This window comes from Netta rufina, assembly GCF_964035555.1.
Source record: "Netta rufina genome assembly, chromosome: 1".
NCBI classification, from domain to species: Eukaryota; Metazoa; Chordata; class Aves; order Anseriformes; family Anatidae; genus Netta; species Netta rufina.
Window position 1 is genome coordinate 14,466,237 of NC_140123.1, and position 72,089 is coordinate 14,538,325.

The following is a 72,089-nucleotide window of genomic DNA, read 5'->3' on the forward strand; positions in this document are numbered from 1 at the left end:
CAGCAAAATAGGAAGTCTATTGATTTGATGGTAAATTAAATGACAATACTTAAATTCCCAAAGAATGCATGAAAATACAGCTGCTACACAAAAGCTGAATGGAAATGGACAACTTTTTAACTGAATGTAAGTACAAAGAAAAGTAAAGAAAACAAAACTTCGGTATGTAGAAACAAAATTTTGTGTTATTTATTAAAACATAATTGCTTTAAGGATCACAGTTAAAAGTCAGATTGTATTGAATAAAAAAGAAATAGCTTGTCTCTGGGCAGTTAGAAATTATGAACCTAGTAAACTAACACAAAAGTCTGCTTAGACCATTTTGTCTTGGGCCACTTCTTTGCCCTAGCTCCACTTTTATTTATTTATTTTACTACTATGTGGGATATTTTTATTCCTATTCATAATGTAGCTTTTTCCTGGTGGATCTTTGCTTGCCTGACAAAAATTTGTCCGTACATAACAAGTTACTATCAGCTGTATACTACCCACACAATGGATGCATCCAGCATCTAGCAGGGGAAGAACAGTAGAATATGGCCAGCAAGTGCTGAAATAAGGCTTGATTTTCCTACATTGCTAGAGAAGTTGGGCATTGTTTTTAGTGACTGACAAAAATTTGCCATGTATTTGGCTGGAGCACCTCCCCTGTGAAGACAGGCTGAGGGAGATGGGGCTGTTCAGCCTGGAGAAGAGAAGGCTCCGGGGAGACCTTATAGCCGCTTTCCAGTACCTAAAGGGGGCCTACAGGAAAGCTGGGAAGGGACTCTTCATAAAAAAAGTGCAGTGATAATGGTTTTAAACTGAAAGAGGATAGATTTAGATTAGACATTAGAGAGAATTCTTTACTCAGAGGGTGGTGAGGCCCTGGAACAGGTTGCCCAGAGAAGCTGTGGATGCCCCATCCCTGGGGGTGTTCAAGGCCAGTTTGGATGGGGCTTTGAGCAACCTGGTCTGGTGGGAGGTGTCCCTGCCCATGGCAGGGGTTGGAATTACATGATCTTTAAGATCCTTTCCAACCCAAACTATTCTGTGATTCCGTGTGAATATATCAAGAATTTACTACCTCAAATGCATGAGTTGTTTCATATCCCTATCAAAGAAAAAAATGCATCACATTATCATTTTTTAGTCAAGTATTTCTTTTCCATGATAAAACATGACGTTCTTCTTGAATGTATAAAATGTATAAAGCTAATTTAGCCCAACAGCTCTTACCATTACCCCAATTATAGCAGCATGCCTTTAAAGTATAAAATATGTAGCTTTATTAAATGATATTAAAATGAGCCTGGTGTGTATCAAAATGTTTGTAGTCATATTTCTTTTTGCATTTAATCTCTCTATAATTTGCTGGTAATGTTTGTTTGAGTATTCAACACTGGAATTCAAAACATTAAGTTTATTAAGAGTTGTAGTGAGTGAAAACATTTCTATTTCAAGCTTCTGAAATACACACTTTTAAAGTTGATAAATTTAAGATTACAACTAAGTGATTTAGCTTTAATAAGTGCCAAACTTCTAAGGAAAAATCAAACCAAAGCTGAGTGGGTTTGCATACATTATTTCTGGTGTAATATATACTGAAATTTTCCTATGCTTTCTGTTTTTGAAGAACTGCACTGAATGATGCAGAAAACATCATGCTGAGCTCAGAATTTCAATACAGCAAGAGCACAGACAAGAATATGAATCCATACTCAGTGGCTTGCACTTCAGTTACTCATGAATGTACTGCAGTGATGTCTACTTAATCTTGGACAGCCAACTTTAAAAGGATGTTTCTGTGAGGTGGATTAGTAAATAAAAAAGTGAAATATCTGTGAGAAAATGTAGGTAATAAACATTTTAATTCCTTTAAAATCTTTAGGATTACGCACATGCCCACATGTACCCATGCACACAACGTATTAAAGTAAAAAGTTTACACCATGTCATATCAGAAATTTGAAAGTGTGCAATATGTAAGAAAAATGTATAAGATAAGTGTTGTTAGAAATCTGAAAACTCTATTCATTGTCATTCTTATGCACATCTAAAGAGCAATCTACTCAAGTTTACAAAACATTTCTTATGGCGGTTGTGATTTGTGCAGTTATGGAATCAGGAACTCACAATATGTACATCGAGCTTAAATGGCTTGGGTATGGTACAAGTATAAAGCAGTAGGCAGGGTATGACAAATGCACTGAAGTCCTGACATTGCAAAATCTTGATCAAAATAAACAAACAAAAAATGACCCAGAAATCATCTCTATGATAAGAGAAAAGACATTTCACTTTTTGTGAAAGAGAAGAGGTTTCACCATCCCTGCTAAAATCTTGGGTAGCTGGGCAGCAATCACCTCTGACATCATCTCGGGGAATTCAACACTCAGTGCACGGGACTGGAGAAATGTGTTCAGACAGAAGAGATGGAGCTGTTTCACTAGCTGGAAGTAATAAAACACAAACATGATAAATAAGGCTAACAGTAATGCAGCCAGATAAAGATGCTGTCAATCACTTAGCTCATACATCTATCAGATGACATTATATTCCATCCTCTGTCAATCCTTGAATCAGTAATGAAGATAATTTGTCATTCCCTATTAAAATATCATCCCAAGGTAAAAATCATAAATATAGCTAAATGGCATGTCCTATAAAAAGAGGAACTCACTGGCATTAGAAGGTGGAATCATCCTCACTCATGACATGCACCATGATCAATGGCAGGTACTAAAAAGCATTCGATCTTTCATTTTATCCTCACGTACAACATGTCTCAATGCCTTGCTTACTATATGCTATTCAAACATTGATCTGAAGTCAGCATTTACCACTCCCTTGTGAGGTTTTCCATGGCTCTGACTATGACCATACCTAAGTGTGCTGCTAACATTAAAATTAATAGGACCCTGTCCCTTGAAAGCAACTGCTAAGTATATGTACATACAGCCTCTCCAGTGAGATGGTCTATCTGATATCTCCCATCTCTTTGTCAGATACTCTAAGGAGCGAACACTATTCCAACCAACTAACTGGTGGATATTTTGCAGTAAGTCTCACTTACTTGCTTCCATCTAGGCTACTTTACTTTTCTTAAGTATTTGAAATTAAGAGATTGACTCTACAGACAGCTCAAAGAGTTTTTCTCTAGATGTTGAAATTCAAGATTGAGAATTCTTACTAGAGAGTAAGATAGAACTTTTATCCCCCCAAAAAACAGATCCATTTGTCAGATCACAGATTCCTGAGCACCTGGCTAGCACAAGTAGTATACTGTCCAGGAATTGTTTTTGCACGTAAAAGCTGGCTGACTAAGCTCCAGGGAAGGGTTTAACAAAGACAGTTCCAAATGACAACAGGAGTCTGAATACCGGTAAATCTTAAAGTTAGGCTTCGTGTCCTCCCTTCAGAATATTCTATTGTCTAACTTCACTTGTAAGGATGCTTTTACCAGTTGTCTCATTCACCGTGATCTGGTATCTGAGAAAATATAATAGTTTAACAGTGAATGTGATTCCTATGGATAATAAAAGTTCATGGACAAGTTTGAGCAGTGGATCAAAGGATTGTGGACTAACTGGTTAACCACATTGTTACCTCTCTTGACTTCTATAAATGGGATCTTCGCTTTTTTTTTTCTCCCATCAGAAGGAGGAATTAGTGACAATGGAAGCTTTTGGATGAAAAAATGAATGTATTAAAAAAAAAAAAAAGTGAAATAAAACACAGATTTGCTAAGTGAAGAAGAATACAAACAAGCAAAGACCTCATCCTTCCCTAAACTCCTTGTGAGTTCCTCACAGCCAGCACTGAACTAAAAAAGCACTTTTCCTAAAGTATTTTAGCACCACTCACACAGTCTTTGCTAAGACTTTAGAAGTATTGCCACATACCTCTGTTTCTTGCCTCTCTTTCAGAGATACATAAACCATTAAAAAACAATATTCAAATGGGTAAAGGTTTATAGAGAGTGTCATTCCCCAGTTTTAGTGGATGTTGAGCCCATAAGATACGTGCTGGATTCTCAAGGATGTGGAAAGGATTCAGATGCATCTTTTAAAACACTTATGAATCTCTATGATACCACTGTTAGAGCTCTACAAGATAAGTCAATTCCAGCATATAGATAGATAAAATACAACATAAAATACACACGTAAAAGTAGTTGAATTGAGGTTGTAAAATCAATCTTAGCTATCTTTCACTAATTCTTAGTAGCCCGACTTTGAAATTTGAATTGCCTATTCTTTGCATTTTGTAAATATTTTCATGAAAACTTACACACAAACAGACCCCTACCAACGATCTCAAGTGTACTAGTTACAGAAATAATGCAGCAAAGTGGTAGCATTCAAAGGCCTTTTTCTCAGACCCATATATATTGTATACTATACAATATATATACAATACATATTGATTATTAAATATATAATTATTCACACATTAAAGGAAAACTATACTTACAACATTTTCAGTTTAGAATTGTTAACTAGCTAGTTTCAATAAAATTACTTTTAAAAAATTCTAGTTCCTTCTTACCTAAAAAGCAAAATAAATTAATAAGTAAACTTACATCATGCATGGAATCCATCAGTTTTGTAAGTTGATAGAAACGTTGGGAGTTGGCCACAACGCCTTTCTGGCGCAAACCAATTGCCTTCACCAGTTCTCTAATGTAACTTGTTCTCATCTCGTCAAATTGGCTTTGACTTCTTAGACCTTCCAAAGGAACTAGAAAGAAAACAACACTTGTGTTGCAATTTGTTCTGAAGGCAACAAGAGAGATTTAAAGTACAGGAACAGTTTATGGTGCATTTCACAATATGCAGTGTAATTTGTTATTATATGCCAGATACTTCTTCCTGTCATTTAGCTACTCCAGAAACAGTAATACAATTAGTTAAAATGATGTATCAGCAACAATTACTCAATTGTGCCAACTTCTGATGTCTAGAAGTAGTTTTAAACTTCAGCTATACCTATGTGCTGAAAAGAAGATGGCTAAAAGAACCACTCCTGCTCTTGAGGAAATATATCATGGGCTGGCTCATCTCATACTAGTCAGCCCTCCTTACAGCATATTTATCTTAGATCTATCTGGAGTGCCTCAAAATGGAGTCAAGGAATGAACTAACAACTCTAAAGTAATGTAGACAGTAAAGCATCCAAGGCTCAGATTTCCTGTTTGGGCCTCTTTTCACTTAACAAAATAGATGAACACTCAGAGTCTTAAATGTGAATATTTTTAAAGAGAAATTAGCAGGGAGGAGCAACTCTTCTCTTAATGGTCTGTTGTTAGGATCAAAATGAAGACATGGAAAGAACACCAAGAAATTAACCTTTTAGTGTCTTCTAGTGGTAAGACTACTGATAATCATAGATTATAAACTTTGGCACCACTGTAAAGAAACAGGCATAAGTTCTAGACACTATATTCTTGACATGGTAGAATGTAGTTTTTAAGTCATAATTTTTGAAGGCAACTAAGAAATGAAAACTTGAAAAATGAAACTTGAAAAAAATATTCCCATCTGGCAATCAAATCTAAATGCTTGCTTCACTAAAGTAATCACATGTTAAAATATGCTCTGGATTCAAATATTTGTTTTTTTGAAAGAACTGTTAAATTCCTTCCCCTTTTTATTTTTCAAATAACTTTTCACACTGTAATGTCACATTTAACATTTCATATTCTGACAGCAAGTTTATAGGGAAGGGCATTTCAGAACATAGGCATCTCCATCTGAGCTGGTTACCACACCTCCCTGTATTTTTAGTGGGGAAAGTCAGTTCAGTATAGGGCATAAGATACACTCACTGTTTTAGAATTAGTTTTAGAAAGACATGAATTTTGCTGTAGAGATGCTTATTTCTCTCCACGGACTCTAAAAGAATCTCATGGGCTCACATAATTAAATAAATCACATGGTAGGCATCTAGTATACCTTCAATCTAGTCATGGTAAGTATCAGGCCATGACTTGATTTCATTTGAATCTCTTAAAAAAGAAATAAATGGAAATGTGCTTCATAATGACATAGAACTATTCAACACTGTAACATCTAATGTTCAGGTGATTTGTTGAATTCTGAAATTAAAGAAAATAACTGTGCATGCTGACTCTCTGTTACAATGCACAGTGTTGTTAGATATCTAAGAGTGAAATTCTAAAAACAGAAGCTACCCAAAAAGGAGATGGCTGCACAGGAGTTGGACCTATGCCCATTAACTGAAAGGGAATTAGGTAGTAAGGCCTGCACTGAGAGAAGCACAGCTCTTCCTTCAGAAGCCATAAACTCTGTTCTGAAATCAACTGCCTAAGTCATGTCTGGTTCCTCAGGAGAAGTAAGGGGGAAAGAGAGACATTTCACACACACATTAAAATTAAGAGTTGCCCTCACCTCGAGTCCAGGGACAGCTGACAAAGCAAAGCTCAAATCTCTACTCTACTCTGATTTAAGCAGAGGCCTCGTATTTTGTAAGAGAGTGCCCAAGAAAGGAAATAGTCCACTTTGCCACAGATGGCTTTTGTCAGTATCTCCTCAGACAACTGAATGTCTGAGAGAAGGAGGGAGACAGACACATATACACAGAATAGCAAGCTCACTTTCAGACAACAGAAATTGTGATTGCTTCGACAAAAACGAAGCTCATAGCAACATTATCTAATAATAGTCCGGCTTTTAGGGATGTCATGTGTCATGTTAGATTTCTTTTGGCAGCTGATGAAGATGAAATGCTGAGCTACTTGTTGAGGGTCTGAATAGAAAAGTTCTGTTTTATGGAGAATACAACTTGTTTAGAACTAATACTAAGTGGGGAGCAGTAGTTATGTTATTGAAAAAGATCATAATTTTTAAAGCCTGGATGGTTCTGGGGATGTCTAACAGCAGAATTACAGAAAGGCATTCTGAAGGAATTTAGGAACCTTCTAAGCTAGATGAATGCTATCTTTGATTTAGGTCTCTAAAACACCAATTAAACCTTACAGTTGCCTTGTTAATTGAGTTAAAGAATTCTTCCAACAATGCATGGCCTGTTACCCCAGAATTCTGTGATAGCACAGTCACATACCCATCTAATCATTAAAAAAAAAAAAAAAAAAGCCACTCTAAGATATTTATTTGAATGACAAATTACAGGGTTTTACATGAACAAATTCAGTTTAAGTACAGATAGCTCAAATGCTTCTTTTCCCTGAATATAAGTCAAGAACGCCAGCACTTTTATTCACTGGCAATAACCCAGTCAAAATCTTATGCAGCAAAGTTTTTGTAATTCCTCTAAATCAGAAAATCTGAACATTGGAGTTAAAACTGACCTTGCTATGAGATTATTTCTCTTTTCTGGCATAGCTCTACTTTCATAAACCCTGTTCGTTCTGAACTATTCAGAGTACTACTTCCTTGATGCATGCGGCATCTGCTAGATGGAGTACTGTTGAGAACTTCGGGGCATTGTAACAGCACAGCATATAAAATGTGTAAATATGTAAAGCATATAAGGAACTTTAAAATGGAAACAATTACAGAAAATGAAAAAGTCGGTCCACGTTTTGCAATCACTACTTCTACTTTCAAGACAGCTTTAAAACTGTCACAAGTGCAGTGAAAAAACTAAACCACAGCAAACTCAGAGGAAAAAGGTAAAATTTAAAATAATGTTAAAACTTAAGTTTGGGTTTCCATTCAGAATTAAAAATGTATTGATGTTGACATTTATGTTTAATACAAATTACGTTTCTTTAAAATGATATAAAAAGTAAAACTAGTTCATCTAAATAATAAATTAAATAGAAGACAGAATGAGAGACTAGAAGTTCAGACTTGATTTACTGTTAGTATATGAAAGTTTGAAATGGCCATACTTTCACATTTGAAGAGGATTAAGGTGAATAGCATGACTGAAATAAAAACAGTCTTAAAAAAACACTTTAAAGCAACAATCAGGTTATATGGTTTTTTGAACACAGTTTTGTGGAGAGTATTGTATTTATACAGTACCAAACGTTTACTAAATGTCTCAGCAACAACGGTTAGGTGTGTTCCTTTTCCCAAAGATCTGACAAATTGTTTTTTCCTATAAGACAATAAGTGTAGGAGAGAACAAAAAGCAAAACTTATCAGCACAGGTAAAAATACTTTCATGTTTTTAAAATTAATTTCTTGCATATATATAAACACATGACCTTAAAAATGAGGTTCTGAGGGAAATGGATAAAGAATAGTAGGTTGATGAATACTGTTACTGATGAATACTGAATACTGATCCGCTCTTAACTGAGAGGGAGTTGACCAGTGGAGTATTTTTAAAAATTTCATTTGAACTTTATTGTATGGAAGTGGAGAGCTGGAATGTCACAAATGTACCAACATTTCACTGAAATTTAAGACTTCCCTCTAAAATTCACATAGACAAGAGAGTTCAATAAGTGATGGAAAGGTGGAAAATGCTTAATACATTCAAAAAATACATTCAAAACCTTGATGCAATTCCAAGAAAGCGACTGCAGTTATCAGAGATTGACTAATCACAGAGATTTTTGTCCACATTATTTTTATTGCTTTAGCAGAGTGTATGCTATTTTGTTATTATTTTAGTAATTTTCATATTCATATGAGCTAATTCTAATCTTTACTCCTTGTGTTCTGGTGTTCTGCTGATCAGAGGCTTTTTTAAGCATGAACTTATGCAAATAACAGCCAAGTAAAGTTTAAGAGTGAACAAATCTTTATTCTTTATCTTTTGCTGAGCCTTTATATAGCCAAATAGCAGGTTATGAAGGACTCACACATCTCTTCTACCACTCAGTAAGTATGTAGAGAACTAAACTTAAATGTTTGGTTCCCCTTCTAGTTCTAGGAGGTGCTTAGTGCTTAGCAGCTGTACAATTTAAAAACTTTCTTGTTGGGGACTGTTTAGGGCATCAGCAGATGTACTGATGTTTGTGTTTTAGAAAAAGCTTCAGAAGATAATTTTATCAACTACCACATCTTCCAATTAAAGTTTAATGTAATGCTGTATATGGTATTCTTACAAAGATGTGTATGATTGAAGTGAGCAGACTGTTCTCAAGCAAACAACTAAAAAAAAATCTACTTGTTTATAGCTGTGCTAAACCTCTATAAGTAAAAATAATAATAAAAAATAAAATAAAATAAAAAATAAATGGTAGCATTGTTTGCCATGTCCACTCTCTTAATTCTTTTGAGTAAGCACACTTTAACTTCTTGGCCAGAATAAAGCCCTCAGTCAAAAACCTGAAAAATAATTAAATACATATAGTTATGTATTTCTAATATAGAGGGGGTGTAGGGCTTATAGGGGTTCCTTTATCTGTGTAGAGTCATTTAAAGTGAACAGCTTTCTGACAGCAAATCCATATACTTGCTTTGAAAATATTTAATACAGTACACCAGTATTTGAAAAGGGATCTAATATTTCCCCAGTGCCTTTATACAGTATAAAACCAATGATGAAACACAGATTATTTGTTCCTTATAAACATTACAAGCATACTTTTAGGTCTTGCAATACTAACGTTTTCCTCCTAAAGAAGTTTTCCATTTGTTTAGCCAGATAGCTCAGCAATTGTCTAGTTAAACAATGTTATTCAAAACTAAAATTTTACTAGTGATATGTTACAAAGAAATAAAGGAACTTACTTGTATTAAGAAGTAACAGAGCTTTCATACATAGGAACTCTTCTTGGCTAACTTGAAGTCTGACAAATTCCTGTGGGAGTTGCCACATGGATAGACACAGTGAATAGAACGATGATTCTTTCATCCTCTGTCTTACACCCAGAAAAGGGAAAACAAAAGGAAAAACAAAAATGTGAAAACAAAGAAAAGAAGCAGCTCAGCTAATAGTTGTTTGAAGTAAGTGTTTTGTTAGCAGCTTAATTATCACATTATTAAAATTAAGAGAAATATAAACAATTTTCTATTTTTTTGGTACCTATACTAGTTTTTTAATCATAAGGAATATGCTGCTGTTTTGAATGTTAAAACTCATGCAGTTGTAAATAGTCCATTTCACAAGAAAATATGTAAAATTGTTCAGTCTTTTGCAGCACTCTGATCTTACTTTTCTTTTTGAGATTTTGATGCACTGGTTATATTTTATTGAATATATTTATTGTGAAGACAGTTTATAACTGAAATGACTGCAACAATAGCATTTTGAAATTTGTAAACTAAACAGAATTCATTGTACGTTCACCTGAAGATCCAATAAAATATGATAATTTTAGAAAGCTGCATAATGATCCAAATAAATTAGGTCCAACAACATGATTAAATTTTGCCCCACTCTAAGAGACCAAAGGTAGTCTTATCACTTGTTACAATGGGAATTGTAAACCTAAGAAATTCAGACAAGCATTCCAACCTGACTGGATATAGTACTCTCAACAATAGAAATAGAAGATATTTTCAATGAATAAAAGACTTTTCTCAAAGCATTGAGGGTTTGTTTGTTTGTTTGTTTGTTTTCTTATGTTATTTAAAGTGTAATTGCTATCTTAAATGATTTTTTTTTTCAGTTTTCTACATCTGAAAATTTGCACTGGGTCTCCAATGACTTAAAAATGAAATTTTGATCTGTTAGATCTCATAGGATTGTTTATTTCCATATCCAGTTTAAATCTCTCTTTCTATATCTGATATTCTTCTCTACTCATAAGCAGTATCTTAGATGAGTGATAGCAGATTTCAAGGTACACTAAATGCTGTTCATACCCATATTTTTAGGCACTGCAAAATAAAAGTAACAGTAAAGCCTTTTGGTGTTTTAATGTTAAGTCATGAAATCATTGTCAACCTAGCACTCCTAGCCTTCTTGGTCTGAAATTGATACTACTGAACAAGTCGTTCTCACAGAGAACTCTGGATAAATTCACTAAATGACAGAGTGGCTGCAAAACAATCTTTGTAATGTGGTTTCATGGTCATTTTCAAATAACTTAAGTGTGTGTTGCCACTGTAGAGGGAATTTTTGTTCTCTCTTCCCTCTTCTAGGTGTGCACTCCTACTCTCCTGGCATTACTGCCTGCCATGTCGTGACTCAGACTGGGGATGAGCTCAATTGGCTTTTTTTTTTTCCTATGGCATTTCTAGAACATATAATTTCTTTATCTGTTTTACAGTGCAGACAGATAGCAAGTGAAACAGTTTAAGTGAAATTATGGGCATGCGTGACCAGGGCAAGGAGGCAGACAGCATTGACATTTCTGGTGGTGTTCAGCAGTTACTTTTTCTTAAAGTGATCATGGAAGTACAGCCTTAGGTATCACTGTAGACAAGGAAGTGGCTTACATTATACTGCCTTAAAAGATAACTTTTTTTTTTTTTTTTTTTCTCCCGATAAACAGTGGTAGCTCTGATTTAGTGTACCAGTTATTCTTCCTGTCCAGCTCTTTGATTATAACTTTTTTAACATGATGCTGATGAGATATTCTACAACCAAGAGAAGTGTATGTTGGCAGTTCACCTCTTTCTCTAGGTAAATGGTATTCAGCTGCAAACGAGAAGCTGTCTATGAGGAATTATAATCAGGTTCAATAAATCTCAACCCTCTTCTAGAAGAAAGAACTTAATTTTTTTCTTCATAAGGTGGCAGCAGTGGTATACACACAGGGTAATGCCCCATAACATGCTATTAGTTCCTAAAGCCATCTCATATTGGATTTCTGAGTATATATCAGAGTAGACTAGGATACAGTCCAAAGTTCACTCAGTCTCATCCCTTCAAACTGTTTCAATCGTACAATAAAATTAATATACATGGGAGATGAAAGAATTCATTACTCTGTAATCTCACAGTGATATACAACTATCTGGAAGAGAAAAGATCAGAAACTATACAGCCTGCTCCCCTGAATATTTTGTATAAATAACACCACTCACAAAATTCTGGATGTCTATCAATTTCAAATTTGAGTGCCTAGATCTTCTCAAAGTCCACCTCTTAACCTTTAAACAGATATGACTTATGAGAAAATATGTTTAACTTTTACTTCACCTCATACGAGATTTTTAGGATCTTAAAAATAAGAAAAATATATTAGGAAAAAAAATACATAGGAAGACAACATTGTTTAACTTTTCCTGGAAGATTCCCATGTATAATAACTAAAATTAAAGCTTTGATAATACTAAGATGCAGAGCTGAAAAAGATTGAAATTAAAGTTATCTGAATTCATCAGCATAGTTAAGGAAAATCCAAACCAAAATCCCACTCTAAAATCAAAACAAAAGAACAGTCTCTAATATTTTATCTTTGATCTTCACTTTTTCTTGATAGATTATTACAATTTTATAACATGAAATGTACTTCTGAAATTCACAGTTTTATCAGAAAGTGTCAACACTACTTTAGGCTATATACAAACTTCTGGCAAAAAAACCACCCGAACAACGATGACCAAAGGAAATCCCACTTATTTCCATTTATTGAACATGAACTCTTGTCTTATTGAGTTCACATAAATTTTCTGACAGTATCACTCTTAAAAAAAAAAAACAAAACAAACAAACAAAAAAAACCAACTCTTAGATAATTACAATATTATTTTATATGATTAGAATACTTATTTAATATAATTACAATATTACTCCTTTTTTTTTTTTTTTTTTTTTTGTGATGATGTGATCAGAGGACTTCCCTCTGCTGTTAATTTTGAAACAGAACAAATAATGAATGAAATCTTGGCCTCAGTGAACTCACATTCTCATTAACACAAAGAAATCAAAACGTCATTCATATTGTGCAACAGCAGAGTCTACTTACTCATTTAGAATCAGATCTGGTGCAAAATATAACATCTGACCACTGACATGTTTGTATGATCTCCATCCCATTGCAAAAACCATTAGACTCATCCAGGAATACTGGATGAGAGTTATCTGATCATCAATATGTAAATTCCGAAATCCTGGAAATAGAATTAAAAGATAAAATACTTTATAATTTAGACATTTAGACTTTAAATTTAGACAACAGCTAAGTAGATGTTCTGAAGATTACAGCTTTGGGCATAAACTATAAAACCAGGAACAGATGAATGCTTTTGAGGGTGTAGCTGTCAGAAATTTGTGAGGTTTGTATAATCACTGACTTAAGTGTTCTTAACAAGAGATACAGTTGTAATACAACAAACATCCACCTATTAATATATTTCTTCTGTTTAAATCCAGAGAAGAATCTTCATCTGTGGATTTGACAATAACTTTTGCTCTTTGATATCTTTAAAGATTGCTATAAGGTATCAGAGACAATCTAACAGCTTCCTGCCACCAAAAGTCCTGTTCTTCATTACCTGGTCCTGTTAACCTCCTTCAAGCCAGCCATTAATGCTATGCCTCAGTTAACTGGTTCAGCTCATAAAGCATCAGAAAATCAGACAGTAAATAAATAAATAAATAAATAAATAAATAAAGGTTGTTTTCTTCTCACTTAATGAGATGAATCAGTTCAGCTAAGAGGTCTGACAAGCCCAAGCTGTAATGGGGAGGAGCAGCAAGTGGTATCACACTTTCCTGCAGCAGTGAGGTGTCAGTTCAGCTCACATATTTCCAGGCTTTCAGCTTCATATGTTGTTTTTTATAGATTACAGAATCAGGCTCCTATCACCAGACAGAGAACATGGACATATAAATATGAGTTGCTTTTTTTTTTTTTTTTTGTAATCTTTGTTTCTTCATAAATTCAGTTGCTTCTTAATACTTTCTTAATACTGTTCGTCCCTGTTTCTTTTTTAAAAAATAAGAATGAAGAATATGCAGAACTCAATTAAGAAAATAAAAAAAAAAAAAAAAAACACCATAAGAATTAATAGTAGAGGAGGAGGGTTAGGATGGAAAAGCTGCTATAATGGTGGAAAAATAGGAACACTCTGGGCTTTTTTTTTTTTTTTTTTTAATAACTCTAAATATGCTTTCCTTTATGAAGGCCCTCCTATTAAAATGTATTGGATTAGTGCATGTATTATCTGATGAAGTGGAAACTTAATCCTTTAACAATTTCTGAAGAATTACATACCATGCAGACAATAAACAAGCAATGTTCTCTTTTGACTGCTCGTCCCATGACACATTTGCTTAACTAGAATTCACTACATGTAAGTGTTATTACCTGGTAGCAATTTTGACCACTTGACTACACAAAGAAGTTGCCTCTCACAAAGATGATTGAGACTGGTCAGCAAGGAACTTGGTGTTTCAGGTTTTGTATTGTCATAACCAGCATAGACAACTTCTGGCTCAATGCCTCGTAAAACACTTATCATTGGGGGAACAAACTGTATTTCTTGATTTGGAGAAAAGGACAGCCTTTGGGTTAGAGATTGGCTTTCATCTTGAAGAGTTGCTGGCTGCTGGAGAGCGACATCTAATGTTCTCACAACCTTAACTTTGTTAAACTTTTTAAATTTTCGACCTGAAAAAAAGAAAATCGTTAATTTGTTAAAAAGAATTAAACAGAAACATCACTATTTTCCAGTAGTGCTAGATTACACTTTCCATCTACACTAGGAAACTAAAATTGTTTTCTGAATAAGTTTCCTATTTGTTGAGTATTTATATAATTAAGAAATAATCATGGAAAATTCTTAAGAGTTTCTTCCTCCATATCCTCCTCCCTGCTCTATGAGATGAATGTCACCCACCCATTAAAATTATTGCATGAATTCTAGGTTACAGTAACCTCAGAAAGTTTTTTCTGGTTCAGTTCCCACTGTTCCATCACAGGCTGACAGCTGAGCCAGCTGGCTCTACATTTCAGTTGCTATTCAGTGTTAATTAAGGATACTGTTTATTTTTTCTCTCTAACATTCAAGAAGAAAAATGCAAGTAAGTAATTATTAGATATCGAAATTCCTTTCCTTCAGTTCCATAAAAGCATTTCAGTGTCATGGCTAAATTTTATCTTGATAATCTTTAATGTAATAATTTTATATTCTTAACAAGAATGAAAATAGAGTTCGAAGGATGAATGAAAATCAACAGATACTGTAAAAACATGCTAACACTTAGAAAACCCTTCGCTTTCTGCAGTGCAATTCTTATTTCAATACTGCAGTTGAATAACACTAACAACAACAACAACAACAAAAAAGGCAAAACAAAACAAAAAACACCACCTTGAACTGCTTTCCCAAAATAAACTCAAAGACTACATCTGGTATGTCTGTGTAAATATACATAGCTCTAGGTAGCAACTCTTTAAATTTCTTTCATGGCAACATGCTCGCAGTGCACCATATGGACACAGATCAAACCTGCACAGGCTCGAAGGCAACAATGCTCAGAAAGAACATGTTTCAAGGAAAAGTCGCACCCATGTAGAAATCCCTGCATGGAACACATTCTCTCTAAATATACCCTCAAAGGTGAAATCTGTTGTTACATCATTAAATTCCTCAGTTCTGCCAAACGTGTTTTCCTCAGTGAAAAAAGCATGTCATAACAAGTACAAAATGCAATAAGGTTGCTGATACTTATGATCTGATTTAGATGACAGTGAAACAATTAAAGAGATTCAGGGTGACTGCAAGCAAATGGTAAGTTATTCTTCCAAGAAAAATAAGAAGCTTACATGTTTCAACTTTAAAAAACACAGCAAGGAAGAAGAATTTTCTGCTCAAAAAAAAAAAAGAGAAATCACCTTTATATTTTTACTTAAGGTTGCATACTTTACAACAGTAGAAAAAGAGATGCACCAAATTCACTGGCTGAAAATAAAATCCTTGACTATCAAATTGCTGGACCATTGAGAAACTGCCTTTTAAAATGGCAAAATGCAAAAAACACCCTAAAATTTACTTTTGGAGGTGAAAGGTAGTAGAATTGTAACAGTGTGTTTAGTTGAATTGAGATTCCATTTATAATATGCATATCAAATTATCTTCTAAAAAATAGTACTTTTGTTTTAAAGTGAAAGATTATACAAGGGAAATAGAGCATCCTAAAGAAATGAAACAGAGTTATATGAACCCATGCAACCTACGCACAAAAGAGGCTCTAGGACAGTGGAGTAAGGAAGCATACTTCAACTTCAGCATGTGATCTGAATCCTTTCTCAACTGGTCACGGAAGGAATGTAGAAACATTAGCATAGTCAGACTTATCAATTACTTCCCTCCTTGGAAAGTTTCTGTCTCTTAAACTACATACTAAAACAGAAGGCTTCAATAAAAGTAGCTTTACTTAAGAGCATGTCTATTCCATTTTCTTCAGATGCTCCCATATTATACAAGATAATAAATTTTATGAAAATCCAGCATCTCCATTTTGTAGTATCAAAGATGAACAATTAGAGAGTTACACTGACCTCATCAGAACATCTATTAGTGCATTAATAGTATAACATCAAGCTAGATTAATACATCAACCATAGGAAGATTCCTTGTGTTTTTTCTACATATTTTATACAGTCTATGACTTTGATTAACTACTCTTGATGCCTGCTGGCATAGCTGAAGGCAGAATGAATCCTCTTGTTTTTGAACCAGACAGCATTAAGCAGATGAGTGCAACCCAAAAAGTTAAAATCTGCTTTAAAAAAAAAAAAAAAGAAAGAAAGAAAATAAAAGTGTTTAGTGTTTTCCTATCACAAATATGCATACTTAATCATTAAACAATAAATAAAAATTGTATACAAAATGACAAAACTTCATTTTAAATTAAAATAGTAGTTAGAATCCAGAGATAAAATAAATACTAAAATGCTAAACAAAATTTCAAGAAACATGTTATTAATAGCATAAATAAGAAGGATAAGCTCTTCAGGAACAGTCATTATCCAATGAAGTCAAAGGTCATAGTCCCACTGACTTGACTGTGGGTTTAATTAGTTTTGTATGAAGTGTCCCAACAATCTTATGTTCATTTTATCACCTGAGGTAAGGATATAAATATTCCTGATCAGTGACTCCTTCCTAATGAACCAAACGCCAGCTTATACCTTACACCTTATATATCTGAACCAAACCAAACCAAACCAAACCAAGCCAACCAACAAACCAGACAAAAAAAAAAAAAAAAAAAAAAAAGAAAAACAAGGCAGTATGATAATATCTCAAGAGACCTAGGACCAATTTCTACCATAACAAAGCTATATATAGACCTAAAAATGCTGGGAATTTCCCACTAAGTATTGTTTAGGTATGAAGGAAAGCAGAGAAGGAACAATTAATTTGATAGTTCATAAATAATGATTTCAGGTATTTTCTGAAATAATGGTTTCAGATACTTTTACAGTTCAGAGAACAAAGAAAGAAAGAAACCAAACAGAGTACTTATCACGTGGAAATGTTAGTAGTTAATAAGTACCCATGTTTCCAAGTGATTGAATGTATCTGAATTAATGTTGCACTGACTTGAAGAATTAGTTATGTGTTTATTTCTAATTATGTTGCTCAACAGCCACCAGTAAAGCAACCTCACTTGTTACCTATCTACTGGAAAGGTGACTACTGATAACTCACAGTAAACTTTCCATCTACCACAAGGAGACCATGTCAAATTAATGCAAACTCTTAAGGACATAGGGAAAGCAACAAATATTTGACTACAGCCTAGTTTTTCAACTGCAGTTTACAAAAACATTCATATAATTTCCTGCTTTAAGATAAACAAATGCCTCTGCTAACTCTTGTAATGTAAAAAGAATACTAATCCACCCTGGCAACTATTCATCTTAGTATAAAACCAATCTGCACATTTAAACAGAATACCTTTTCTTTGTAATATTTTTATTAATTTGTATTAAGTAGGATAATATTTACTGGTGGCCAGTCACTGAAGCAGCTTCCTGCTACTCACAGTTCCCTTACCCTTGATTTATTACTAATAGAAAGTGATACTGTATTTGTATACTGCATGTATAAATAGACATAACAAGACATAAATAACAAAATTAATATCTATTTTATGTCATTAACAAATACATTATGATTTTCTCCATAATACATAATTCTGTATTTTAGTATTATTTTAACTAGGTATACAGAATCAAGCAGCAAATCAGACATGATTGATAGTGGAAATTTTATTTTAAAATGGCTCGATTTCTAGTAAAAGGCTAACATCTCGCTATCTTTTCCCATACCCTCTAATCAGGTGGAAAACGTCAACAATTTATTATTCTTGACAGAACACTACGGCTCCAACTTTAAGGTCACTGTGCTCTTACGTTTTGTGTAGAAGAACAAGCTGTGTACACCTTAGGAGGGTGTATACAAAATAGAGGAACAAAGCAGAAAAGCAGAAGTAATACATCTTGATTTTAATAAGCCTTTTGACACTACCTCATAAAATATTACCTGGAAAATTAATTAAGATTTGTCTACATCTAATCACTGCAATGTGGACTGAAAGCTGACTGAAACAATGAATAATGTGATAATTTAGCAGTACAGCAGAACAAGGAATCAGTGATATTCAGCCTGGGAAAATCACAGATCCACTGATAGGAAATAAAAAGCTGTGTGTGTTTATTCAAGGACTTGACACAACTTTCTACTATCCTATTAGGTGGAAGATTAGAAAGTGGATTGATTGTTTGGTTATGAAACATAGAACTTAAAGACAATATTCCCACAGAGAATCTCATCGTTAACAGTCTGTAAAATCTCAGTCTTTCTTACCATGATTAAGCTATGCTGAAGGTCTTTGTTTTTTGTCTGAAGGCTAGCATTAGGAAACCAATTAGGAGTAAAAGAGAAGTTCATCTATGAAAGTTCCATCTGAAGGATAGAAATCACAAAATGCACATTTTGGGTGGGGGGTGGGGGAGTGGAGGGGGATGCTTCAGGGTGGCCTCTGTGAGCAAAGCCCAGCAGATACCCCACGTCAGATCAGAGCCAGCTCCAGACATCTCCAAAAGGGACCCTCTGCTGGCCAGAGCTGAGCCATGAGCGACACTGGGTGAGCCTCTGGGAGAGCAGATTGAAGGAAGGGGAAATCTGCTGTGCTACAGCAGCTGGGAGAGAGGGGTGAGAGCTGAGAGAGAAGCAGCCCTGCAGTCCCCAAGGGGAGTGCAGCAGGAAGGCAGGAGGTGCTCCAGGCACAAGGCAGCACAAGTTCCCCTGCGGCCCCTGGAGAGGCCCCTGGTGGAGCAGGCTGTCCCCCTGCAGCCCATGGGTCCCACATGGAGCAGATCTCCATGCTGCAGCCCCCGCATGGGTGGAGGAGCCCCCGGTGGAGCAGGTGGATGTGGCATGGAGGAGGCTGCGGTCCATGGAGAGTCCCCGCAGGAGCAGGCCCCGGGCCGGAGCTGCAGCCCGTGGAGAGGAGCCCATGCAGGAGCAGGGGGTCTGGGGGGAGCTGCCACCTGTGGGGGACTCACACTGGAGAGCAGTTCTAGAACCATATAGAATGGCTTGTGTTAGAAGAGATGTTAAAGATTGTTTACTTCCAACCCAGCTGCCAGATATCCCTTGAAAGGATGCCACCCAGCCTGGTCTTGAACATCTTGCAGGGATGGGGCATCCACAGCTTCTCTGGGCAACCAGTTCCAGTGCCTCACCACCCTGTGAGTGAAGAATTTCCTCCTAACATATAATAGGAACCTACCCTCTTTTAGTTTAGAATGGTTATTCCTTGTCCTACTACTGTCCACCCATGTAAAAAGTTGCTCTCCATCTTTTTTATCAGCCCCCTTTAAGTACTGAAATGCTGTAACGACATCATTCCAGAGTCTTCTCTTTTGCAGGCTGAACATCTCCAGTTCTCTCAGCCTTTCTTCCTCAGAGAGGTGCTCCAGACCTCTGATCATCTTCATGGCCCTCTTCTGGACCCACTCTGACAGATCCACAACTTTCTGGTGCTGAGAGCCCCAGACCTGGATGCTGGACTTCAAATGAGGCCTCACAAGGGCAGAGCCGGGGGGGACAATCACCTTCCTCCACCAGTTGCCCACTCCTTTATTGATGCAGCCCAGGATGCAGTTGGCCTTCTGGTCTGCAAATGCCCACTGCTGGCTCATGTGGAGCTTTTCATCCACCAGAAGCCCAAGTCCTTCTCCACAGGGCTCTCAATGAGTTCTTCTCTCAGTCTGTACTCACGTCCAGGATTGTTCAAACCCAGGTGCAGCACTTTGCACTTGGACTTGCTGAACCTTGTTAGGTTTATGTGGGCCCTCTTATCTAGCTGTGAAGGTCCCTTTTTATGGCATCCCTTCCTTCTGTTGTACTGACTGCACCACTCAGCTTGGTGTCATCCGTGAACTTGCTGAGGGTGCACTTGATCCCGCTGTCTATGTCATTGACAAAGATACTAAACACCATTGGTCCCAAGACAGACCCCTGAGGGATACTGCTCGTCACCAGCCTCCACCTGGACATAGAGCCATTGTCAATTATTTGTCTGTGGCCATTCAGACAACTTCTTATCCACCAAATGGTCCACCTTTCAAATATCTCTCTCTTCAGTTTAGAGATCAGCATGTATTGTTGGAACACATCAAACACCTTACAGAAGTTAGATGATATCAGTCGGTCTTGCCCTGTTGACTGATGCAGTCACTCCACCATAGAAGGCCAGTAGATTGATCAGGCAGGATTTACCCTTGGTGAAGCCATGCTGGCTGCCTCACATCACCTCCTGGTCCTGCATGTGCCTTGACACTGCTTCCAGGAGGATGTGTTCCATGATCTTGCCAGGCACAGAGGTGAGGCTCACTAGTCTGTAGTTCCCCAGGTCTTCCTTTCTATCCTTTTTTAATATGGAGTGACGTTCCCCTTTTTCCAGTCACCAGGGATTTCACCTGACTGCCAAGACTTTTCCAATATGGTGGATAGAGTGGCAACTAATTGCAATGGCAACTACTTCAAACGGCTCCCTTAGGACCCTAGGATGCATGGGATCGGGTCCCATAGTCTTGTACCTGTTTGATTTCATCCATTCCTGAAAGGCTGCATCTGGAGATACAGTCCCATATGGGATCAGTTCCTGAAGAGCTGCAGCCTGTGGGCAGCCCCCACAGGCTCAGTTTGGGAAGGACAGCATCCCGTGGGAGGGACCCCACAGGGAGCAGGGGCAGAGAGGGACCATGAGGGAGCAGCAGAGACGATGCATGAGGGTCTGACCGCAGCCCCCATTCCCTGTTCCCCTGTGCTGCTGGGGGGGAGGAGGTAGAATAGGGTGGATGGGGGGAATTTGTTTTTAGTTTGCTTTTAGTTCTTACTTCTCTAGTCTGGTAGCAGTAGGTAATAATCTCGCTATGCTGGGTCTGCTTTACCTGTGACTGTCATTGGTGAGTGATCTCCCTGTCCTTATCCCAATCCATAAGATGTTTTTTTTTCATCATATTTTCTCCCCTTGTTTTTCTGAGAAGGGGGAGAGTGCTATGGTGGTGCTGAGCTACCTACTGGTATTAAACCACCACCACATGTTCTCTTAACTTTGTTCCTCCTTCCCCAGCCCAGTGCCATCAACATCCTTGGCAGCTCCATTCTTTTTACCAAGAGGAAGCACTGCTCTCCCAAGGTGCAGGAAGGAGCAACAGACAGTAACACCAATTACACTGATGTCTGTCACTGTTCTGTTTCCAGTGCTGTGGGGTGAGAGGGATCTAGTTTGAAGAAGAGGACTCAAAGGAGAGGTAGTGTTGAAGGTTTCAGGGAGGTTCAGGAGCAATACACAAAACAGAATCCATATCACAGCACTGCCTCTCCCTCTTGTCGTTACACAGACTGCTCCCTGGAGGTGCAGCACTGTCTGTTACAGAGGATGAAATGCAGAGAGCCAGCAACAGCTGCTCACTGGTAGGGAACTACTGATTTACATCACTGATAAACGTATAAAATGTAAGAATGACATGACGACCGCGTATGCAAAATACTCCAGCAGCAACACAGTACTGCAGGATCTGAAAACATACAGCTGTGCAATCAAAATGTCAGCCTGCAAACTACATACAAATGTTAATTTATGAATGGACACAGACACAGAAAAATAATGAAATTACCAACAGCATATAATGCCAGTTCTTCCTTCAGGGAAAAAAAGCAATATATAAATGCAGAGAGAGAAATGTTTGATGAACTAAAACATACTAGAAGTAAATCATATATTGTCTGTTCCTTTTTTATTATTATTTTTAATTCAATTTGAAAATACATTCTTTCTTGCTTTCTACTACCTTTATATTATTTTCTTATAGTTTCAGCCATGTATTTTCAAGCCGTGTGCTGGTCCAAAACTTCATATAGCTAAAGTGTCATGAAAAATATGGGAAAAAGAAAAAAAAATATATATATATACATATATGCCTGGTCCTCTTTGGTGGAACAGAAGGATATAAATTTGTTGAATTCTACGCAAAGCAATGACAAAGAGTACAGCAGAAAAGTGTGGGGATAGTCCTGACTTCTGATTTTAGTGTTGATCTCAATTTGCTTCTTCATTTTTTTCCCAGCTTGAATTCTCTGATCCAAAACTATTAATAAATACGTACCAAAGACACAATTCCTGTTGTTGCAACAAAATGAGTGTAAGGATACATTATATGACACAAAGATATTTTTGTTTCAGGATTTCCAGGCTTTCGTTAAAAAAAATATATAAGCATTTTAACTTATTTTAAACACCAGGTAATTCTTTCAAAATAACATTTTAATGTGGTTCTTTCTCTTAAAGTATCAAAGAAATATTAAACTCAAGGGATTGAAGCTAGTGCTCTTGACTGCCTATTTTTCTCAATGAGATTTGAAAAGCAGCTCACCTCCCAGGACCATACCGGCTTGACAGCACTTCCTCAAGCGACATGCTGGACAATTCTTCCTACGAATTTTATCAACTATGCAGTCATTTCTTCCAGCACATAAATAATTGTGCTGCCCTGCAGGCAAGAGAAAAACAAAATTAATATGTTTTTCTAACATGACAAAATTATTTCTGTGTATTAATGTTGCAAAAATAACAGAGCAGTCAAAAAAAAAAAAAAAGTATAACTGACCCATTACAGAACCCCTTCATTTTGTTAGCTATTAAATAATCATCTTTTACTACTTAAATATAAAGTTTCTTTGTCCTATTTAAGAGTGACATTCCCTATCTACATAATTCCAAAATAATTAACAGGCAGTACAAAACGCTTAAAATATTAATCAGTATTTCTAATCTAAATCAAGCATGAGGACAGATTTCCTTCTGTTTTTTGTTTGTTTGTTTGTTTGTTTTTCCTTGTACTTTACTGTTCCTAATTGCAAAGTTAATTAAGTATTTTTTGCATGGATTGATAAAGAGTTTCCAACAAAACTGAACAAAGAAGTTGGGGCATTATGCAGTGCAAAAAATAGCCCTTTAAGCAGAGTAAATTACCTCTGCTGGAGAATCAGTTCTGCACAACACCTGCTGAGACACCAACTGAACATATGAAGCCAACAGAGGACAAACTCAGGAAGGCTGTAACTTTTTGGTTTATGTTAGCTCTTAGGAATGGCAACTCCAGTTTAATGTTTAATTCTGAAGCACTCAGTTAGGAAGAAGCTGTCATTAGTGTATTAAAATGGAATCTTTCACATGAAATTAGCTTCCAGCACAACAGTCATTTTATTAGCAAAACATGAAATCCAGCTGATATAATAACATTATTTCTCAAAACAAGCTTCAATTATAATTTTTCTTGAAGAGAACAAAAAAGTATATTTTTATGCTTTTGTATAATAGCGATCATTTCTGTGATTCATTTTAATGTTGAATGAGTAAACAAAGCTGTAAGAAGAAAACAGAACAAATCTTCGCATTAAGCCTCAGTTTATCCTCTAAGGTTTAACTCTAAAATCCTTCCTGTTTTTGCACACCATCCTCTATCCGTTCCTGTATTTTCATTTTCTTACATCAAAGCATAAAAGATGTTTCTTTTAAGACCAAAAAAAAAAAAAAAGGATAAAAATGTATAACTGTAGGAAGTACCAATATCAGGGATAATTCCCCTGTAGAATATTGTGGATGTAGACCTGTAAATATAACAGGAAACCACAGCACCACTTTTAGATTTTTACTTATTTTTAGATTGGTACTACTCTGACTTAACCATCTGATGTCACCAGGAGCACACAAGTCTGAGACAATTATTTTATTCAGCTGGTGTTATTTTTTTTCTTTATAATCTTATTCCATCCTTTATCTGCACTTGGTCAAGTGAGCAACTGTTCACCAATAAATTTTCTAAACAGGAGAAAGACAAACTGAAAATGACTCCAATGCAGGACAAGACCACTCTATTCTAACAACAAAAGACGTGCTAAAACACATGAAACATTCCGTTTGCTTCTGTGGTAACATCTTTTCAAAAATTAATTTACTTCTTACCTTTACTTTTAAGAGCAACTTGTCTAGATTTAATGAAAGAAACCTGACTTCCTAAAATTCTTAACAGTTTCTATTGTTTTAGAAAACAACAAGTAATTGTCTTATACACCGCCTGGAACTTTAAAAATATTTAATAATGTACTAAATTACAAAAAAAAGCTCATTTATTTTTTCCTATTACTTCTAATCCTGGATATCTTCATACCGGAAATGTTATCAAAATTAACCCAATGACTAAAAATCTGTCTTGCTTTGGCAGCAGAGCAGGAGGCAAAACACTTATTTTGAACATTTGTCATTTATTTGCATTTTTTCCTCATCTTGCTTTGCCTTTATTAGCTACAAAAGCTCTTTTGAAAGGCAACAACAGTTTTAAGATTGTTACTTAAAAGCATCAAACCATCAAATCATCAAATCATTTCTGCATTGTGTCATTCTGATGCATAGTTTATCTACAGAGAAATGCTTAAGTACATGGTTTAGGTTATATTTGTGGGTTTTATAGTATTTTTATTTGTTTGTTTTTTGTCCCCTGAAAAAATATCTCTTTGGACCTCATTTTTTTGGAACCTTTTGAATTTATATCTGGATCCTTTTAGCCCATGTCCACTGGAAGATCAAAAAATGGACTATGCATTTCCAGCTCAGCTGCTCAGAAGCAGCTTGCAAACCTACAGGCATTCACGATTTAATTTTCATCCTATGCTGACACAGAAAAATACTTATCTACTAAAGTTAGTGCCATATCATGAAATACTCCTCTTCAAACGCTCAAAGAAAATGTTCGTATGTTCTAGAATGATGTTAGTATTTAAACTTTGCTTTTGATACTAATATGTGTTTTGCATACTTAATACCCCAAGTATGTGTGCTCACTGCTAAAGGAGGCTAAGAAACTTCGGTAGAAGCAGTAATGGCAACAGTGTTCATGCTGGAACAATAAATTAATTGGCAAAATGGGAATTAATAGCTTGATCTATACACATTTTAACAGCCTGCATTATTAAATAGCAGTTATATTATATAACAGCTTTTAAATATTACACATCTAAGATTGTTACAAATCAACAGTGCAATACATTGTAAAATTTAGAATTTGCAGTTACACTTTTAAGGTTCACTACAGCTCTTAGAAACCTCTTCATAACTTAGGCTTTATCAGTAGATCCAACCTCCACATTAACTGAAAATGTAGGAAATACTTCATCATTATGTAACAACTCACCAGTTATTATAAATCCAAGACAGAACAATTTTTTCCCATCTGCTGACCAAATCATAAATAAGTCACAATTATCAAAACTGTTCTTGAATGTTCCTATGTTCTAGTGAATACAGCATACCACCTCTGAGTTATAGAACAGATTAAGTAAATTCAGTGCATACCATGAGAGAAATGAAGCACCATTGTTGGAATTTAGGTGCAGTAAGAATTTCCTTTGATCTTCAAAAAGTATTATTTCACTCCTATTTATTTCATAAACTGTACCAGTAACCTAACCTTTATCATGTTTTTACCTAGTTTGTTTCTTCCATAAAGAAGAAACTAGTATGAAATAAAAAAAAAAAAGGAAAAAGCTATCCAATCTCTCCCCTGACACTTCCCAATCTAAAGTATATTTCAAAAAAAAAGAGCTGAAGCTTCTTTTTTTTAAAAAAAAAAAAATATATATATATATATATATTACATTATATATATATTATATATATATAAGGATATATAAGGTTTAATTATTTAGTATTTCACTTAGTCTCACCTGTCAGGGCTTTTTTAGTCATCAAAGTCATCTGACTGGATCTCATATAGATATACAAATCTCACATGAAACTGTATCTGTGTATCATTGTCAAGAGCTGGATTCTGAGAACCCATTACTTGCTTGACATTAATATTTAAGTGTCAGTCACTACGTGAAGGACAGTTTGTGTAAGAAATGGAAAACATGCCAGATATTTAGTTAATTTCCAGATCATGGGAATCAATTTCAAATTAATTAATTTCAAATTAATTTCAAATTTCAATTAAGCTATTTGGAAAGTTTTGATGGTATACCTAAACATTTATTTGAAAATATATCATTTAGAATCGCTTGTTGCATCTCAGTCCTTAGGATGACCTGTATTTTCACTGATTTGCTTAAATATGTGAATATTGCAGTAATGTTAAATACATGTACTAATGAAGTATCTAAAGACCCCTGCCAAGACAAAATTCCTGTTCAATTGTAGCATGTCACCCAGCATCTTTTATATGTTATTATAACTAGGAGATAAAACACAAAAACCAAGATAGTTGTCCAGTCACTAGGGCCCAGATGAGAAAGCAAAAGCTGGTATTTGTATTTCTTACAAAAATATGGATCTAACAACTTTCTGACAACTGCTACTTTCTAGGAAGTTTTCCCCCAATGTTAAGTTTCCTGAATATGTTTCCTTTTCACCTATCTTTAAAAGTGAAAAAAAGCTCTCTCAAGACCTCAAAGCATCAATTTGTAATGTAGATTTGATTAAATATGGAGAAAATACAGAGATTTCATCTGAATCATTCCAGATTCTTGTAGGGTACCAGTTTTCTTAACCTCCATCAAAGTTTTATTTTAGCAAAGGCAGAAGTACTAATGTAGTCAGTCAACTGCAGTTTTAAGTACTTCAATAACTAATGCTACATTGGCAAATGTATACGAGAAAGTGATTAAGATGTGTATGGTCTGCACACACCAACACAATCAGTCACAGTTTTTGCTGTTACTGTAAAGCTGCAGTAATAGTACTACAGCTCTGAGAAATGCTGCACATACAGTGTCTTTAAAATCTGGTTATTAACTGAGCTCACTGCCATACTGTAAGTTATTTAAAATGATTCAAATGAATTAACAAGTTCCTGAAATTTTGCAGATATGCAAAGATGGAAAATGTATCTGCACAAGGAGTATCACATGCCAGCAGCCAGTTATTTGTATAAGTGCATCTGTGCTGAACTGCTGCCAGCCTGCACAGAAGCAACATGCTTGTTTGCAAACTCTCATTTCCTCCTGTCTGCAAATAAAAGCACTTTCTCAAGTCTTCTCTCTCTCCCATAGTTGATTTTGTTTCCCCATACCATTTTTACTTATCAATGCTTTCTTATGAAACCATCCTGTTCCACCCTCTGGAGGACTTCTGTTCACAATACACACCACACTGTTCTATTTAGTCTATTTTTATTTTTATTTTTCTGTCTAAAACCAGAAGATATCTAATGCATCTCTTTGTAAATTATTTTATGGCCAAGTACCGCTCAATGTCAACATTTTCCTTCATGAAAGCCAGCCTCCAGCTTCTGTTCAATAATTTACTCCCAACATGTTCTTTTCCTCTTGCAGTGTTTTTCATACCATAAGAAATAGAAAGTGCTAATTATATAAGCAAATATTAAAATCAAAGGAGTTATTTTTTCACTAAATCCCTGTCAGGCATTCATGTGAAAGCTGATAATAAAAATGATTTTAAAATAAATAAAATGGAAAATAGTTTCACCTATGTGTACAAAACACAATGGTCCAGATGTAGCTTCTGAGAATGACTGACTTCTGGAAGCTAATATACTATACTAAGGTACACATTACTCTGGATTTGGGCCGATTCTATCACTGTTTTCCATAACTAGGCAAATAGTCTAGCCTAGTTCCTCATCAGAAATGAGAAAAACAGCTAGACTGACCTTTGCTCTGATCTAAATTAACCACTGCTCTATTTATACTGTTCCCATGTGCAAAAAAGCAAATTTGTGTCAAGCTTGCATGTCACAATGTGGGCTTATGTGCATGGGTCTTGGAGAACTAGGAACCTATATTACAGAGTTTGTAATACTCAAAGTATTCTCTTCATGTCCCTGTATGCCATTACAGACGATTACAATCTCCAAGATTCCACACACCTCAAATATCATTTTAAAATTATTTAACACCAACTTCACTTCAGTGCTAACATTTTCTCCAGAAATAAAGATGTCACTGAAGTGAGGCTGAAACTCTAACGACTTAACAACAAACCACATTCCCCACTGACCTTACCCTGTTTGTAAAGAAAACAGTATTTACTGATGGACTCACATTACATTTCCCTCCTTGACCATCAAAATCAAAGTTAATTTTTTTCCCAAATATTAAGCAGGTGTCCTGACTACAGCCCTATAAAGTACTTTTATTTTCAGACAGGAAGAAAGGAGAGTTTGCAAACAAGTGCATTGCTTCTGCACAGACTGGCAGCAGTTCAGCACAGATGCACTTACACAAATAACCAGCTACTCTATATAAAGTCCATAGTGGTATAATAAACGTGCTACTAATGCAGATCTGCTTCACAGCCAAGGGTTCAGTGGGCAGAAGAGTAACTTGGGAATATGTTCCATCCTGGACTCTTTTTCTTGCTGAAATAATATGGAATTCCTCCCCTCATAACAATATAGTTTAAAGTGAAAACAGTGAAGAATGATTACAGCCCAAGTCATCCTTCGGCCTAACGAGCTGCAAGGAGAAAAGGGTGTGTCTGACTCACTCCAGACATGATGAACACAGCTCTTACATCCTGGGTGACTGCCTTACTTCTTCTATGTACTCAGTGATGGGGATTGTGAGCATTAACAGGTACTACCAATTCCTTCATCTTTGTGAAGCTAGTCTTTCATTTCTTTGCCTTAACTACACACGATGAAAAAAGCAAATTGATTAAAAATGTTTTGTTCAAAAAGGAAGCACAACTATAAAACATTCATTCCTAAGTCAAATCTAATATTTCCCATATTCTACTTTACTTTGCTAAGCAGATTGATAACTAATTTTTCATATAACTCTACTTACAACAAACTTCTGTTACACTTCCAGTCCATTATCCGTTAATTTGTAGTTAACTTGTAAGCATATCTTACAGTCCTCTGCCTAATTTTGTTTGCTAAGTGGACAAACCAAAAATGGTTTCTTTGGAAGGGAAACAGCATTTTCAAACTACCATATATCTTGCATTGCTTTTCTTCTCTTCAAAAAAACACTTCCAGTGTTTGCAATATCCTTAACTGACTCTTTCTTTCTCCTTTATCTTGATTAGAAAATCATCTTGCCTTTTGTTGTGAACACTGCACCACTGTCTTTTTCCTTCCAAAAATTACTTCTTCAGACAGCAACCTATGCACATTATATTTATGCTATCTACAAAACTGATCAGTTAAATGTAGCTACACTGTTTTCATTCACTTCTGGTTAGTTAAAAGTTGTAATACTGGGTGTGGTTTGTTTTGTTTTAACCTTAGTAATTTCCCTACTTATTCTATCACCTTCAACAACCAACCAACCAACCACCAAACAAAAACCATAATTAAGTCCTGTTTTACAGAAACCATCATGAACTGCAAAATAAGGGTTAGTATTTTACATTGACTTTATTTGGTCTTCCTAGAATATTTACCACAGTAACATTCTGAAAGGCATAAAGTCTTTGTGTCTAAGTACAGGAACTGACAATAGTAAAAATGCTGCATAGCTAATATATTTCAGAAAATGATTCTGGCTTCTACAAATCAGTATTTCCAGTTATTTTTATGTCAGTGTGTCACAATTGTTCCATGGTCACCATTTTTAAGTGATTAATTACATAATTAATATAAATATCTAAAATGATAAAACTGACATCTTTTTATCTTTTTTTTTTTTTTTTTTGTCAGTGAAGGTTATATTTCTTATAAAATAACTATAGATCATAGGATTCGAACATCCAGTGTACTTTAAAAGCACACCAACTATTTCAGAAGTATACATCATTAAAGTACTATTTGTTATTTTGATCCCTGAATGCTGTATTCTACCAACATAAGAAGCATTACATTTGTATTTCAATCATCCCATCATTCTGATTTCAGTGAAAGTATTACAGCACATTGCCTTGATGAAATTTGCACTGTGTGTTTTCTCTTATTCTTTGCCTGGTCCTAGATCTGAACTGGTAGGAGAGTAATGAAGGTAGAAAAATTAATGAAGTAATGAAGGTAGAAAAGTAATGAAGGCAGAAAAAACTAAAAACATTAGTAGCAAAAAATGCAACATGTAAAAAAAAAAACACATATGTTGCTGCCTGTGATCAAAACACCCAACACTGCTGAAAAACTGTGAAGAAAGGATTCATTTGACTAATTAGATTCTAAAGTGTAGAGATCCAGAAGAGCAAGTAGTGTACACTCTGGTCTTGGGCACTGGAGAAAAAAATGGGTACTTTAGGATGTGATTTATCTTAACCTTGAGTAACGTTCAAATTGGAGTTCTTTAATAGCCTATCGATCTCCAAAGGAAGCCCAAATATGGATGTCCAGATTGGCCTTCAGTTTGGTGAAACCAATCTCACACAAATCCCCACTGTAGTTGGGGATTGTGGAAACTCATATAATTATTTGCCAAGAATAGGACAGCATTTTCCAGGATGTCAATGTCACATGCAACTCTTTTCATGCTTTAACTGCAAAAGATTCCAGGTTGTTGAAATGCACTCGGATGCTAACAGATATTAACCAACAGCCACTTGTGAAACTGCAGGAGCTGTTGACTAGGTATGACCAGGAAACCTCTGAAGTACAGCCATGTATCAACACAGACAACAACATACTGTAACATACAATTGACATTTGTTAAGTCTTTCCAAGGGTCTTTCTTTCTTTCTTCTAAAGAACCATCTCTTAATCATCAATTCTGTGGAATGGATATATAGCTTAAGGAGATGGACACTGTCAAACCTAAGTGCATTTTTAGGAAGTAATAGTTTGACTATAAATACTTAAACACTTATTTTGTACACTTATTATATTTATTTATACTCTAAAAAGATATGAGCTACCTTGGTGGTATATGGGTGGGATTTATACCACCAAACGCAGAGAGTGTACATCATCACCTGACACTCCTTTTATGTTCAGTATAGAGAAATACTTCCTGTTAGAGTACCGCCATTTTCATCCTATGTAGATACGCAAAACAAGTCAGTGAATTAGTTCCGAGAAGTTCCTGTTTCTCTCCACCTGTTATAGAAGGAGCTTGAGATGCACAGCTCAGGTTACTCCCATTTTGAATATCTGAAGTTGGACCAATCAGCAATGCTAAGCACTCAGCTGCTGGTGCTCTGTAAAGCAAGCAGACCTACACCACCTGAAATAACTTCAAATCCAACTGAAAAGATGTTTAATGCAATATTCAATACAGTTTCTAAACACAGTATATAACATTAAGACAAAAATTTTGGTAATTCACATTTCTGCAACTATATTCTAAGACATCTCTACCAGGAAATCAGTACAGTCACTAAGAGAGCAGTAAGAAGACCAGCATTAGCACTACACCCAAAGCACAAGAATGAATGTTATCCTTGCTCACTCCATTGTTGTGCCACAATCAAATTGACAAATTAATGTTTGTCAAATGGCTGAGCAACAATACTTTTTGTAAGTTAGAAATATGATACACAATTATGTATCTGCATAGATCTTCTTTCCCTTTTTGTAACGTAAATTCTTTGCTCTCACAGAAGTGAGACTTGCCAGTTGAATTTTAGGACCTTCACAGAGGTAACTTCATATATTTGAATTTGGAAATATACTTAAGTTTACTGTACATTAACACTTTTTGGTCATGTACAAAATAAAACAGCTTTAATAACATTAAATATACTAAGTGAAAAACATTTTCGTCTCTCAACTTGCAGTACGATGCTTTGTCTGCTTCATGAAACTTTCATGACTATCAGGTTTATGGTACACACCGTACCAAATTCTGATTCCAAGAACACAGAAAGTGGGATTAAAAACAGAAAATTGCTGTGGAGTTAGGAGAACGGGAAACATTTTACAGCTGCTTTATCAATTTCATAGATTAAAAGGTCTCTATATTATGGCATTTCACTGTCTTTCCAAATAGAACTTCCTATCAGTAGATATTTTTTCAATCAGTGTTTTGTGTGCTGTGCCACTTAACATCTTTAAGCTATGTAAGAGTACACTTGTGGCAATCTTCACGCAGAGTATTTCACTACGTAAGTAGTGAATCACACTGTCATCATAAACTGCTTATACATAACACAAGTCAGATAAACTTTATCAGAAAGGCTGGCTGAAACAATGCTCAGCCTTTTCACTGCACAGGCGTAGCTCATGCTTAGTTCAACACCTTCCTCCACCTACATACACAGACAGTGAAAACTCTCATGGAAACTATTTTCTAACCCACAGGGTTTGCCAGACTTAGGTCTCAGAGAAAATAAATGTCCACATGTCATCAGCTAAGTGTTGCTGCTGTTGTTGTTGAGCTTGTTCCCTGATATTATTATTTGTCCAGCACTGTTACCTTGAAATTAAAGCACATACTAAAACTAGAAATTTCCTATATATTCATTAGATCAACTTAATAATAGGGTCCCAGATATTTGAACAAACCAAGAGTTATTTCTTAACACATATGCTGCAATATCATGTATTTATGTCAGCCCCAAACTCTTCAGGTTCACACAACCACTTGTCATTACATGTCGAAGTAACACAAACAAGGCGCAAAGGAAGGCAAATACTTTTATAAATATAGAACAAAAAATAGAAGTGGGAAACAGCACTTCAAGTTGTTTTCTGGTTCTAGGTGATTTTTATTTTTCATCAGTAGAACTACGCTGGATAGACTTTCAAGAATGCAAGCCACCAAGAAATGATGCATTAGTGATAATGTAACACCAGGAACCCACAACTCTATACATAGGGGAGTTCCTCTCCAGGACAGAAATTTCACTGTCGTGTATTACACAGCCAACTGCAAGGTAAGAGATGATCACAGTTGCCTTGCATGATTTTATGTGAAGATACCCTTATAAGATACTATTTATGTTATAAGATACTTTAGCTTACAAGATACTGTATCTTATAAAATACTATTATAAGATACATATTTATTTATGACTGTATGGTAATTTAAAGCTAAGTAAGTATGAATTGACTTCCTAAATTTCATTCTCCTAAACTCTACTGGCAATATTTTATCTGTTTTTTGTGACCTTGTATTAGATATATTGGTAGCACTTACAAAATGCCTGACCATCAACAGCATATTACTTTGCAAATGTGGAAATTCTGTAATTTTTAAAACATTTTAAACTTTATTTCTGAATATTCTTTGGTTGGTAACTCCAAACTGCCATTAATTTTCAGCTCACAGACATGAACAGTACTAACCCATCTACATACTGAATCCAATTTTGTATTTTAAAATTTCTTAACTGAATATAAATAACAGAAAATTCTATTATTTCCATGGTAAATAAAGAAGATCTTTGAGTATTTTTTAAAAAGCCTTGCAATTTTTACAACAGTTGAATCAGTGGATTGGTAAATCAGCTCTTTGTAGCTAACCAACTAAGAGCATATAACCTCTTTATGCAAATAAATATTTCCTAAAAAGTCAGTATTTTTATCCCTTACCTGCATTTTCTCCTTCTCACCTCTAGCACAAAGGTTTGTGTTTTTTTTTTTATATTCGTTTTACTACAGTTCCCTCCCCCCACCTCCCCCTCCCCCCAAAAAAAAAAAAAAGATTTGCAGTTTTAGTTAATGTCTTAGGATTCTCCTTAGAGTAAAATATACTTATGGAATAAAAAACATCTTTTTCTTCATATGTATAGGCACATATTGGAAGCCAGGAACCCAAACGACAAAATATCTACCAAACCATACATAGCTAAGAATTTCTTTGCCAGTGTTGTAAAATAATTTAATTCTAAATTTAAGCTTTCATCTTAGTGATCCTCACACAGTTCTGGTCCACTGTTACACTGTACGGATACCGCCTAGTTCTATTCAAATGTATGGTTAAATCATACTTAGTACAGAAACTTTTAGATTCACCTGTACAGTTTCAAATTCAGACTGAGGATTTGAATTGTGCTCTGATTATATTTCAGAAAGAGTAGTGATAGAAAATGGAGTTTTCTGGATAGCAAAATGGTCCGTTCTACCTCAGAGAAAGCATTTAATTAATACTGTATTTTCCACACATTAGGGGTGAGTAAAAAAATAAATAAATAAAAATAAAGTGTATGATGAATGCTGGTTTCTGTGAAAAAAAAATATATGTTGGCTGCTAGATTTGAAACTGCCGACATACCTAAAATTACAGAAGTAATTAAAATAGAAAATAGGCGTATTCCAACAAAGTCAGTACTGCTGTATTATGTCCCTTGTTATGTATGCACTTGAAAACTTTATAACATATGAGAGAGAAATCTAAATATAGAAAATCCAAGTAGTAGGAATACCTTCTATTTTCAGCCATGTTTTAATTTCTCATGACTTTATGGAAAGTATATGAAAGGTAGATTTATGATTATGAATTTGCACTCAAAAAGTTTAGCATCTCATTTGCATGAATAATATTGGGAAAAAAAATGGAGTAGTATTCAAAATTTAAGAAGGCAAGTAATGCATTCCCACTCGAAGAAATGATGGGCAAGGGGACACTACATAAGAAAAATTCTCAGTAAAATGTGTGAATCTTTAAACGCTGCTTTCTCTGGTATCTACAAAAAATATTATTTTTATTTTTACAAGAGAGTAGTTTGTCACCTTTATTTCTGACAAGTAATAAATGAAAAAATACTTTAAGTTTAAATGAAATTGGATATCTATCCATTTCAAAGCTAATAATTTTATCCTCTGCTTCAGTTAAAATAAGGAAGTCCATCTTTTTAAAGAACTCTCTTTACACTTGCGCCTTCTATGTAAAATTAGGTAACTACATTTGTTCATGTTGCTCATGCCCATATTGCTCATTTCTGTCATTCTTCTCCATAAAACTTAAAAACTACTAATCTGTAGTTTTTCTTGTCATAGTCCAGCTCTCTGGGGTAGTTGTCAATTCTTTGAATACTCTTCCTAAAAAAAAACTAAACACTTCTTCACCACACTCACAGTCTTTGGAATAATTTAAAAAATGGTAAGTATGAAGATGCTATGAGAAACACAAGTTTTTTGTTTGTGTAACTGTATTGACCTCTTATTTCTCTGTGTATTTCTAAATGAATCAGTAATATTCTGCTAATACAGCTTTTGCATAAACACCCAGTGAAAACAGCCTGAAGAAATCCCTAGTAGCAGTTTATATGCCTGCTGATAAATGATAATTTAGCATTAAATAAAGTATATATGCTGAACAGTAATTGGATATGTTTTTGAGTAGGTTCACCTACTGTACAAATACAAGTTTAGGAAAAAGATGAACTTCAAAAGTTACAGAATCAAATTAAAATACAAAATTAAAAAATAAATACTACTGTTGAAAATTGAATAAATAAACCTTCTCTTAAAATATGGCATTCATAAATTACACTACATTCTTTCTTAAAACTTCAGCTTCCTGACTTTTTAAGAGTATGTCTGATGTAGTACAACAACCAAAAGCAAAGAATGTGAAACCAAACCAAGAGACAACAAAGTCAGTGAAACAAACATATGTCTTGTAACTTAAAAGCTAAGTGTTTTTCTGTATTGCAACCTAACAAATATGTTTTAATTGTTTTTTTCATGAATACTATTAAACGTATTAGAGAAAATGTGGCACTAACAAAGCTAATTAGTTCATCTGGCACATCTAGTCTAGTGGTCTCAATTTGAAGATATATAGTCTGATAAAGCAAGCATAAGTGAGCATATGCTTAAAATTGAAAGAAACAGCATACTGAAACAATTCTAACTAAAGTATTTTGCTGAGCTTTTAATTTCCCGTTATTCCCCTTTTCATCTGAAGAGCAATAAACTCTATAGCATTGAATAAACTATATATCACAACAAGAAAACATGATGCAATTTCTTCTTTTAAGTAATCCTACACAGTGCAACAATAGTTTTGTTAAGAGTATGGAACAGAAACTTTAATGTCCAAGTTCTGACAGATAAGAATTGTGAGAAAAGTAGACAAAGAATAAAATGTTTTTTCTTTTACTCAGATTTGTCTTACTGCTTCATCAGCTGAAGTATATAAAGCAATCTGCTCCTGTATTTAAAATCTCAGTGGGCATATATGGACAAGGTATAATATAATTCCAAAAGAAAAAAAAAAAAAAGTATTTTTACTGATTTGTAAAACCTGAAGTTTGGCTTTGTAACTCAATATCTATCTGGAAAAAAAGTTAAACCCATTTGACTTGAAATAGTTCAGTGCAACCTGAATTAGTTCCATAAAGCTCAGGAAGCCAAATTCTGCATTTTGCAAGCAAGAAAAATTACATATAACTTCAAAAAAAAAAAAAAAAAAAGATTGAAGCCAAAATAAATTCCTATCTGCATATGATTAGGTCATACCCACAAAATTTTCATTTAAATAGTATTTACACTTTCTAAAACAAGTTCTGTATTTCCCAAGATCTTGATGAAACTCTGCTTACTGAGAAAGATTAAAAGATGAACAATAATAAATAGCAACCAGTGAAAGTACAACAAGTAATACTAGTAAAGTTAATAATGAAATATTTTAGTTAGTATTCGCCATCATACTTAGAGTTGCCAAAAAAAAAAAAAAGTATGACTACAGTGATCATGCTCACAGATCAGCAATAAGTAAAGGGTATGTTCTTTGCAGTGCCTAGGAAGATATATTTCAAATAATGAGGAACAATGGCATGATATAGTACCTTCCATTGCCCTTTTAAAGAAGACTTTACAACTTCCACAGGTAAGTACTCCATAGTGGCAACCAGAAGCCTCATCACCGCAGATGAGACAAATCTTCTGGGGTAGAGATTCAAAACTGTATTGAGAACTTTGGCTGGATTCTGTATCTGGCCTTCAAAAGAAAAAGAAGAGAAATGAAATATCCAGATTTGCAACAGTTAGCTACTTACCTGTATTAGTGAGCTTTATACTACAGCCTCCTTTATACGTCTTAGGACAAGGGGGAAAAAAAAAAAAAAAAAAAAAAGGCAGGATTGCCTTTCAGCTTGAGGTTTCTCTACACTAGGATAAAAGGCACATTAGCAACGTATGCCTAGTCATTAAAAAGGCAAGTAGTGAGCAAAACGCATAGTAGCATCTTAACCCATTTTAGATAAAAAGGGGACATTCTAGGAAACTCTTTATCAAAATGTTCATCTTCCTCTGATCAACAAGTCATGTGAGTAAAGTCATACTGATTTATATCTTTTCCTGAACACCGAATGGTACAGAGACAGAATCAAATAGAAGTCAATTGAATTTCAAAAGCCCCCCTTCACATGGGAAATAACCAAGCTTTATCTCAGCTAGAAAAATCGTTAATAATTGGTTTGTTGCCTCCTGTTCAGTCACAGCGTTCTGCTCAGTACCTAATTCTGATGAGCACATTGAGGTGATGAGTACTTCTGTATTTCTTACCAAAATAAATAAATAAATAAAAACAAAACAAAACAGGCTAATCTAGCTAATTATTATGTTTATAAAAATCCATATGTTTCTATTAAAACGATAGAGTTATTTTTGCAAATATTTCTAAGTAACACCTTGGCATCATAGTAAGCTGTGTTCATCGTAGTAAATTAATATAGATATTTAAAATGTTTCAGGGTTTTTTAGGTGTATTTAACTGCTTTTTCCCAAACCAGCAATAATGTTCTGAAGATTATTTAGGTATTTAACTGACCACCTGTCAATTAAGAGAGGTGAACCTACTGCTCCTGCCTTCTGTGGAGCTGGTTACTATATTGCACAGTATGAAGCAATCATAACAAAAATGCCGCTTCTCTCAGAGAGTAACCGTGCCCAGATGAGCATCAGCTGCAAAATTAAAACCTTGGGTGCGTTCCCACCAGGACCGGGACACCCCAGCGCGCCCAGACAGCCCCAAACTAGACGTGCGGCCACGGCGGCCGTCTAAAATCTCCAGCGGAGCTCCGCCGAGTGCCGTTTTGTCCCCGTTCCTCCCCGGGCCGTCCCTTCGACCCCTTTCCGAGAGCGCCGTCGGGGGGCAGCGCCCCCCACCCCCTGAGGTGCCGCCGGCCTCCCGCCGCCGGCCGCCCTTACCGCACGTAGCCGAGGTAGGGCGGGCAGAGCTGGGGCAAGCCCTCCTTCAGCACGGCCGCCGGGAAGCCCAGGGGTTGGTGCCCGTTGAGGCCCAGCGGCGGGTAGAGGCCCGGCGGCGCGGCGGAGGCTGAGGTGGAGGGGAGGCTGTCGGGCGGCACCGGCGGCCCGTAGGCTGCAGGCAGCAGGGAGGAGGCTTCGGTCTTGTAGAGGACGCACTCCAGCGAGGGCTCCTGGGCGGCTCGGGGGGGCTGCAGGTAGTCGGCGGAGGCTGCCTTGCCTCCCAGGTACGGAGCGGGCAGCCCGACGGCCTCCTCCTTGATCTTCAGGGCGGGCTGGAGGTCGCCGTAGGCGAAAGGTCCCTCCTTGCCGTCGGCCGGCGGGTAGCCGTAATCCGCGAAATCCGGGGCGGGGGCGGAGGGCGAGGTGCGGGGCCCGAAGGCGCTGGCCTCGTACGCAGCCTCCACGTCCAGCAGCTGCCTGGTGCGGGAGGCCAGGTAGGCAGAGTTGAGCGGCAGGATGGGCACATGCAGGTAGTCCTGCCCCGGGCACGCTCCCGGTGCCGCTCCCGGTTCGTGCTCCGCAGCCGTCGGGGAGGCCGCCGGGGCCGAGGCCAGGCTCCCCCCGGAGCCCGAGCCCTGCTCCGGCCGGCGGCTACCGGCGGGGAAGGGGCGCTCCTGGGGGGGCAGCGCCCCCAGCCCGGACGCTTTGCCCCGGGGGTTCGCGGCGGGACCCTCGGTGCCCGGGGGCGGTTTAAGGGCGGCCGCCAGGGCGTCCCCCCCCGGCCAGAGCCGCGGAGGAGGCTGCGGGGGGCTGGCAGCCGGAGCCCCCGCAGCGCTTTCGGCCGATTTCGGCTCCGGGCCGCGGCTCATGGGGGCGCCGGGAGCCTCCGGGACCTCCGGCCCCAAGAAGGACCAGGCATGAGCCGCGGGGGTCAGGAAGGTGTCCAGGACGCTGTCCAGGGCGTCCTTATCAGGGAGGGAGCCGCTCCCCGGCCGGTACGAGAGGGAGTCGCGGTCCTCCTCCCCCGGCTGCCGTTGCTGCCGCCGCCGCTCTTCCTCCTCCTCTTCCTCCTCCTCCTCGTCGTCCTCCTCCTCCTCGTCGCTGCTCCTGGGGTAGAGCAGCCCGTCCAGGGCGATGTCGATGGCCTCCGCTTCTCCGCGGCTGGGGTGGCCCTGCAGCAGGACCGCCCCGTCTCGGGCGGACGAAGGCGCTCCGGGCTCCTTGGCCTTCACCTCGGTCATGCTGCCCGCCGCTCAGCCTCCGGCGCGGAGGCCCTCGGGGGGGAGGGAACGAGGGAGGCTCCCGGGGCGATGCAGCGGGGCCGGGCGGCTCCTCACATCCCGGACGGCGGCTGCCGCTCACATGGCGCTGCCTTCCGAGGGGGGGCAGCTCAGCCCCGGCCCCCCTCCATCACCAGCACCACCGCAAAGCCTTCCCCGCCGTCGGGGACGCCTTTGCCCTGCGGAGGGGAGAAGCCACTCAGCGCCAGTCTATGTGACACTCCCCTCACTGGACCCCCGCCTTGTTGCTCCCCCTGCCCTTAACGCCGGGGGGCTGCGGTGCCCGGGCCCGCCCCTCCCCGTGGCTGTCCCCCCCCCTCTTCTCCCCCGTTCTCCTCCTCTGCGGGGCTGCTCCGCGCTGCCTCCCCCCGGGGGCTCGCCCGCCGCCGGTCCCCCCGCGGCTTTTCCCTGCCGCTTTGCCGGCGCCCTGGCCCCTCCTCTGCTCCGCCCGTCCTGTCCCTCCCATCGCCCTCCGGCCCCTCGCCCCTCTCCCCTGTCCTCGGGCCCGCTCCCGGGCTGCCCCCCGACCTTTCCTCCCCGTCTCCACACCCGCAGGTGCTCCCTCCTCACGCCCCTCCGGCACCCGGGCACAGGGCAGGCAGGTTGGGTGGTCACTGTCTGGGGACAGTGAGCAGGAGAAGTTTTCCTTACTTGCCGTGTCCCTAGGATAGGCTTTCTGTAGTCTTTCACCCTCCCTCTCATTGTCAATTTCAGAGGTAAGCTCTGCCCCAATTCCTCAAAGCCCCGCTGCTCACACCGGTACATCTTCCATGGTTCAGTAGCAAAGAAACCATGGCATTGTAAAGCACCTTATGTTATAGGACCTCCAGAGAACCCTCTACTATACACAAGAGAAAGCGAAAGGCTTTTAGAACAAAGTATTTGAAAAAATGGGGCATCCTTTGCTTCTAATACAATCCAGCCCAAATTACTTAAACCGAGGATCTGTCAGCAGCTACTAGCTGACTGGCTTTTTGTGTAAAATGCTGGGTCGGTGAAGGAACCTGCACAGCTTCATAAAGCTATTACTGATTCAAATACGTACACACCCACCCACATTGGTAAATTTTGCGTTATATAACAATCTCAGAAAAGAAAATTGTGTTAAAAGATACAGAGACTAAATTAGCCTAGGAGTAGTCCGTGGGACTTTGAGGAGAATCAGTATATTTTTGATTTGTAGAGAAATGTACACTGTTGCATGCTTACTTGTGCTCTGATACTGGAACACACTTCTCTGAAAAGATCTTTTTCATAAACTCTCTGAAAAGACATCTTTTTCATAAACTCTTATCACTGTGTAATAGTTCCTTTTGTTGTTTTGCTTTCAAAATATTCCCAGACTAAACAGGACGGTTTACGGGGGAGGAAAGCACAACTTTTTGAAACTACTGCAGTGGTCAGAAAGCTAACATCAGAAATCATACAGGGCAAGTTTATAGAAGCAGTGGCTTCAAATAAACTTTATTCAGTGTGGTGTGTATGCTTTGGTTTATTCTTGGCAAAACATTACTGGGTGATAGACTACTTTGGAAATCTGCCTTTTGTTCCTTTAAGGAATAGTAATAAATTTGTCATTTTTCTTTTCCATTTTTAAAATATATATATATTTTAAAAAAGAATTATTGTACTGTGATAATAGCTAACTTCTTAAAACTTGGATGTCACGTAGACACCTCTATGTATGCTCAGGAGGTTTAATAGTGTGATACGTATCATACTTGCTCTGTGTAGGAATATTTCTCAAACAAGTATCTTATCCTGTTGATACTGTAAAGAACTGTGTGGCCAGCAAGTAGCAAGAACCAAAATGATGACTCTGAAAAGCCAATCAGCGGAATGCTCCCCGAAGGCAATCTGGTTCTCTTATGGCATGACCCTACAACAATCAATTAATTTGAAGTGCTTCTCTGGCTACTACATTACTGTTTTTATGCCCACAATATTTCTCACTTCTTCCAAGCCTTAATTTTCTCAGAAGAGGCAGAAGTTCACCTCCAGCACCGTTCATCTCCACACTGATTTTGGTTTTCCCCTGATGTTTTCATGTTTAGTCAGCTGGTTGTCATGCCTATTTATTCCCACTGTCTTCCTTTCTCATTTCCACTTCCCCAAATTTATGGCCTACCTCCTTACTCCAATGAAACGTGCTCTCAGGACTTGTTTCTTTACAGCGACTTCCCTCGTGCTGCTGCTTCGGGCCCAAGAGAGAGGCACAGATGGCAGGATTAAGGGTTCCTGAAGGGAAGGCAGGACTGTGTGCTTTCTGCAAGGCCAACTTGCTGCTGCGGCTGACTTCACTACTAAAAGTCTCCACTATCAGGTCTGTGTGAATACCTGAAAATTTATCAGAAATAAAGTCTTTATCAGTTGCATGATTTGTCTGAATGTTGGCAGCAGAATATCGTCCACACGTCCACACTATTGCCCTTCCTAATTTCCTTTATGTGACCCAACAAATATACTCAAGTCTTTAATTGTAACGATTATGCTTAATTCTCACTGTTTAATGAAAACCTTTTGTGTTTTTTACCTTCAGAACATTTATAGGACTTTGGTTTATATCATTTGCATATAACTTCCATTAACTTTCTCTGGCAACTTTTGCTATTTTCTTTGTATTATTCTGTCTATAACCTTCATTCATTCCCTTTTGCTGTCAGACATTATCACATCATTTCAGGATGCTTTTCCTGATATTACTATGGTATCACAAGTTTTTCAGTAAGAACATTTGACAATATGCCTTGTCAAATGTATTGATATTATAGTGTTGTTGTCATTTATTCATTCTGATGTTTTGATTTATTTTGATATATATTTTCTTTTATTCATTTTGTTGCTGTGGCAATCACCATTATAGAAAAGCAGACTGATTTTCTTATGTCATTTCCCCAGAGTGAATAGATTTATACTTCAGGAAGCACCTATTTTGAATGAAACTATGAAACATTGGAGGGTTTGATCAACACTGTTGCTTTTTTTTTTTTTTTTTGAAATTCAACCTGAATATGTTTGCCAGACCCTTCCAAATATTTAATATATATATATTTATTCTGCTTTTTTGAAGAAGAAGAAGGAATGAGAAATGCTGTATGGGAAACATGATAAGTACAGCCTCCTCAGCTACTACATATGTCAAAATCACAAACCTTTTCTATGACCACCTTTTCTTAAAATGATCTTGAAGCATGGCCTGAAGGTCAACAAAGCCAGTTTTTATCAGCTCTATTTCTCAAACTGAAGAGTTTCATTTGTCTCTGGAGTGCTCCATATAAACAGCACCATAAAGTTAGTGACTTAGTGTTTAAATCTGGGAGTGGAGAAGTTAATTACACCAAAAACTCTGAATTACTGTTGTAATCCATTCTGACCTTTCTTATAGTGGTCACAACATTGTTCTGCACAGAACAGAGCTTAGAAGTTAAAAATAATATTTAATTTTTTTCACTGTTAATCAATTCCATACAGTTTTATCCTGTCATTTTTTAGGATATAATACAACCAAAACCATTAATAATAATAATAATAACAACAGAGGAAGAGAGAATATCTGCTACAAAAAAAGCTCATGTGCTCATGGTCCAGAAAGGGGAAAAAAACAAACAAACAAAAAACCCTTCCATCTTATAGGAAAGGCTTAGAGGCTTCTCCTTATATCAGACAAATGACATTTTTGTAAACTATATATATATATATATATATGTAGTAGCATTTTGCTATTCCTACTCTGCCAAAATAAACTATCTTTTCAACATTTAATCTAGAAGATGAAAGATAGTAGTGTCATGCAAACAACAATACATTCCGGGTATGTTACAGTTCTTAGCGATATATACTTCTGTAAATATTTAGAGCCCTAATTAGCCTACTAAATTCCACTTAAATTAGGATACCAACAGACATTAAATATGCTTTTCTCAGAGATCATCAGTTTTGAAGTACTGGCTGAATAATGAGAGCACCTAACACTAGGGATGTGCTCCGATCATAAATGTTCACATCTGAGCCAGGTGATTAGACTTCAGTAGTCAGATAAGAGCCATAGATATCCGTGGAGACCATTCGATTCATCTTCTGGAGCTCTTCAGAGACACTTATGTATCATTATTAAAGATATAAAGGACTTCTGTGATCTGAAGAGCCAAGAACCTAATTTTTTGGCTTGGCAGTGCAATGTCTAGGATTGATACTTAAAATAAGAGGTCTGAATACAATCCTAAATCCTTAAAATGCACTATCAATGTGCTCTACTATAATGACTAAAAACATTATAGGAACTGTTGTTTTGGAAACCATGCACTGTAAGCATCCTGTTTTTGTTTTGTTTTGTTTTGTTTCTCTAAGTAAGGGTCTACCACAAAGTACAAAGTAATTAATCTCTGTGATCTGTTATCAGGTGTTTTGTTAGCTTAAATTAAGCCATCAGATTAAAAAAAAAAAAAAAAAGCGCTATCAAAATGTGTTGGCTTACTAAATGCAAGGATGGCCTGAAACAAATACAAATGGGATCTGCAAACAGTGAGGTGTGAGGGAAAGAAAGTAAACAATAGAGTTATAAAAGGAGATCAGGAAAAGGAAGGTAACCACAGTTCACATTACATTATTACTTGCACACAGGCACTAAAGTTGCTGCAGGGATAATATTGATATGAGAGGTGAAGTGGGCTCTGAGACACTTTTATCTTTATAAATTGTCCAAAGGCGGGAAATAAATGTTCATTAAGTTGTATTCATGAAAGTAATAGCTGTTCCTGGGACAGAAGTCATATATTTTGTTATATTTCTTGTTAATTGTCTGTTTATACTTGGGCAAATGCTCAGTAAATGGCAGAACGTTATATACTTGCAGCTAAGAAAATAAACAGGAGCATGAGAAGTGAGAAAAAAGGAAAGCCAAGAGATGCTTTCTGATTTTATGCTGTACAGATGGTGCCATTTCTTGCTGGATATCATCCTCAAGACCTTTCTCAAATTATTTTGTCTTCTGGTTTTCAATGAGCGCATCCTTTCAGGTTGCTGAAAGGCATGTATGTATTCCTCAAGGCCTAGCTGGGAGATTTTTACCCAAACCCAAAACATTCTTCAAAGTGGATTTGTTGCTACATTATCTGGCCTTATGAAAAAGAAGTAAAGGCTGTTTTATATAAAATATAGTATTTAATTATTTGCATATGTAAAATACATATTTCAGCATATAAAGCAGCTGTACATGGACAACTGAACCCAGATCTGCTAGGTGGGATGAGGTAAATCCCTTGCATTTATTCATGATAGCTACTACTGTATTTTAACAGGTCTTGTTTCCTGGCTGGACAGTAGGAAGTTGCAAACAATGATATGAAACAGATGTTAACATTTCTGTGAGTTAGAAAAAGATACTTACAATTCTTTTTAAGAAGTGATAAAACTAACATTCTGCTTAAATTGTGAATGTTAAATAATCATAGAAAATAAGATTAAAACTGCATAGAACCTCATGAAATTTACAAGTTTGCAAGTGAATTTGGAGATCCAAACTGGTGTGAAAAGATTCTCAATGCAGAGATAAGGTGAGGACTGAACCTGAACTGTGACACCTCCTGAAGTATTTATAAACTGGCTGAAATGGAGCTGGCCTTGGAGCTGAGCTGCACTGTAAGTGGAAGTAGGCATGATTTTTAGTTTTGTGTAGCCATTGTTACCAACTGTAATTTGATAAAAAAAGATACCATTCCTATGCAAATTAAAATTACCTCAATTTGGGTTAATTTCACATCTGCTTATTATATGCCAACTTTTTTTTTACTGTTCCTACACACAGTCTAATTATTCACTGGGGACTTGGTTGTCCCAGGACATCTCAAAATTAACTCTTCAGCCATATATTATATATGGCTGAATATTCCCAAACTCCTTTCAATTATCAATAAATTCCCAAAACCTTAGGTAAAAGGAATATATATCATTTCATGTGAAATATAGTATTCATCAGTAGCTTCATAGTTAGCCATTCAATGGTTAAATAGAAATGGCTAAATGACATCAAATCAAGCACGTCAAAAATTATCTTCTAAGTTTCTTAACTTGATCTCATCCCCACTAGATAAATGTTGAAGCATTGATTAAATTTCTACATGCTTTAAAACATATTTCCAGAGAGCTTTGATTCTTACTGGGTTCCAGGTGGTTGTCTTTACTCTTTACCTCTTGTGTTATGTGTTCTAGGACCAGTTCCATCTATTCCTGGCAGCCAAGCCACACATCTTTCCGTGGACATACTCTCAAGCAGAGAAGCCCAAATCTGCTCCATTCTTGAGACACCTCCTTCAGACACACATAGAACATTGCATTCAGCTCTGGGACTCCAGCACAAAAACGACATATTAGAGTGAGTCCAGAGGAGGGACACAAGGTTGATCAAGGGGTTGGAGCACCTCTCCTGTGAAGAGAGGCTGAGGGAGTTGGGGTTGTTCAGCCTGGAGAAGAGAACGCTCCAGGGAGACCTTCACAACGGCCTTCCAGTACCTATGGTGGACTACAGAAAAGCTAGGGAGGGACTCTTTGTCAGGGGGTGCAGTGATAGGCTTTAAACTAAAAAAAAAAAAAAAAAAAAGTAGATTTAGATTAGACATTAGAGAGAATTCTTTACTCAGAGGGTGGTGAGGGGCCCTGGCACAGGTTGCCCATACAAGCTGTGGATGCCCCATCCCTGGAGGTGTTGTTCAAGGCCGGGCTGGATGCAACCTGCATCCAGCAAATTGGGCAACCTGGTCTGGTGGGAAGTGTCCCTGCCCATGGCAGGGGGTTTGGAACTGGATTATCTTTAGGGTCCTTTCCAACCCAAACTATTCTGTGATTCTATGAAAATAGAATTTAAGGAGTTCATATTGTGCAATAGTTAATTACCTTTTTATTTGTGAATTACTTGTTCATTGAAAGCAGGTACATCTGCAAAATATCAGTTTTCCTAAAAATGTATAGAAACCTGTACATATACAGATATGGTGCTTCTTGTGTATGGATAGTAATTTTGTACTTTCAACCAGATACACAATTTTACATCGGTAACAAGTTTTCATCTAAACATCCTTTCAATCTTTTAGTGTCATCATGAAATAAATTACTGTAGGAAAATAGTCCTTCAATTTTTGGTCAGTGTTGAAACAACTCTTATATTTCCCTCTGCTGCGTGCTGACATTCTTGGCTGGGCTTTGCAGATCATGTCTTGCAGTGTTCTCAGTCCTGACATTTAATGGAGCCAATTTTCTCACTAGATTAAATAATTTTAAGTAATAACTTTTGATATATACAGTGTCATTTGAGGAAAATATTTATCAAGAGGAAAATTTACTTTGCCTTTTTCTAATTTTAAGAGGCCTAAGCTAAACAGTTTTTATGTCTTTAATTAATATCTCCAGAAATTATAGTAGTTTATTAGTGTTTAAACCCTCCTCAATCTTCATTTCTGGGCATATGATATAAATATAATCTATGCAGAAAGACAGGAGGCGTGCTTTATTGCTGCACAGCAAGAAGTGAAAGCATTCAAGAATGGCTGAGTTACCTGATTAAATTAAAAACAAATTATTATCTCATGATGTGGCAAGGTAACATTTTTCCATAAGTTATAGAGGACAAGACAGATTTTTCTAAGCAAATGTGTGTCACCAATTTAACTGCATGGTGAAAACTAGAGTGCAGTGTGTGTGGATTAGCTGTGAGGGTGCCTGTGAGTTTGACAATTCTGCAATAGAAATGCTAGGATGTGATGGAAGGTGCCCTGCAATGTTAGAAGTAAGCAAAGTGCAAGGCAGAAATACTCCACCTTTTGAAAGATGCAGCTCTATCCAGCTGATGTGTGGCAATAATGTTGAGTCAAAGTCTTGCCATTTGCTTCTGAATTGGCCAGGCATTAAAGAACCAAAATACATAATTCTGCATTTTTCATGAGATATTTGAATGCCATAAACTAGCCTGGCTGCATTAAATTCAATGAAGATATTCAATTTAGAAGCTGTCAGGACACTGATATTCTTTAATTTTTCCAATTCTAAAGTTCTTCTAATGCATGTGCTTTAAGGATAATAAATGCCAAGTGGTTGGTTATGGAGAAGCCTGGAAGAATCTCAAGCATATACCTTTGGGTCTGGATACTTGTCTTGCTTTCACAGAGTCAGACAAAGCCAGTGTTTCACATCTGGCTGATTGAGAAGGGCTGAGTAATTCCAAATCCTCATGAAAGAGAGCATGACCCCATACTGAGAACAGCAAAAAGATGGTCAAGGAGCCCACAAGTGGAAATTTGCTGAAGGCTGTAATAAACCTCACTTTGCACTGTAACAGTGCTCAACTCTTGTACAGTTGTAGAGCTTAAATTGGGTCAGCAGGGCAACCCACATGGATGTGAAGGTAACACCTGGTTGCTCGATGGCGTGAACACTAAATTCAGCAGCTTTTCATTTATTGATCATTGTTCAATAAAAGGAAGAGCCAGACTTAAGTCACAAGCCTGCTGGGTACATGTTGGGACTTGTGATATTAAACAACAGAAAGTTGTTGGGGAGGATATAGCCATGAGATGTGATGGATGCTTGGCTTCCTAAGTGAATCAAAGTGAATTAAATCGCATCACAGAAATTTAACACCACTACATAACCTTTGTAAATGAAATCAATAGTAGAACTTGTGCAGAATAAGAAAAACAAGAAGTGGCCATTTAAATGAAATGGTCAGAAGGCTATCTAAGCTATACTGGTATATATTCTGGATTTAAGAGGCCGAGAAAGTATTATTTACTACAGAGTAAAACCTTCAAATTACATAAATTATTTTTATGTTCACCTAAAAAGACAATTTGAGGATCAGTCCCTTAGCTAGACATCGAAACACGTGCACACGCACACGCACACACACACACACACAAAAAAGTTCCTTGTGTTTTATACTAACCCTAAAGAAGCAAATTTATTATTGTCAGTAAAGATCACAGACACTGTAGCCCTTCATTTTGATAAACCCTGGCTAAAATATTCTTTTGTCAACTTCTTTTGTTGCTTGTTCTGTGTTCACCTCTAGAGGTGTCTGTCATTGATAAGAGTCCCCAGTTCTGTTGTAAGAATTTGACAGAATAGAAAGGGTTCCCAAAAACTCTGTCAGACAAAAGGATTCAGTTTATCTCCCACATCACAGAAGATAAATGTTAAGGTTATAGTTTGATGTAGAAGTAAATACAGATACATGCAAGGAAGACATTCTGTTTTAATCACAACTCCCAGAGCCTGCTACAGCTGGTAATCACTCTGCCTTGAAATTAATCTCCAGATATGCTGGCTTTGAAAATTCAGCCATAAAGCATCTTTACAAAGATACTGTAGTTTGTTTTTCTCATGAATTCTTCTGCCGTATTGTTATTACCCTAAGCCAAAAAATAATTTCACTTGGAGAGGCTACTGTACTCACAGAGAAACATGAAAATTTAAAAGAAAAATTGCATAGTGTGGTGCTATTTATATTGTTAAATTTGCCGTAAAAGTAAACAAAAATTATAACTGGTCATGGAAAAATCACAGAATCATAGTGAGGTAGGAAGGGACCTCTGGATCTATCCCATCTAACCTCTGTGCAAGCAGGGACACCCAGAGCAGGCTGCCCAAGACCATGTCCAGGGAGCTCTTGAAAATCTCCAGGGAGGAGACCCCACAGCCTCTCTGGGCAATTTGTGCCAAGGCACTCCCACCTGCACAGTAATAAAGCACTTTTTGAAATAAAAAGGGCAAAAGAGGTATCCTCAGGGTGGGGGAGGCAGGTGGCAGAAGGGCTGAAGGAATCAAAGAAATAAAAGGTGAAGGCCTGGCAATAGCACCAATTCCCTGATTGCATTTTGGGTGATGGCAGTAACCTCCACAGCAGAGGCAAGCTTGGTCAGCTTTGCTTTGTATTAACCTGTTATTTGTATTTTTTCTTCATTGCTGACTCACAATAAATCTCATGTAAATCCAGATTTGTTAGATTTCTGCAAAATTTTCAATAAATTGCCCGCCAAAAAGCTGCTAACATCAGCATGCAAATCTGAATAGATTAGAAAAAAAATCTGCCAGAGAGAGGATGTAAACTCAAGATTCCTAACAGAATGCTAATTGATAAATTAATAGGATATTTCATCAAAACTATTGGAAGTCAACAGAAAAAAGTGGATGAGGATGAATAATTTTAATATAAAATATTTTTATAAATTATATATATTTTACAAAGCTATCTCTCTCTATAACTTTATATATCATTTTATCTATATAAATATATAGATAGCTATCTGTATATCTATACAGATAAAAATATATTTGTATTTATATAATTTACATAAACACATTTATAACTTTTATAAAAACATGAGAAAAAACATAAGAAAAAAAATATTACCTGGATTTAGGGGATATTACTAATACCGTGGTTCTACCTAGTCATGTAGAAGCTGTATCATTTCTATCTGAGATGGGAGAAAATTTCCCTCCTAATAGTTCAGAGTATGTGAGTAGCACACACCAATTAAAAGCCTTAAAATTTACTAGCATAACAGGAAACCTTTAAGGTCCGAAAAAGTCTATCTTATCTGACTTCGTATCTATGTTTTTATATTCATATTCATGGTTTTATATTCATACTTTTTTTTTTTTTTTTTTTTTTAATCAGTAAACAGTTTCTTTTCCCCTAGTCTTTAACCTTAGATTTTCTTGCACAATGATTGTATCATTGATTATGCTTTACGATTTTTTTCAGCATGTTTGCTTTCAGAGCTCACTACTCTTTCTCTCATCTTTCAAACTCCAGTATTCAGTTCTGGTTTTTAATTAATGAAAAATTATCACTGATGTATTTGTACAGAGGTTCCCCATCACAACAGATGGAAAGTAAGAAGCATGATGAGACGCTGACGCTTTTAATGTGACAGTTACCTAAGTCACTGGAATACCCTGTGACCAGTTACCTAAGTCACTGGAATACCCTGGAAAATGAAGTACTGAGATTTCTGGGATAACATGCATGATGCTGTTTACAAAGCACATTAATTACCATGTGTCTAGATACATGAAAACTTTTACAAGAATATGGGGAAAATGTACATATGTACATATATGTACATATTGTACATATATGTACAATATGGAAAAACAACCATGTCTGATCTAAAAGGAAATATGAATTGGAACTGCAGCTTATTGCTTTGGGACTCACTATGAAATCAAAACAAAAGCAGGTCTTGAGTAGGCAAATAATAAATACAAAATCAAAATAGAAAAGAATACTGGGATATTTAGCTGCCTCTCTTAGACTGATACATTTAACATGTTCTCTGTTACTAATGCAGGACTTCGCTCATCAGAAAATGCTTCTATCTCAGGTATAAAACTCAGTAAATGTTCCAAAGCATCAGCAGTAGTTCAGAAGGGATACGGAGAATGTTCTATTTCACCAGAACATTAAAAAGCTTTCAAACAGTACTGAATGCAATTACCCAAATAAGAAACAGGTCATAGCACTAGAACTGTTGTTCTGACCCATGCAAAAGCAGCAAGGGGGAGTTTAAAGGGTGATTGATAATAAAGATGTGACATATGACTCATTAGATATGTGCACTGTACAGGAGGGAGCCTGACAGAAAAAACAAAAGTAATGTTTAAGGAGAAAATTAAAAATGTAAATTAAATTTGAAGTTATTTTATACATATTTATTGCTCTTGGGCCTTGCACAATCAAGAATGCAAGAAATACGAGGACAGGGAGTAAGCAATAGAGACATAGTTTAATCTATTGTAATAATACAGAAGTGTAGTAAAGTAGTAAAGAAAGAGCAGATGAAGTTTTTCCTTGTTTTCCTTTCAGCCTAGTGATAGGTCAGCGGAGACCAAGGTCTGAGTTTTAATTATTTTTTTTTTTTAGGACAAACATATTTTAAAAAGAGAATGAATTAATCTGACTAGAAACTGGTCACATGTAGTTCATATAGAAGATGTTTGTCTCAAAAATAAATGAGGCCTTAGTTTTCTTTTCAAGTTTCATTGTGGAAAGCCTTTGTTGCACCTCACCCACTTGGAGATGTGGGAAAGCTACTTCCCAATTATTGAAATGTAACGCAAAGATCGACGGTGATGTGGCAGGGTTCACAATACACTTTGAAGAAATACATGTACTGTAATATAAATCATTCTTACTTTTTGAGGGATTTTCTGGGTGGGTTACTCTTAAAGGTTATTTTAAGTTTATTCATCAAGGGAAAAAAGGAAAATGGAGAGAAAAATTTAAAAAATAGGAATAGGAAAAGGAAAAGGAAAAGAAAAAAGGAAAAGGAAAAGGAAAAGGAAAAGGAAAAGGAAAAGGAAAAGGAAAAGGAAAAGGAAAAGGAAAAGGAAAAGGAAAAGGAAAAGGAAAAGGAAAAGGAAAAGGAAAAGGAAAAAGAAACAAGAAGTGGTCTGCCCAAACTGGTAGCAAATCCAAAATATTCTACCAGAGGATACTGGGAGTTGAATATGTAGACTGAGCTCCAAGAAACTCCCACAAACTGGAAAATTTTCCAAATGCTTTTGCTATCTCCATATGGAAGGGTGAATCTCCCATCAGAGCTTGTGTACAATTTCTTTTCATCTGGGCTGGAATAAAGATGTGATGAAAAAACCAGGAAGATGCAGTGGTTAATTAAAACCAAACCCAAGACTACCTTATAAATAACACAACAAACATAACATAACATAACATAACATAACATAACATAACATAACATAACATAACATAACATAGCATAGCATAGCATAGCATAGCATAGCATAGCATAGCATAGCATAGCATAGCATAGCATAGCATAGCATATAACATTTTAAAAATCTGAATGATTTTGTCTTCATGGGATGCCCTGCCTTAAGGGCTTGTGTTTTGCTGAATCTTTCATTTGAAGATGGATGAAAAACAAAGGAGCAGGTTCTCACACAGACACACAAACAATCCAGCCCAAATCTGATTAAAGTGTGTGTATGAAGTGGTCCTCAAGCTGGCAGGAAAATATCGGACAGATTCTGCAAGAATTCTGACCTTGTAAGATGCAGCCTTGCATGGATGGAAGAAGCCCATACAACAAGCCTGAGGCTGTCTATCTGTCTGTCTATCTGGGAAGCAGTTCTGTGAAGAAAGACCCAGGGTTCTGTGGAATGACAAATTAAACACGAGCCAGAAATGTACCCTTGAAGGGTGACCTTGAAGGTCAACATCATCTTGGGCTGTATTAGAGTGCAGCCAGCATATCAAAGGAAGTGATCCTTCCCCTTGCCCTGGTGAGACACGTCTGGAGTGTTGTCTCTAGTTATGGTTGTTGTAACCCAAGTGAGACATTGACATGCCAGAGTAAGTCCAGTGGAGGTCACCAAACTGGACAGGGGGCTGAAGCACAGGGCATACAAGAAGAGACTGAGAAAGCTTTTTTTTTTTTTTTTTTTTTTTTTTTTTTTTTCAACCTGGAAGACAGAAACCAAAGTGAAAACCTTATAGCTGCCTACAATTACCTGATCAGAGGACACCAAGAAGATAGAGACAAACTACTTGGAGGTACAGCGTAGTAGGAAGAGAGGCTATGGACAAGAATTAGAACATGAGAAATTTAAGTTAGTCTTATTTTTAGATATGAGGATGGTTGAATATCAGAACAGTTTGCTCACAGAAGCTCTAGGAACACCATCCTTGGAGGTGTTCAAAACTCAGCTGGACAAGTTGAAGAGACTGGACCAAAATGACTTCCAGAGGTGCCTTTCAACCTAAATTACTCATTGATCCTGGGCTTCTGTGGCAACTTAGCTTATAATAGGTGGGGATGGCTAGACATGGACAGAGATAAATGAAAGCTAGAATTTCTTTAAATAAATCCATACAATGTATGCATATGTAGCATATATAGACAATTTATATGTATGAACATACAGTACATATATTTAGGTTACACATGTGGATATACATTCTAGGATAGGTAGAACTGAAATATCTTACAAAGGCAATTGTCCCAGTATCAGATTAATATAGAATGTTTTGGTCTTCACTGTGTAAAGAAAGTCTATAACAGATAGACTGTTATTTCAGACAAAGGGCTTCTGTGCTGAGTCGAAGCATTGAGAGCAAAACATTCTAGTTACCAAATAGAGGAAAATAGATTGGGCTGTGGTGAAAGGTTAATCAGCTGATCAGTCATGATCCATCTGAGCTGTGGGGTTCAGAATAATCTTGCACGTTCTTTTGTCTGCTCTAGAGACATCTTGAGTTCATGTTAGGAGGAGATCATGTACCCTTTTTTCTATTTGAAAAAAAATGGGAATGTGGGCAGAGAGAGAGCCACAGTATGATTCAGAAACTGGGAGTGAGAGACATACCATGACATGCATCCACCCCACAGTTTTAATACATGAATACAAGTGCCAAAATTGCCAGGTCTAAGTCACCATAATAGACATATGTGACTGAAGCCAGGCCTGGACTTCCTGGTGGTATTGGCACTAAGAGAATTTGTGGGAAGATGTAAAATAAGCCCAGAAACTTCATTTCACTTCAAAGTTTTATTAGGGTGCTTATGGTAGGTTTAATAATAGGGCTGATTTCTAAGGTAGAAATCTATTCCTGATATTTTCATAGAATCGTAGAATATTCCAAGTTGGAAGGGACCCATAATGATCATTGAGTCCAACTCCTGGCACCACACAGGTCTACCCAAAAATTCAGACCATATGGCTAAAAGCACAGTCCAAATGCTTCTTAAACTCCGACAGGCTTGGTGCAGTAACTACGTCCCTGGGGAGCCTGTTCCAGTGTGCAACAACTCTCTCGGTGAAGAACCTCTTCCTGATGTCCAACCTGAACTTCCGCTGTCACAGCTTGACACCGTTCCCACAGGTCCGATCACTGGTCACTAAAGAGAATAGATTGGTGCCTGCCCCTCCACTCCCCCTCGTGAGGATCTGCAATGAGGTCTCTCCTCAGCCTCCTCTTTTCCAGGCTGAACAGGCCAATTGACCTCAGCCGCTCCTTATACGTCTTTGCCTCTAGGCCCTTCACCATCTTCACCATCTTCTCTGGACATTTTCCAATAGTTTCATGTCCTTTTTGTACTGTGGTGCCCAGAACTGCACACAGTACTCGAGGTGAGGCCGCACCAGTGCAGAGTAGAGCAGAACAATCTCTTCCCTTGACCGACTAGCAATGCTGTGCTTGAGGCACCCCAGGGTACAGTAGGCCCTCCTGGCTGCCAGGGCACAATGCTGGCTCATGTTCAGCTTGCTATCAACCACAACCCCCAGATCCCTCTCTGGGGGACTACTCTCCAGCGTTTCATAACTCAGTTTGTACGTATAGCCAGGGATGCCCCATCCCAGGTGCAGGGCCTGGACATTGCTCTTGTTAAACTTCATATTGTTGGCGATTGCCCAGCTCTCCGATCTGTCCAGATCTCCCTGCAAAGCCTTTCCACCTTCCACAGAGTCAACAACTCCTCCCAAAGTTTTTTTCACATTAACATCTGCTGGTCTGGCCTTATTTTTCCTCATTCTGTCTGTCCTGGAGTACTGTAGTGGCACCTTCATTGAATCTATACTCACTGATTCTGACCTGGCTATCTTTCCAAAATGTGCCACAGCATTTATGTACATTTGTAGATGTTGAATTATTATTTGCTTTTGTGTGTTTGAAGTTAGCTGTCACCAGAGGAGTTTTCATCTGTTCCTTTGATTCTCTTATCCCTGAAAAAAAATAAAAATAAAATACTGAGTGCTTCTTTTTATTTTAGAAACATCTCTGGGTTAAAAATAAATAAATAAATAGAAATAGAAATACATTTTCAATAATACATGTTGCGTATGATTTGGTAGGCAAAAAGAAATATTCAATTTTCTATTAAAAAAAAAAAAGTATAGGTATATCTAAGAGAGAAACACCAGGGAGAGGAAAAACAGACCTCAAGATGTCAAAAAGAAATAGATCTATCAATGCATAACCAGAAAGATCCTTTTTTTCTGACTGCAGAATGAATGGTGCTCAATCAAATTCTGCTGGCTGAGTCTGGCTATTCTGGTGAAACCAAATGGCCTGGTTTCACTCTGCATTGTTCAAAATCTATGAGCCATCCACATGCTGAAGATTCTTATACAGAGAGAATTAGACCTAATGATAAAATTATGGAGCTGTTTTTTCCTGCTTTGTTGAATGATAAAAGGGTCACCAACTTCTGATATGACTGGGAGGAAAGTTCACAGCTCTTCCCTTTCCCAGAATAGAAGAGTGCTGGGAAATTAAGAACTTGAAATTATTTATGTATATAAATCATCCCCATTGTTTTTCCTTATATTGCTACTTAGTTATTGTTTACATTTTTGAAAAGTTACACAGGTGATTCTAAGAATGATCCACTATAAAGCTCCCCTAAATATTAGTTTGAAATGTTACATAGAGAAATAAATGACTTGGCAAAGTACTGAATAGTATTACCAGATAATAAGACTTTTTCAGAAACAGGTTCTTGTCATTTTTAATGATTCTTACCTTTTTCATTAAATATTAATTAGTTCCCAAAGTGAAAAATACTGTATATATCTTTTCCTTTTTAATGTGTATATTAGAGTTTATTGTGGCTTAAGAGGCAGTTTAGTTCTGCTTTCTTTTCTTTTGCCAAAGGAAATAGCTGGGATTTTTTTCTTCTTTTGCCTCTTCTTCATACAGATGACCTGTTTTTGCTGTTGCAAACTTCTCTAAGTCAAAATGTATGCTAGAGAACAGCGTTTCTTTCTGCTTGCAAGACTGCATGACAGAAAACATCAAAAAACAAACAAACAAATAAACAAAAAAGTTTTTTACCAACTAAGGTTAGGCTGCACATACATAAAGATCAGCAATCATATCACTGAACAGGTTATGTTTTCCCCTTTATAAGATCTTGTGTTATCTGTAAGGTCTTAAAATGCTTAAAGTAAAGATAAAAACAGTATTAAGTTTCATGCAAACTGCTTCCTTTCAGTCATGGCCATAGGACATTTCAGTTCTCAGGATTACTGCCTGTGCCTCAGCTCCTGTGTAAGATCTCTGAGGTCTAGATATTTGCACAAAATAGACCTCAAAGTAAAGAGATGATTTATTTGTCTACACTTTCCCTGTGAGGAAGATTCCATAATGTGCAATGTCAGCTGGTACACACCATCTTCCTGAATTCCTTGCTTCATCTCATGGACTGTAGGACCTTCCAAAGCTTAGAGATTAAATGCTTTTTCAGTCTGCTATTTCTTTCATTCTGCTTGAAAAATAACCTGATTAGAACTGCAGGCAAAAAATAAATAAAACAAACTAACCAAATTATGCTTAGTAGAAGCTGTGGAAGTAATTTGTTGACTAATCATAGCCATTTCTGTGGTTTGTCTGTTTGTGTAATTATGAGAATATGTAGGTGTTTTGAACACAGAAGATAAAAATGAGCCTGTCTGGTTTTCCAGTTTTGAATCTGAGAGAAGTAGGTTGGGAGTCATTAAAAGTTATTGTTTTTTTTTTTTTTTTTTTTTTTTTTCCATATGTACATCTGACCAAAATGATGATCTACTGGTTTCAGCAACTTTTCCATAAATCCCATCTGACTCATCCTCTCATCTGATAAATGAGACAATCCTGGTAAGTAGGTCTTTTATTACAGGAGCTCAAATCTTCAAAAGACTGGTATGTGGCGAAACTGATCAATTATATCTGTTCCTGCCTTCATCTCTTGTTAGTCATAAAAGTAAAATTTGAGTGTATCAAAGATACACTCTTTACAATCTAAATATTATGTCCCTGCCTAGTTATTTCTTTTTCTTTATAGCATAGTGATTTATTTTTTTTTTTTTACACTTTTTTTACATTGATTTAGGTTTGGTATTTAAGGTTGATCTTACAGTTTTACTTTCTGCATTGTAAAATATATAACTGTCATTTGCAGGCTGGGCAGTGTGCTATGAGCTTCAGCTAAAATGCTGTGTAGCCACCTGTCAGATCTTCTATGGGTAGGACACTGGGTTAGCTTGTTATCCACAGGTAAGATAACAAGTAGAGGAAGAATACCGAGTGAGTGCAGTTTGGTTCTGCAGGAGTACTACTAGGTACGTCAGCATGAAGCCCAAGATCATGAACCCTCCCAGGACTTACACAGCCCCTCACAGGAATTACAGTTTTGGTAATTGAGTATAAAAGATATTATTGCTGATGGAGGGGAACTTGGGGTTTCAGCAGGTAGAAATCCCTCTCTCCTGTGTGGGTATCGTAACAATAACTGGAAAAGTTCTCACCTGTCTGCTCCTGTATTTCAGTGCCCCAGACCCTTGCCAAGCAAGGTGTAAGCCCATACATCTCTTAGTACTGTAAGAAACCAGGCTTCATTAGTTATCTGAGTGTAAACAGCACACCATCATGGTGTTAAGATCTAGCATACTCAGCAGTAGCTAGTCACCAACCCTGGCTGTCTTGTCAGCCTTTCCTCTCTTATCTTCCGTATAACTGCCAACAAGTTGGTAGATTGTGCTAGTTTGAGTACACCTACACAAGTTGTAGTCATACTACACACAGAATGAACACATACACAAAGTAGGGCTAGATGCCCTCGTTGATTTCCACCAACCAGAAAAGCAATATATCCTTGTCTTATTCACATTTAGGGCGACAAAGCTGGTGAGGGGCCTGGAGAACAAGTCCTATGAGGAGCGGCTGAGGGAGCTGGGCTTGTTCAGCCTGGAGAAGAGGAGGCTCAGGGGTGACCTTATCGCTCTCTACAGGTACCTCAAGGGAGGCTGTAGTGAGGTGGGGGTTGGCCTATTCTCCCACGTGCCTGGTGACAGGACGAGGGGGAATGGGCTTAAGTTGAGCCAGGGGAGTTTTAGGTTAGATGTTAGGAAGAACTTCTTTACTGAAAGGGTTGTTAGGCATTGGAACAGGCTGCCCAGGGAAGTGGTGGAGTCACCATCCCTGGAAGTCTTCAAAAGACGTTTAGATGTAGAGCTTAGGGATATGGTTATTGGGGACTGCTAGCGTTAGGTCAGAGGTTGACTCGATGATCTTGAGGTCTCTTCCAACCTAGAAATTCTGTGATTCTGTGATTCTGTGATTCTGTGTGACATATAAAGGGAAATAAATGTCTAGGTATGGTTAAGTTTACTGTTTGAAGAGTTTGGCAGGCTATGTTTTGTGATTTTGGAGACTGGAATTTTCAGGGGGACCATTATTCATCAAAATGTGTGAGGAGTAGCTCTTATTTTTCAGGTTAAAAAATATGGTATGTTTTCATCTGTTGTATTGAAGAGAGTTTTCTTTTTTTTTTTTCTGGATGGCAACTTAGTGTGCCAAACTCTTCAGATCTGATAACATTAACTGAGAGATTGAATAAGACAGCTAGGTAGGAAATGAAGTTATAAATATTTGCAAGGTACATATTTGCAAGTAAGAGCAATGCTGACTGTTTTGGAAGCGAGGTAGGCAATACACATACAATGAAGTATTCTGTTTTCTTAATGGAGCGTTTCACAGATAGAAATCAAATCACCCATCCCCACTTTACTATCTTTGCACCCATCAGTCCAGGTCACTCATATTTTCACTCCATTTTGAGAAACAGAATGAAACAAAACAATATGATTGCTGTTAACCAGGTCATGCCTACATCTTTGTGCATGCTGGCACATCAGTATCACTCTGATACTCAGCTCAAGCCAATTTGAACAAAATATTTAGTTGCATCACAATATATTTCTCATTTAAATGGGGGAGGGTGGGGAGGAGGAGGAGGGGAGGTTGTTATTATTAACTGAAAGAGTCCCAAAAAGCATAGTAAAAGCCCAAACACCTACAAACGTATTAAGTCCACATATAGACTCCTTCATCACATCCTGCCATGCAACATCCCCATTTTATGAACATTCTCATATCAGAACACCTCCATAATTCTCACCCTACCTTTTTATTTATTTATTTTTTTATTTACAGGTTGTCCTCCTATTTTGATTTAAGCTGTTGGATTGATTTGCACTTGCTATCTTTTCTAGTGCTGGCCTGAGCAGGGGATCAGACCCTAAGAGTGACCAAACAGTCTCTGCTTGCAAGAGACTAGGCCAAGTTTTAGACAGGTTTGCCTTCAGTTTGCTCTTCAAAATTTAGAAGGGCTTCCTCATACTACTTACTTTCTTACCTCACACAGCTCATTTGCTGAATATTTGGATCTTGTATTCTGATGATAATGTCCTATGCCACTCTCATGGACAAAAATCTTTATTGTTTATTATTATTATTATTACCACTCATTCTTTATTTCACTGTTCGGTCTTCCTGTAACCTCAGAAAAAGGTTTTCCCTTGTCATTAACTGCTCCAGTAGAATATTGTTCCCATAAAAACAGTAGCAATTAGCAGCGTTATGGCCTAGCTTTCATAAAAAGAGATTAAAAGTACTTTGGAAAATCTGAAAAGGGGACTGAATTTTGTAGGAAGGAAAATAGGGAAAAGAGTGATTTGCAAGTTTTATTCTTCTCTACCACCACAGAGAAACTCCATTGAAGATGATTTGGAGTGAAGGTTATCATTTACTCTGGCACAGATAATATTAATAGCACACAAATCACCACCAAGTGCTGCTGCCTATGGTAGTACCTTCTTCTGAGAGGGGAAGAAGTCTTTTTTCTTTCCTCCTTTCTCTTTTACCTGGTCTTTAGGCTGGTGCTTCTCTCACCTTTGTAGCAACAATTAGCAGCTAGTCCTAGTTGCCTTTGGATTTCATGCAATTTTGCAGACACCAAAAGTGATTTCCAACACGTATTCTCAGTATGAAATGATAAGGAAAGCATGTAGGTAGAGAAAAGAGTTTGAGGAGCTGAGTCATAAACCTGACTGGGCTCCAGATTCTCTTAAGACAAGAAAGATTCTTTTCTCCTATTCTGATAGAGAAGGGTATGACAAAAGTTAGGGAGTGAGATTAAAAACTGTGAGGATTATGCTGCCTAACAACATAAGGCATGTTGCTGTTTGCCTCTTTTAAGTATCTTTTCCTTCTTAGGTCAGCCCTTGGCATGTGCCTTTTCAGGGTTGTGCCTGCATATGAACATGAGGATTAGACACATGGCTTGTACTTCACTATTTTCTCTGCTATGTAACTGTGATCAGATATTATCCCAAATAGCATTGTAAAATGAACATATGGTTCTTCTGTGCTGTGTGCATGATGGAGCATGGGCACAGGTTGCCCAGAGAGGCTGTGGGGTCTCCTCCTTGAAGATCTTCAATAGCTGCATGGTCCTGGGCAGCCTGCTCTGGTTGTCCCTGCTTGAGCAGGGGTTGGACCAGATGGACCCAGAGGTCTCTTCCCACCTCTGCTATTCTGTGATTCTGATGCTATGATTCTGTGAAGGCTCACGGAGAAAAAGTTGACAATGTCATCTCATACACAATACATACAAAAATCATTGCTTTTTACAAAATCAAGTGTTATTCCAAGTGGTCTTTCCTGCCTTTTTACATTCTCCTTGTCCACAGGTTGAGTGTCTTGCAACACAATTAGTATAAAACATTTGTTTACATTTGGTACTATCCAGATCATATCTTCTGCCTAGCTGATACTGTCATTCTTCAAAGAATGGGGAAATTCCAAAACAACACCCAGAGTAAAGATAAAATCTGAACTCTACTCTGAAACTGTCCCCATGGCTCTCTGCTGTCTTCTTAGAAGCCTGAAAATGCCATTTGGTGTCTGTCGTTTATGTACTTTTCCATTTGGCAGAAGAATGATGTGAAGCACTGGCCAAGCTGGGTTTGTTTCATTTGAGTGCTTGTTTATGCACTAACAACACTGATCATGTCAGCATGGCTTTAAGAATAGTGTTTGCTAACTTGTTCTGGCTTTGAAACAACAGCTCATAAAACACTAGTGTTTCATAAACTTGTATTTCCTCATTCAGCAATAGAGTGGGTATAGTGCTAACATTTTAAAAACAGGACACTCCTCACTAAACTACAGTGTTGAGGAAAATCTGATGAATTCTCAAAAATTCTCAAAAAATTTTATTAGTTCTATAAAATTTTTATAAATTTTTATTTTTATATAAATAATAAATAATACATTATTTATATAAATTTATATAGCTCCAGGATAGTTGCATATCTTTTGTCCACTCTTCCAAGAATGCAAAAAATACCAGCCCAAGGAAGACTATTGTTACGAAATATATATATATATTATTTGTAAGAGTTTGGAGTTAAATTTGCTATTCAGTTGAAAGATATTATTAATATTTAATTACTATCTTTGAAAGTGTCAAGATATAACCTTACTCCTCAACTTATTGTCTTCTTGTTCACGTTTTCACAGGACAATAACATTTACATACTTACTTTCATTACCTTAACCTTTACTGTTTATTACCTATATAACAACAGTGCAATAGGACAGTCTTCAGCCAGAAAGGTAGGGAAACATTCTTTAAATTTAAGCAAACAGAGTGATGCTGAAATATGTGATCTATTTATTTTTTTTTTCCATTATTGAACTAAATCAGGGAAGAATTTTTTTTTCCTGTTGTTTTTATGCTCTTATTTTATTTGTTTTGCCTTACAGTAAGTGTAATACCAAAACAAAAAGAGGATATTCCTTTATATGTCAGAGGGAGGGGGAGGGAGGGGAGTGAACAGAACACTTGATCAATTTAAAATAGTCTTCTGTTTAAATGTTGCCATACTATTTAGACTGGACTTTTTGACATAGAGCTTCATTAGTAGTGTCTGTAAGAATTTTTAGATCAGCAAGTATGCTCTGCATAGATTCTTAATGGCTAATACGCATTTTTGCAAGCAAAGATAGGATGAACTAACAGAAGATCATCATAAAATATCATGATAATTTGACTCTCATGTATTCACCCAACAAAACTATGGCAGCTCTAAAAAAAAAAATGTTCCTGGACAGTAAGTTTATGGATGTATGCACCTTAACTGAACAGTCGTTTCTCTCTGTTAATTTTCTCATACTTAGAAAATGAGGTGTTAGGTTGTGAACTTTTTGTTACACTACAGAAGTGAAATCAGAATTTGTTCTTTCCACTAATGAGGTTTGTAACCCTCCAATATTCAGTATCAAGTCTTTGAGCACTATTGCCAATTGGTATTTTAATAAATCAAAAAGAAGTGGCAGCCTGGACTTCTGTATAGTGTTGGGAATGAGAGTGTACAAAATCTTCACACAAGAGTATAAAGCAAGTATTAGTCTGACACACTGCTCCTGCTCCAGAATGTTACCAGAAGCAGTCCACAAAACATCTCTGAAGTGGTGTGGACAGACATGGTGATGGTACCTGTAAATTATGTGAACCATGGTCTGAAAGCATTTGGTGGGGTCCTAGTCTTGTAAGAAGGTATCTGCTGGTGGGGACAAGCCTAGTGCAGAAGGGGAGATGCTATGTGTGGCTTTCTTTTGGTGTTTAAGTGAGGCTTAGGGATTGCAGAGATCTAGGAGGCTGCTGACAGGGTACTGACAGATAGTGTGGCTGTTCATGTGGCAGGGCATGTTTGTTATTTGTGCTTGCAGTTTGTGTAGCAGAGTTGTTGCACTGCATCTACATTCTCTTGGTCTTCTGTGAAAAACTTGAAGAACTTTTTGGACCTTTTTGAGGAACTTCAGGGTGTTCAGAGAGGCTACTGAGATGATGAGGGATTGTAGGCCTTGCCTTGTGAGGAGTCACTGAGGGCTTGGTCAGGGCTCGGTCAGCCTGGAGCAGAGACAGTTTTTGGGGGTGACTTAAGAGTAGACTGAAAATAACAGAGTTTTCCAAGACAGAGATAGTCTCTTGTGTGGTAGGAGAACAAGAGACTATGTTTTTATTCCAGACAGGAGGGGTACTGACTGGATATAAAGAAAACCTTTTACATTGAGAGTAGAGTTATGCACTGGAAGAGGTTGCTCAAAGATGTTTTGCAGTCCTCATCCTTGGAGGTTTTCAAGGCCTAACTAGAAAAAGCCCTGAACAACCTGTTTTGCAACCTGTTATAGCAACCAGCTTTGAGCAGGAAGTTGAACTACAGACCTTCTAAAGCACTTTCCAGCTTGAATTAGCCTGTGGTCCTAAAAATGCATCTCTTGCAAAATCTCACTAATGCTGTTAACATTTTTCATGTGTGCAAGGGCATACTCATATTTCAAATGAGACAGTACCACACCTAGTGTCTTCCAGACCTAGGATTAGGAAATAAAACACAGAATGTGGCTTTTTTTTTTTTTTTTTTTTTAAGATGAAAGTGGAAGTTTGGTTCACAAGGATGAAGTTGACAGATTTATTTTCAGTTTAGAGCATGACAATTTCAGATGCACAAGTGCTCAAGCAGCATAATAGATAGAACAGAAATCTATATTAAAGAATTAAAGTATATTGAAGAGACAGACCACAGTTTAACTTGCTCAGACCATAGTCTGTTCTCCAAACTGAAGCAGTATGTTTGCAAACACAACCCTGAATAGTTTGGAAAGAATTTCTATTTTCTTCTCAAACATCTGGAGCTATTGTTGCACACAGGATTCTGGACTAGATGAGCAAGTAATCTGATCTGAAGCCATTACTATGTTCTTGAGACACTGGGCAAGGTCTCAGGGACCCAGTGCAATATGCTTGAGTAAATATAAGTGATGTTGCTAGATTGTGCCATCCTCTTATCATCTCAGCATACTTAGATCAATGACTACAACTGTAGTAAATAGTAAACAACAAAGAATGTCGTTAAAATGTATGAACGTGCTTCATGATCACATAAACTGTGCTAGCTGGATTTGCTTTCAGTGTGAGCTAGTATAATCTACTGGCTTCTTGAAGTGAGGAAAGTTTGCATTGATGATTTAGCCTTGGGTTTCCAATAACAGGTCCTGTGCCTTGTCCAACTCTCTCTAAATCTGGCCACACTTCTAACTTCCTTGCATCCTCCATATGAGCTCTCTCACCTGTGTACTTGGTGAATGTTCCTTTTTTTTCCAGGTCACCTCTCAATGAAAAAAAAATAAATAAATAAAATACAGGCTTTTTCCATGATACCTTTACCTTTACACAAACCACGAAACAGTAATATATTTGGAAGAAACTACATTCATTGTTTGAATATTGTGCCTTTGATCTGTAGACCTTGTGCATTAGTAGTCTTCTGGGAACTTAAACCCACTAACACATCTACAGTATTTAGTAAATAATTCAGGTGGAAAGCTCCTTATTAATTATTTTACTCAATGAAATATCAACCTTACATTGCAATCAATTTGGTATTTGTTAAGAAAAAATACACCACAGATTAGTAATTTTCTGACATCAGATGATATTATTTTACTGCAGTCTTTAAATGTCATACTTCAGCTATGGCCTTGTGTTTATTTAAGCATATATGTGAAGGACTGCACATTATGTGCTTACTGAATGATTAAGATAGGAACTCTTCAGTGTGTAGGCACCTTTAAATTTTATGCTGAATTCAGATTAGAATGAATATTTACATTACTTGTGAAGTTACTCCAACTCACTTGTTACATAAAAACTATCTTGAAAGAGTGTAAACAAAACATAAAACACTGAACAAAGTAATTTCTGTTTGCTTTCTCATTTATAGTGTTAAAGGAGCTGATGTCAAGCAAGCCTTAGATCTCAGGCAAATCTTTTTGTTTTTAACATGTTTTCTATAAACAGAATTACTGTTAGTGACAAAATTAGTTGTTGTTTTTATTATTTTTTTTTTCAGTCATAAAGATGAGTAAATTATCTTCATCAAGCATGATTCAAATGCAAATTTCCTCATACTATGTAATCTGCTGGCACACTATCTTGTACCAAAGAATCTGGCTTGTCTAACCTTGATTTAATTGTGCTCTGTGCATAAGCAATGACCTCACTTGGGTCATGAATCGCTGAATCAATGGAGCAAAAAGTACCATGTCTGACCTTGCCATTAATGGCAAAGCCTTAAAGAGTGCTGTGTTATGTTCCTTTATTTAATATGTGTATTTTTCTGAGAGGTGGTTTTCATCTGTGGAAAATAAAAATATATATACAAGTGACATTCTAGTTTCTTCTCTCTCCCTTTCCTTCAACTGACAGGCAGTTAAAAAAAAAATAAAAATATTGATTTCATAAATTAAAAGTTATGATTTATAATTTTAGCAATTTTTCTTGGAGTTTTACAGTTTGGGTTACAAAACTTTATTTGGTGAGAGTTGTATTAAAACCAGAAGATAGCAGTCATATAGCATATTTAAAATTGTAGTTATAATTTTCAGTCTGTTCAGCAGTTTTACTGGAGAGGGATTATATAAATATTTAATGGGACTATAAAACCCAGGCAGCTGACAAAGACACAGCTGGGAATACTGCTACTTCTGTTTGTCTGCTGCTTCTGTTTGTCTCTTCAGAAATACAGCTATACTGTAACATATAACATACCTAACTTACACATTAATAGTTTCTTAATAAACACATTCAGGTAAAAATTCTCTCTCTTACCTTTCATTTGTTCATTATTGATAAGTGATGATGATTAATACCTTATATGATATCAATTGATGATGATATATTGATAATCTTAAATTTTAGATATTGAACACTGCCAGGCTTACATTATAACAAAGACAAAGAAGCTGGAACTGAACTAAAAATTTGAATAAAAGTACTAAATAGTAATTGAAAGAAGACAGTATATTTATCTACTTAAGAATTCTAAAATATGAGAGTTTTAAAGGATGATGCAGTATTTAACTGCTAATAGAGTTTTATGTAGTGGAAATAAATTATTTTTGTTGGGGAATTCATGGATTTTTTAAATTAACTTAATTCTAGTCTGGAGCAAAAACTATTGAATATACAAAGTGCAAATAAATGAAATAACTGAAATGTCGAAGAAAAACTAGGTAATAATTTTAGCTTCATGAAAAAGGAGAAATTTGACAAAAAATGAAATTGTATCATATTTCTTTGGAATTACATTATAACTAAAATAAAACTTTTAAATAAAATTTTAAATATTAAACTTGTTAAAGTAAAATTTAAAATATTTAAAAATAATTTTAAACCTGAACAACATCTTTCTCTTTCAAAAATGTTGTTTTTTATTTCAGCCAAACTTTTAATATAAATTAAAAATATAATACTATAAATTAATAATTAGCACAATTGAATGGAACTAAACTTTCTAAAGGAATGCTTTTCCATTGCAATTTCTCCTATCAACTTTAAGCTTGATCTGATTCAGAGGGTCCTGAAACTTCAACTGTTATTTCACTACTTAGAAAAAATCTAAAATTAGTTGTCAAATCAGAACATTTCTTCCTGTCTTTCAGATTTGGGAAACCTGATCTGAAAATGCATGGATAAATGCAATGGGTTTGAGAAATACAGATAAGATTAAAGATATTTAATTCATTCAGAAAAAATACAAACACTTTCATCTAATTTTGGTGGCTTTTATTCAAATTGTTAATCCCAAATCCAGGGGTAGTAGAAAGGGAATAGAGTGTGCTCTGATGTTTCTTTCTCTTCCAGAATTTGTTGAATAATAATAGTATTCTGGAGCATCAATCATTCCTAACTCAGATGGTATAGTAATATGAGGAATTCTAGCAGTAACTATATACCTAAAATCAAGTGAAAAAAATTATCAGAAAATTTAAACTTCTCAAAATCAGGAAAACACAATATAACACAACAAACAGTTATGCTGAAAATTCCCAAGTGAAAATAATAGTTTTCCATACTAGGAGGTTTATACTAGGAGGTTTACTGAAGTTTAGAATATATATGAATGTTTCCCCAGGTTTCTCTAATATGATGGGAATTAGAAGCCTTGCTGTGGAAGGGAACGTGATGACATTTGGTGGGCGAGTTAGGAGGAAAACATCAATGAGCAAGTCCTAGATCTTACTGCTGCTAAAGTAGGATCTTATGGGTCTGATGGGTTAGAAAAGACCTACTGCATGTCAAAGATGGTCTAAAGGACCACAAGTCTGATATCCTATTTACGAACCATTTGTGGCTATATGCTAGTGTAAATATAAATAACTGCATGGTGCTAGGCCAGGCATTGTAGGCTCTACACACAACTGTGAAAGCATCCACTCCAGGTGGAGATTTGGCCTCTGGCCAAGATTTGGAAGTGGTGCCTGTCCACATCATTTGGGGATAGCCATACTGGAGCAATGTAGCAGTGTCTACACTGCATGCCACTTGACCTTCATCACTTGCTTTCCCATGGGGCTCTGAGGTGTAACTTTTGTTTGCTTGCTTTTTTTTTACAGCTCAAAATACTTAATGTGAGAGAGGTTGATTTGTATTATCCGACTCTAAGAGCATGCACATTCTTTGGTGTGTAGCATGAGAGCACACTGAGGTGTATGAAGTGTTTGGATAAGGTTGGAAGACTGTGTAGGGGCAGACAGTGCCAAATCTGGAATAGCCTGGTCTATGCTATTAATAGGAAATAGATGTTGGGGTGAAGTGCCCCTAAAACCACACTTGGATTTTGCACTATAGGCAGTTTGGGGTTCACCCTAAAAGGGATCCTACTGTGTACAGTCAAGAGATCCTGCCTCAGAAACCAGCTCAGTAGTTAACTTATGTTACACCCAATATGTTACGTTAACTACTTATACCGTATCTGCACCCAAAGACATGGATATATGGATACTGTATCTGCACCCTGCATTATGCTGGGGAGCATTTTGCTTCATTTACTAGAGTCAAATGCAAGGCTGAACACAAAATAGAGTGTGTTCCTGTTGATTCAACGGTATCTGATCACTTCAAATTCTGTTTACTGTTTGTATTTGGGCAACCCAGTGGAAGCTAAGAGAACTTTCAGGCTGACATCATGGGGAGGGAAGTAGATTTAGAGCCTTTGAGCCAGTAAGTGAAGATTTTTCTTTCCTCTTGAAAGAACATATCTATTAGCACAGTCTTACACCCAATATCCTAAGCAAAGGACTCAGCTTTGAGAAACCCATGGCTTCCCGAGTGTCACATTGCGAACAGTGATAGTACAGTGTTATTCTCCCAAGACATGCTGTAGCAACTTCAAATCTTTTCTTCCTTGTCATGTGATTCTTTTCAGAACCCTTATGTCCTGCCTGATTTTATCTGCTGAAGTAGCTATGCTAAAATATTTGAACCAAAAATGGTAATAAAATAGCTCTCTGATTATTTTTGCTGGATTTTTGGTCAGAGTGAGATGTCATGTATTTTTATTTTTGAACCCTTGCAGACCATGGATACACTCTGTGGTGAACAGCCCATCTGAGAGAAGGTGCTCTCAGAATAACATTTTTGTGCCACACCACGAGAATGCATAGTTCTGACCAAATTAAAACCCACTGAACTGAAAATGTACAGCTAAGAGGCAAGAAACAAGAAAGCTTTTCTTCCCCCCTATTATTACAGAATATTAGCTGTTACAAAGAGTTCTTTGTAAGTGTAATACCCCAAGCCCCTCTCTATTCCATCTTATCACTTTAGAAGAGTGGAAATGAGTAGAATTTTTCTCCAGCAGTGATGGAGAACTGTTCTATTTTGAGGATTTTATTGCGTTGTAGAGGTCATGCTGGCATTTTTAAGAGCTACTTCAGACTTCTCCAATTTTTTTTCATTATGTTTTTTTTCTGTTAGGGACTATAATTCTTTAAACTAAAAACAGGCAGACATCAGTGCTCAAGAAATAAAATCATGAGCACAAATTTGTATTCTTATGGTATGTCCCCCAAATAAGCCACTGGAATTCTCCACTGTTTTCATCTGAAATGTCATTTAAAAGAAGTTTATTGTTACTCAGCTCCACCTCTGTAAATGTAACTGTCTTTACTGTAATTTTGTTGTGAAGTTCTTTTAGGTTCATAGTAATCATCACTGACTACCTGTATCACTAAAACAGAAGTGATTCATAATGGCATTTTTACATTGAGTTGTACCTAGTAATTGGACAATTGTGCCTGTACATGGAACATTGAATTCATAGGAAACTGTTTCTTTTTGAGATGAGCTCATATATGAAACTTCAGAAATTGCTAAAAGCATCATTATAAATTTATGGACAGTCTGGAACCCTCACATTACTTTCTACAAAAGCACCAAGTCATTTTCTTTCACCTTCAACCTCCCTTTTTTACATAAGAGAATCTGCTAATTAACCTGCTGTGCCAGATAAGTAAAATGTTAAAGCTTCAGGACTGAACAGAGTTGAGCAACAATGCATAAGCTACAGTTTCTGGACTTTATTTCACTAGGATCAGAAGAGTACAGAGCAGAGGACTTTTTCAGGTCATCCATTGTTCACCAGCTAATGGTCACAAGCTAATATGTCATTCAACTTAGTGCTACTGATACACATATCTAATTACTTCCTTGCATTAGTTAAAATTGTATTAAAAAGTGTTCTAGCATCCCACTTAGAGCTTCTCCATGTTTACCTAGCAATATCCAGCAATGACATCAGATATACATCAATCCAATTATAATTTTATTGTTTATATACTACCTATATCAACTCTACATAGAGGCATAAGTCTGTAGTGTCTATTTCTCTTTCAGGAACTTATGTAATGACCACTTGAACCTATATTAACTTTAATGAGCTGCTGTCTCCTCCAACATAAGTTCTACAGACCTATTACACTTCTGTGAAGAACCACTGATCATTTTGAATGGAGATGTTTCTAGCTTTGTTTGATGCCCCCCCTTACTCTTGTACTACAAGAAAATGACGAGTGCATCTCTGCCCCCTCTCCATCACACTTTAATAGACATCTATCATACACCTCTTTTTGCAGGTCATATTTTTCTCAGTCATAGTAATTCCTTTGATGAAACTGTAGATATCATCACAAAAATAGCTGTGTTAATGGTTATCCAGTCTTATATCCTATATGCTCATTTTTTTCTGTCATTAGTCTTGGAAAACAAACAAATAAACAAAAAAAAACACTCTCAATGCTGAATTCCTGCACTCCAAGTTCCTTTGTGTTTCTTACCACCTGAATATTTAAGTATTTTTCTTTATGCACTTTGATATATTTGCTTGTTTTTTGTTTTCTACTTGTTGTTGTTATTTTTAACTACTAATTAAATATGGAATAAACAATAAATCAAAATGAAATCAAACTATACAACTCATAATCCAAGTAAACATCCTCATATGTCCACCTCCACTTCATAATATCAGTCCATTCATTTCTATTTTCCCTATGAGCATCAGCAAATACAAGGAATAACAGCTACTAAGACCAACAATTTCATAAGTTTCAAACTCAAGAGAAAACCAACTCCATGGCTATTGCCTTGACTTCCTGCATTTCCAAAACTGCTGTTTAGCTAAACAATTATAAAGAAAAAATCCATTTTGAGGGGTGTGAATCCAGAATGATTTCAGCTTCAGTGTGTAGGTGCTTCCTTTTGTGAAACAGAAATAAGCATTAAGAATCATTACAGAGTGTTTAAAACATTAGTGTATATGAGGGAAAGACCCATTTCTTATTTGCACTTTTTTTGTGTGTGTATGTTTGTTTGTTTGTTTTTACAGAAGTGAATCTAAAATCCTGGGCAAATGACATGCTTGAAACACAGAGAAATTTATGTGCCTGGAGCTTAGTTGCAAGCCCCATATTTTGGGATCATTTCCTATAGTTTTAGCAGATGCTGTGTTCTGGTTCTGCATTAGATGTGCAACATTGCATCGCTTGAACTTTAGCCTACTCTGTGGAGGCTCAATAAAGAACTCGAACAAGTTCTTTGCAAGTTATAATATTAGCTGATTCAACATCAATTTCTACAAGCTCATTCATAGTTCAGATGCACTGTCTGAAGAGCAGGTTTAATACATGGTTGCAAAAGTCACATATGGGCCCAGAGCTTTCCTTTGACATCTGTACTGCCACAAGACTGTTACAGCACTGTATCCCTGAAAACGTTCCTGACCTCTGTGATTTACTGCACACTGAAGTGTGCTTTTTAATCTCAGTCGATCAGTCCTTTTAGATAATGATTCTGTTCCCTCTCCTTTCGAAGAAAGGAGAATTTAAGTACTTCATCTGTGAACTATGTGTTACAGGAAAAAGTAGCATATCCTGAAGCAAGTTGCATCGTCAGAGGCAATGACAGAAAATGAGAGACGAAATGGTGTGGCAAAGAAAAACAGTAACACAAAATTATTATGAAATTTTGGTTTTTACTTGTACTCTTTCCAAAAATTTCTTTAGTCCTGTCATGCACAGCTTACTCCCATAAATTTAAGGAAACGGTGCATGTCTCACTGATGAACCACTATAAATTTCAGTAACAAAAATGTTATGGGCCTGTAATATTATTATTGCTAATAGGTCATGGTTAGCAGTAATAATAATATTACTGGTAATTGTGAACAGATTTTCCCTTCTGAAACCATTAAATGGTCCAGAACAGGATGGATTTTAT

The 72,089-nt window shown here is 36.9% G+C and overlaps 1 protein-coding gene across 1 annotated transcript; it reads right to left on the reverse strand.

Moving 5' to 3' along the window:
- Positions 1–2,276: 2,276 nt before the first annotated feature.
- PGR (progesterone receptor) lies at positions 2,277–39,591 on the reverse strand (the record flags this gene model as incomplete). The annotated part of the gene is made up of 8 exons (XM_084293207.1): positions 2,277–2,432; positions 4,565–4,722; positions 9,657–9,787; positions 12,785–12,929; positions 14,129–14,431; positions 22,721–22,837; positions 36,988–37,139; positions 38,351–39,591. 8 exons carry the CDS (start codon positions 39,589–39,591, stop codon positions 2,277–2,279), a joined length of 2,403 nt encoding a protein of 800 aa, XP_084149333.1.
- Positions 39,592–72,089: the final 32,498 nt, after the last annotated feature.